Below are 53,201 nucleotides of genomic sequence, written 5' to 3'. Positions count from 1 at the left end.
GCGTGGAAAGTGCTAAGTATTGTTGTTGTCCTCCGGGCCTCAGAAGGGAATATTTTATACAAGTGAATCTCGAGTGCTGTGTTAGTGATGAATTATGAAACACGGCGTTTCTCTCCTGCGTGCGTTCTCTCTCCGCTCCCCGTGGTGGCTGATTCTCTTGCAGGCTGGTAGGAACAGTCTAAGTCACAACATGGGCTTTTATAATGGGGTAGGGGTGGTTTGAAACTTTTTAATGTACAGCCGGGAGGCACAACATCTGCCTTTTGTACTTTAACAGGGCAGCATCTTTTCTCTGAGGAGCTCAATGCGTTTCACAAACTCTAAATCATGGAATCCTAGAGCTGGAAGAGACCTCAGGAGGTCATCAAGTCCAGCCCCCAGCCCAAGGCAGGACCAATCCCAACTAAATCAACCCAGCCAGGGCTTTGTCAAGCCGACACTTAAACACCTCTAGGGATGGAGATTCCACCCCCTCCCTAGGGAACTTATTCCAGTGCTTCACCACCCTCCTAGGGAAATAATTTTTCCTAATATCCAACCTAGACCTTCCCCGCTGCAGCTTGAGATCATTGCTCCTTGTTCTGCCATCCGTCACTACTGAAAACGGCCTCTCTCTATCCTCTTTGGAACCTCCCTTCAGGAAGTTGAAGGCTGCTATCAAATCCCCCCTCACTCTTCTCTTCTGTAGACTAAACAACCCCAAATCCCTCAGGGTACGTCTACGCTTGCTCCCTAGTCCGTGCTAGGTCCTTACCTGGCCCCACTGTATTGATCCTCACAGCACCGGAGTGACGCATGGCAGTGCTGTTCTCCCCGTTGTTCAGATGGGAAGACCGAGGCACAGAGAGACTTGCCAAAAGTGGCTGTAGCAGGGAAAGGAACTGCACCCACGCCTCCCTAGTCCAAGCCCTAACCATACCTTCCTACAGCTTCTTCAGGAGCAATAGACACAGGCTCTGGCAGTGTAGACAGGGGAGCAAACCTGTGATTTTACAGTTCTGCCATTAGACTTGTTTGCTGTGACAGGTAACTGGGAGAGCAGCGGGTCCCTGGGGCCACCAGGCCCATATAAGAGCTTTAAAGGCCAAAGTTAACAGCTAGTATTGACGAGGATACCAGGGCCAGCTGGGAGTCTACACTTGGGAATCCGTGGGGAGACCTCACGTGAGGAACTAAGGCACAGGCAGGCAGGTGGCCTCTCTAATATGCCCTCAAGACCCTCTCTCCAACCTGCCTGCACCAGTCTTGTCCTGGGCCGGCTGAGCTTCTGCTAATGCCTTGTTGAAAGGGGAGTAAATGGCCGTGAGTATCAGATCACTGACAAACGGTCAGCCTACGGGACGAGCAACGAGCCCCTGGCAGCTCAGGAGGACAAGCTGAGCCCAGCAGAACAGGGGCTGCTGCCCCTCCAGTAAGTTTCAAGTCCTCGCTGTGGTGAACCGATGGACAAAGCTCCCAGATCCTCAGCACCGCCTTTGGGGTACATGGCAGACAGCGAAAAGGCAATCACATTAAGGGGCTGTCATCCCTAAAGAATCCTAAAAGCCAGTCACAGGTTGTCTTAGCTAGGCCAGGGGCCAATGCTAGACAGATTAGAGAAAGGTGGTAGAAATACCATCAACTGTCCCTCACCAACAGCTGCGGGACACCTCAAAGCATTTTGCAAAGTAAGCCCAAAAAGAATGAGGCGTTGAGGCAGAGTGGCTGGTTCTTGTGGTCATCTTAATTGAATCCAAACAAATCCCAGGACTCAACATCATGTGGCAGTGAGTTCCACAAGTGAATTGTGGCACATACATTAAAAAAAACCTAGCCAACACAGCAGTATTGTTACACAGGAAGATGTGGTGACATAAGGGCCTGGTAACAGGCTCTGGTATCTGTTATCATGGGGGAGGGGATACATTCCATGATCTTTCTCTCTGCTTCACACAGAGCTGTGTGCCTTGATCATACTACATAATAGTGACCAAAATGTATTATCTAATGGCTGTTTGGTGGGATTGTGTAAAAGGAGTCAGCAGCTGCCATTTAGGTCCTAGGGAGTGACGCGCATGAGTGGCCTTCCTTCGTTTCAGTGGGCCACATGATTGAGATTGTCATAACCAAGACGGTTTCCTAATATAGGGGAGTTTTTCTAACTGTTCTTGCGTACCTAGAATTTATGGGCCATGCCAATTAAACCTTAGCCGTGCTTTGAGTGGATGCAGAGGGAGCACCCAATTCTCACAGTGTTGTGTGCGATCAGCACACTCCTCACGTGCTTTTTCTTTATGAGCGTGTCATGTTAGTAATACTGGTAGGAAAAAATATATGCGGACAGAAACCAGCGGAATCTAGTAACCTTGCATGGGGCAATGGTAAACAAAATGTCTTGCAGACCGCACACAGAACCCCAATAGGCTGCAGGCAGCCCGCAGGTTGCCCACCACTGTCCTAGCAGCTCTAGTGTCCGTATTCCACAGCCAGCTGAGTTTGTGGAATTCCTGTGGATGGAGGGGTCAGTGGCATGAATCCCCTGCTGAGGATCCATGGGCTATGCAGACTGGACTCCCTTCAAGGCAGAAAGGAGCTGCATGGGTCCTGGGGAGATCAGCTGTGCTGAAACTCTTCAGAGTCTCTCAGATGACTGAACTGTCAGGCCAGTACCTTTTCCCCGCACAGCTATCTCACTTAAAACACTGCAGGGCAACAAGAAACTGAGCAGCACTAAGGGCGGAACGAGAGACAGGCTGGTATTAGGAGACCCTCAAGACAACGGTTACAATTCTGCCAGCTCCGGTGCCAAGGGGCATCATTCTAAGGGAACAGCACATGTGTCAGCAATACAAATGGCATTCCCTCTACAAAGCAGACAAACTCCACCCCCTGCCCTCCCATCTCATGGGAACCCCATGGCCCACCCTATGACCCTGGGGCTCCAGCCCCTGCCTATCAACACCCCATAGGGAAATCTTATCCTGTCTTTCCCACTGCGATACATGGGCTGTGTCTACACTGGCACCCTTTTCCGTAAAAGGGATGCTAATGAGACACTTCGGAATTGCAAATTCCGCAGGGGATTTAAATATCCCCCGCGGCATTTGCATGAACATGGCTGCCGCTTTTTTCCGGCTGGGGTTTTCCTACTTGAAAGTAGGAATAAGGGATCTTCCGGAAAAGGGCTTATTTTCCGCAAGATCCCATCTAGACTGGCGCTTTTCTCCGGCAAAACCCTGAGCCGGAAAAAAGCGGCAGCCATGTTCATGCAAATGCCGCGGGGGATATTTAAATCCCCCATGGAATTTGCAATTCCGAAGTGTCTCATTAGCATCCCTTTTACGGAAAAGGGTGCCAGTGTAGACACAGCCATGGTGTATGAGAACTGGCTTGTAAATATGAATATGCATCACTCGAAGATGCTTTAGACAGAATACCTCATGTAACCTATCAATGTTAATGTTGCAATCTGCTGAATGTGTGTGTCCTATTTTTGTGCATGTATCGTGAAGTTAGAAATATGAAGTGTGAATCTCTTTATATTTCTAAATGTGTTAATGAAGGCTATTACTTGGTGCCCAGGAAACTTCATGACTCCACGATCAAATCAATGACCCATGAATAGTTGTTTGTCGGATAAGCCCAAAGCACGGTTGGCCCTAGCAAGTCATGTGACCATGCCACCTGCTACTGGAATCCATTTTGAACCAGCTATTTTTCCATGGGGAAGGGAGAAGCAAAACAAAGGATTCCCACTCTGGGAGAAAATCTATTTAAGCAATGGGAAGCCTTCAACCTTTTGTCTTCATCTGGCTTTACTGCCTGGCCCACCTAAGAGGATACAAAAGAACTTTGAAGAAGCAGTAGACCCAAGTCAGAGTAAAAATCAACTATGATTTGAAGTTTTTACCTGACATAAAAGCAGCTATTTAGGGTAAGAATTTGCAAGTTAACAAGTTTCTTAGTGGATTAGAACTAGCTAAGCGTTTCCTGTTCATTTTAATTTGGTAACTTGCTTTGATCTGTTTTCACTTGCAAACACTAAATCCTATTTTTTATACTTAATAAAATCCTTTGTTTAATAACAAGCCCAGTGTTAATAATTGTTACCTGGGGGGAGCAACCACGGTGCATATCTCTTTCATAGAAAAAGGAGGACAGACCGTATGAACTTCCCCTGAGCAAAACTTTTACACAAGATGGATTTATTTGGGGATTTGGTCCCTTTTAGGGTACCTGGGTACACAGCCCTTATAGCTGAACCCTCTTGGAGCTGAACTGGTTCAGCGTCAGTGCTGCTCTGCAGGAGGGCAGTAGCCCCAAGTCTGTGCCTTGGTTGCGTGAGACCAGAGGATCTGGCCCAGTAGGACAGGGTGGTGGAGCATTCCAGAGAGTAGGAAGGCAGGTGTCAATGGCATGATCAGAACACCAGGGGGACAACCCTGGGGGTCTACTGTGATTTCATTTCATCACACCCATCTCCCAGAGAACCCCATTTTCCATCTTTGCCCCTAAGCACTCTGGAGAACCCCACTCACCCCTTGGGGAAATTCCTCCTCCACTCCCTACCCCATGGGGGAAACCCAGCACCCTCTGACTTATTCAGAGCCCAGCCCTTCCCCCCACATACAACCCCTTGTGGGAGGGCCACACAGACCCTGCCCCTGGGGAACCCCATGGAGCACCGCCCCTCCCCCACTCAATCAATGGTAATCCCCCCACCAGCCAATGGGGTGCCACCCATGAAGCACAGCCCTTCCCCCACCCAACCAATGGTAACCGCCCTTCCCCCCACCAGCCAATGGGGTGCCCTCCATGGAACACCGCCCCTCCCCCACCCAACCAATGGTAACCCCCCTTTCCCCCACCAGCCAATGGGGTGCCCTCCATGGAACACCGCCCCTCCCCCACCCAACCAATGGTAACCCCCCTTCCCCCCCACCAGCCAATGGGGTGCCTTCCATGGAACACCGCCCCTCCCCCAGCCAATGGGGTCCCCCCCACCGGAGCCAGCCCCTCCCCACAGGCTTTCCTGTAGGAAGGTCCCAGCTCAGCTCCCCCACTGGCCAGTGGTCCAGGGCTCCCCGCGAGATTTAGAGTTCCTCCGCCCCCCCCACTCCCAGAGTTCTCGCGAGATCAGCCTCGGGGAGGGGCGGGGCCACGGCTAGGCCTCGCCTTCTCCTGGCCTTGGACTCAGCCCCTCCCTCCCGAGCCCGTGACGTCATCGGCAGGGGCCTCGGCGGGCGCGTCCCTCGCGTAGGGTCTTAGGCCCGGCCCGCAGCGCGCGCACCCGGCTCGGCCCCTTGACCCCGCCCCCTCCGGCCCCACAAGGCCTTGCGGCCTCGCGCCTGCCCCCCCCCCCCCTCCCAGGGCCTCACTTCCTGCGGGGGGGGGGGGCTTTGGACTCTTCCCCACCATATCCCCCCCCTTGTACCCGGGGCGGGGTCTCTCCCTGCCCCCCTCGCGTTTGTGTCACAGGCAGGCCCCAGCCAGGGGCAGAGTTAAGGGTATTTAGGAGCTTTCACCATGGGTGTCACCCCCCCTCGCCCCCCCCCGTGTCCAAACTTAAGGGAAACCCACCCCAGCCAGGGGCAGAGTTAAGGGTATTTAGGAGCTTTCACCATGGGTGTCAACCCCCCCTCCCCCCCCCCGTGTCCAAACTTAAGGGAAACCCACCCCAGTCAGGAGCAGGGCTTAAATATCAGGAGGTTGCAGTCCTAATGAATGCTGAGATATTTTGATTTGCCTGCTGGCCGTGGGGCCTTTCGGTCATGTAGTCAAGGGTTTTTTTTTGGGGGGGGGGATTGGTAAAAAAAAACACCTAAATAAAAGCCGAGATTCTCATTTGACCCCTGGATCTCAGGCTCCAAGAAAAGCATGAAATATGGTGAGACAAGACATGATAAAATTGCAAGCGGTTTCAATTCTTCTGTGTTCAGGGGCGTAGCAGGTGAGTGCCTAGTCTCCTGACTAAGTTAGAACAGCCTTAGGACTGCTCTACTTCCTATAGTCCCTGCTGGGACCACAGGAGCCACAACCCGGATTTTCCAGACACTGAGGGTTGGGAGCACAGTTGGTGGGAAGTCCTTGTGGCAGCTCTGCACTGGCTTGTGAGGTCCTCTGAGTTGGGCATGTTCATTTTTCTCCTCGTGTTCTGTGAGCCCTGGTGTGCAAATTTGACATTTGGTGCATTCACCCAGTGCTTTTGCTAATTGTACAGGTGCTGTTCAGCAGACCTTTGGAAAACTTGCTCCTGAGGTGCTGAGAACCTACCAAGCACAGATCCCTTTCAGTGTCCATTGGGAGCTAAATTCACGCAATGCCTCACAGGATTAAGCATGATGCTGTAAAGCCATCTAGAAGACATTGCCCTTCTAGAAATCTCTGTAATTGGCTGATTCCACAGGCTGCTCTTGTGAAATCCATCCAGGTTACCCAATCTAGTCTCTTTTTCTTTCTGCAGTGGTGATGGGAGTGGAGGGATGAGAGGATTTAATTAGGTTTTGTAAAGTGCTCTGGGACCCTCCTAAGGAAGATGCTTCTTGTAAAGTGCTAAGTATTGTTTTTGTCAGCCCAGCCTCAGAAGGGAATATTTCATAAAAGTGAATCTTGATCACTATATGTTGGTGATAAATTATAAAACACTGCCTTTCTCTACTGCATGCATTTTCTCTCTCTCTCCACAGCAGGCTGATTCTGTTGCATGCTGGTAGGAACGGCCTATTTCTCAACACATGCCCTTATGAGAAGAAAAAAAAGCATTTTTTGTCTTTGCCAGAATGATGCACAGTAACAGCTCTTTGTACTTCAGTGCTGTAGTATCTTTAATCTGAGAAACTCAAAGCATCTTACAAACAGTAATGAATTAAGCTCCCTATGGAGAATTTTCATCCCCTTGAAAAACAGGAAATTGTAGCATTACCTGAAAAAGTAATGTGAAGTGTCTAATATTTGGGAGCCTGTGCACCAGGGCCTGACTTTCCATTGCTTTGCACCTTATGTGATTGTGCACAGCTGTGCAAAGTGCCTGCAGAAAGCCACCTAATCTGAGAAGGGTTTTACATCTATCTTGCAGTGGTGTAAGTCGGGGTAGGGAACCTTTTTTTGGTCAGGGGCCACTGACCCACAGAAAACTCAATCGGGGGCCACACAAAAGGCAACCCACCCCTCACTGCTCACCTGCTCTCAAGGTGGGAAGCAAATAAATAAATAAATCACGTACTCACACTTAACTTGGCATGCGCTGTGCTCCCGTCCCGCAGTGGGGCATTGAAACTCAGGGCTTCCAGCCTGCAGTGTAGAGACTAGCCAAGGGCCAGATTAAATTAAACCGGGACCAAATTCAGCTCACAGGCTGTCGGTTCCGTGCTCCTGGTATAAATGACCATGCAAGGTGGGGATCTGGCCCAGTGTGGTCCCTTGGCCCCCGTTGTTGCAGGATTTGAGCCCCTCAAATGCTAATAGATAGGGATGTAAGTGACTAATCGACTAGTCGGCTATCCGATAAGCAAAAGCTTATTGGATAGTCGACACGCTAGTCTATCAGTCGCTTCTCCACTATCAGAAAAAGGCAGTTGGTTCCCCCCAGCTCCAGCCCCATGGGAAAGGGCAGAGGCGCAGCGGTGCTGTTTCACCTTTGAAACGTACAAGAGTGCCTGCTGGGGCTCTTGTGCATTTCAAAGGCGGAACTCCGTGTGGCACTTCCACCTTTGAAATGTAGCAACAGCCAGGTGGGCTCTTGCTACATTTTCAAAGTGGAAGCGCCCTCATCAACTAATCAAATAGTCAATGGAAATTCTATCGACTAGTCGATTAGTTGATTAATCTAATTTTAACATCCCTACTAATGGATTCATCCCCAAGATGGTGATGCAGAGAAGCAGGGTTATTCTTTCCCTTTGGACAGATGGGTAAGCGAGGTCCGGTGGGATTAGGGCCCTGGGAACACTGAAGCTTGTGCATATCTTTACCCTGGGTGTAGGAACAGGTGGGGAGTGAGCCAGGATGTGGGAAGGCCAGAGGGAAGGAACGTCATGCCCATTGTGTTATGCCTTGCAGCCAAAAGCCACACCCTCTGAGGCAAAGAGGAAGCCAGGGCAGCTGTCCTGCACCTTCTGTAGCTTTGTACATGGTCTCCAAAGGTAGCCTATGCAGTGGTCCACTCTGATGAGGCCTGGATCCAAAGGAAACTCACCAACGCTGGATGCCACCCTGGATTCTAGATTTCGGAATCCCGAGGGAAGCCCTCACCAAACCAGCAGGTGGGGCAGATTACAACCAGAAACCTTGCACTCAGGGGTGGATGAGAGTGCTGTGGGGCCCAGGGCAGCGCCGCGGGGCCCCGGACAGCAAAATTTCGCGGGGCCCCCCCTTTGACACAGCGCATGCGCCGTGGTGCCAAGGCGCATGCGCAGGGCCTTGGGAAGTGCAGGGCCCGGGGCAGCCGCCCCACTCGCCCTGCCCTATATCCACCGCTGCTTGCACTGCACTTATGATCCTTCCCTCATCCCGCCAGCACCACCTGTGTCCTGTCCATGTTGAGCTTTTGCTGCTGCCTTGTTGAAGGGCGACTAAATGAGGCCGGAACTCCCTGAAACGACAAACTACCAACCCGCAGGAATTACAGTGAGTGCCTTGGGAGGGTGAATGGAGCGCACTGCTCACAGCAAAGCAGGGGCCGGTGCCACATCAGTGAGTATTGATTCCTCTCTGCTTTCTGCCAACCATGTGAGAAATATGGGCTCCGGTCAGGCTGGATGTACTGTAATGATCTGATTTACCAAGCTCCCATGGCCTTTCTCTGAGGGTCTCAGGGCTTAGGCGATTAAAGAGCAATCCCAATGATAAGTGAGCCTCATTAAACCAGCTTCAGATGCAGACGCGCATATGGAATTGTCACTGTGGCCTAGCTCCAGCTGCGTCTATGCTGTAGGGGTTACTGCGTTTGTGTCACGTGCAGGAAGTTCTGGGTTCAAATCCCAGTGAATCTAGTTCAGTCCTATTAGACAGTGTGGTCTAGAGGGTAGGGCAGGGGTGGAGAACCTAGGGCCCAGGGATGAGGTGTGGCCCTGGCTTGCCTGAATCTGGGTCCTGAGGCTCAGGGCTCTCTCCCCAGCATGGGGGAGTCCATGATGGTGCTCCAGCTCTGCTGCCATCCCCCGGGGGGCTGAAGCACACAAAATCCACTAGATTGAGTCCCCTGGTATATGAGGAGAATGTGGGGAGGGGAATGTGGGGAGTGCCTTCTCAGTCGGGGCTGCCTCGGTGAGGGTGGGTTGGTTGGTTTGCTTCGCATTTGTGTTCAGCCCCCGACTGATTTTAATGTGAGTCAACGGCCCCCGGCCCAAAAAAGGTTCCTCACCCCTGGGGTAGGGTATGTGACTGACAGAGCTAGGTTCTGTTCCTGGTCTTGTGACTTTAGCTGAGTCACATTTCTGCTGTTAGCTGCCTACTGAGAAGGGACAGCCTAGGGCAGTGGTTCTCAAAGTGTGGTCCGTGGATCCCTCGTGGTCCTGTGGGCTTGGAGCTCACTTGCCTGCACTGTCTTTCCAGCCCCCTCCCCTCCCTGCCTCCCACCAGGTTGGAGTGCCAGCTCTGACTTCCCAGGGATAAGCCTTCCAGGCTGGATCTGGCTCGCGGGGGCAAGAAGCAGTGCCACACACTGACAGTCTCCCACCAACTGGGGGAATGGCAGTGCAGGAAACCACTCACCTGGAGACTCTCCCTGATGCTCCCATTGGCCAAAATCATGGCCAATGGGAGCAGTGGGAGGCGGGGAGCTAGGTAAGCATCCTCCTTCCCTGTCATGCTCATACTCCGCACCCCCAGCCCGCTCCAGCACCCTCCCTCCTGCCAATACCTGATCACCTTATCTCCTGGCCAGACCCCACACCCTCATCCTCTCCTGCAACCATTTTGTCATCTTGGCTGGTGGTCTGCGGAAAGGTCTGCATTGAGTGGGTTGGGTCGCAGGCCTAAACCTTTGAGAACCCCTGCTCTCGTGGTTAGGGTGCAAGCATGGACTTTGAGAGTCCCTACTCTGCCTTCCAGTATGACCTTGGAAAGTCACTTAGCCACCCTCGGGCTCAGTTTCCCATCTGTACAGTGAAGGTAATAGCAATGCCCTGCCACCAAGGGGCAACTGGGTGGTTATGTATTAGACTGAGCAGTGCTCAGATGCCTGGCATTGGGGGCCATACAGCTCCCATAGCTAGATACTGGGGGGGGGGGAGAGGTTGTGCACCTTCATCGGGAGCATCTGGCTCAAAGTGGGGCATGGGTCTGATCCAATGTGGCAATTCTCAGCCCTGGTCCATTTTAATAAATATTAAGATTTTAAATGAATCATTTTAAATGAGCACGGTGCCACCCCCAGGTCACTGTAAGTAGTGCAGCTCAGATGCTTTTGGGTTTCATTAGTGGCAGGGGTGGACAGTAATTTTTTAGGGGTAGACGCGCCAAAACTTGGTAAATGGTCGAGGGCCGCACTCTTCCATGATGTTAATGGAGGGGGGGTGGAGTCTGCGATGGAGGTTGGGTGCAGAAGGGAGCCTGGGGTAGAGGATTGGGTGCAGGAGGAAGTGTGGGGTCTGGGAGGGAGTTTGAGTGAAGTAGGGGGTTGGCGACCTGTGGTGGGTGCAGGGATTTCGGTTGCGACCTTCAGCAGGGGGTTGGAGTGCAGAGTCTGAGAAGGGATAAAGTCTGACGGGATGGGGATGCAGAAGGTTTGGGTTATTTGGGGAAGGGGAGCAGGTGGAGGGGCAGGGGATTGGGGGAAGGAGGAATTGGGGTGCCAAAGACAGACTCTGGCCAGGAAGTGCTTATCTAGGTGGCTCCTAGCCAGCAGGTACTTCAGGCAGCTCCCTGCCTTCCATGTCCCCACACGCTGCTCAGAGCATCCGTCTACAGGGGCCATGTGCTTCTCTGAGGGTACTTCACACCCTGCCTGCACCATGAACATAGCCCAGGCAGCTCCTGTTGGCCGGTTTTCAGCCAATGGGAGTTGCGAGATTGTGCTGTGGGCAGGGGCAGCATGCAAAGCCTCCTTCTCCCAACCTCCTCCCAGGCTCAGAGCTCTGAGCTGTATGCAGGGGCAGGGAAGCCATGGAGCCTGCTCAAGGCTCCCGCTGTGCTGAGGGCCGTATTTTGCTTGCCCCACCTTAGGGACTGGTCCTGCAGCACGCTGATGTCTGCAGCCATCTGATTCAAGGCTAGCCCTTAGTACCACACAGGATGGTTCAGCAGTGGCTGAAGTCAGTGGACGGGATACAGCTGGAATCCTCATCCCTGTACTCAGATAACAGAGAAGAGGTTCATCCTCATGCTTCAGGGCAGGAAGCAGTCTCCCCTGGAGGGATCAGGAAGGAACAACTGCTCGGTAGGCAGCATTGTACAAGTGCCCAGGTGCATTCTGGGTGGAATTTCCCCCCAGGCACAGGGCCAGCACAAGAAATGGGACTTCACTGGTGTATGCACCTTTGTGGTGGTTGGTGACTTTTGCCCCGTGAGCAACGTTTGGCTTTTGGCGGCATCATTCAAGACTGCAGGCAGGGCTCCAGACTCCCGTTGGTGCTGCGGTTGCCTGAGCTCGAGTGGTAAATCTTTGCAAAGCGACTCACTTTCTGTCACTAGCAGGTGACAAACGGCCCTGGCCTGTCACTTCGATACATTTCTGTGATGAAGGAAGCCAGACTGCTTGGTACGGACCAGACAGCGTGTTTCCTGGGGACACACTTCCCTCTGGTGGATGACAATAACGATGCAGTTTCTTTGAGGCTCACTCGGTCCTGTTAATAGTCAGGTATCCAGGTGGAGTCACAGAGCAGCGTTGGGAAATCGGGAAAATACTTTTTAGTTTTCAGGCTTTTACACAAACCGGCCAACAGGAGCTGCCTGGGCTATGTTCGCGGTGCAGGCAGGGTGTGAAGTACCCTCAGAGAAGCACATGGCCCCTGTAGACGGATGCTCTGAGCAGCATGCGGGAGCATGGAAGGCAGGGAGCTGCTTGCAGTACCTGCTGGCTAGGAGCCACCTAGATAAGCACTTCCTGGCCAGAGTCTGCCTCTGGCACCCCAACCCCTCCTTCCCCCAATCCCCTGCCCCTCCACCTGCTCCCCTTTGTTGATTGATAACAATGTAATGAGCTGACTTGAATGTGGGGCAGAAATGTCTTCCCAGGGAATACATGCTGGCTGCTAAGGTCTGTTTAACCTCCCCCAGAGAGGCAGATTGCCCGGGGCTGTAGGTTTCACTGCAAAAGGAAGTTGCTGGGCTTCCCCTGCAGGTCTGGGTGGAGGACTCAGGTCCCAATCTTGCAATTCCATAAGGCAGGGCTTTGCTTCTCTGCCCTGGGCTCTCACAAATCGAACACCCACTCAGTGGACCCCTGCAGTCTGCCCCGGGACACGTGCCTTGCGAGCTCTGAGACAGCTGCTACCGAGTTGCTCCGGTTTGTTTTCTTACCGGCTCCACGGCCACAGAGCCTCACGGCTCCCCTAGGCTGCGGTTCACGGTTTGCAGCCAAAGGGAGTGATTCCGTTATTCCTGAAAATAATCGACGTCGCGGCACTGTGCAAGAGGGTTTTTCTTGCGGAAGAAGGAGCAGTGTAGACAGCTCCTTCTGGCGCAAGAGCCTCCTCTGCAAAATGGTGGCTCATTAGGTATGCAAATGAGGCTTGGCAGTATTCCACGCTTAGCCTCATTTGCATATTTCTTGTGCAAGAAGTTGCGAGTGTAGACATAGCCCAGGAGTCCTTCATTATATAGCCCCCAGCTGGGCCCTCATTAGCCAGACCTGCCTCCACTGGGGCTTTACTCTCAGCCCTTGCTCAGGGCTGAGGTTTGCCCTTAAAGGGCCAGTGTAGGGCAGGTGCCCTCTCACACCCATGTTATGCAAAAGGCCAGATTAAATGATCTAATGAGCTGTCTGGCCATCACATCCGTTAATCTACGGTGGATGTGTACTGGCTCCATGTTCTTTAATACGTTTTCTTACCATTAGGGATGTTAGTGAATAGACATTGAAACAATTAGCCAATAAGCTTAGACTTATCCGTTAATCTACATGCAACAGTCCTCCCTCTGCTGCCTCTGTATCAGAAGCAGCAAGGTGGGGGGGAGTGGGAACTGGTGCCTGTGGGGAGCTGGCTTTTAAGCCGTCTCTCTGGGTGTGCTGATTCTGTGCAGATGCCTGCCCCACCCCCCCAATTGCTGCCTCTCACAGAAGCAGCAAGGGGTGGGGAGCTGGCTTAAAAGCTGGCTCCTCATGAGCACAGGCTCTGTGCAGCCATCTGTCTCCTCCCACGTTGCTGCCTCTGTAGCAGAGGCAGCAGCGTTGGAGGGGTGCGTGACAGAGGAGGCTGCCACAAAGCAGCCTCTGTCTGTGGTGGACCCAGGCTCACTGCGGACAGAGGTTGCTCCGTGGGATGCCGGATCAACCTCTGTCCATGGGAGTTCAGGTCCCCCACGGACAGGGGCTGCTGCTGTCCCACGTTGCTGCCTCTGTATCAGAGCCAGCAGTATGGCATGACAGGGGGCTCCCTGGGAGTGGGGTTGGGAGCTGGGAGCGCACTGGCTGTTGGCCCTGCCCCCCGGGGATTATTTTAGTAACCATGTAATCGTTAAAAATGGTTGAGGTTACAGAATTACTAAACAAAACACAAACTCTAGCAGCTCAAGGGCTGCTCAGATACCACTTAGTTCCTTCCTTAGTCATTTTCCCCACTGAGCAAGTGAAGAAGCCTCCAAAACCTCCTGTTCCCCCATCACATTTCTCATTGTTCTGCTGCTCTCGAGGCTGCCGGGGGCTCTAGGCATGGGCTGTCCTGCTGTGGGCTTGGCCTGCTCACCCTCTTCTCTTTGCTTCTCTCGTCCATAGGTGAGCGTGAGCAAGCGGTGAGCGAGCCAGTTATGTCTTCACAGGGAGTCGGGGGTGCAGAGGGGAAGGAACCCTGGATCCAACACACCAGAGAGAAGTTGCAAAGGACGAGCGGGTATGTGGCTGATATTGGAACCCTGCCATTAATAATGGATTCATTTTAACATGGGCCAAGAGTTTATCCCACGAGGGTTCAAAGGGGCCATTGGAGTTCCTTGGACAAGGATGGTGCCCCTGGGATTAGTTGCATTCTCCTGTGACTACTCAGGGCAGGTCTATACTTACCCAGAGATTGATCTCCTGGGATTTGATTTAGCAGGTCTAGTAAGGACCCACTAAATCGACTGCTGATGGTGCGCCCCTTGACCCACTTTCTCCGCCGGGTTGTAAGGAGTGAGGGAAGTCAATGGGAGAGTTTCTCCAGTCGTCCTCCCACAATGGGGATGCAGCAGAAATTCGACTTAAGGTACGTTGAAGCTATTCGTAGCTCCATTCTCGTAGCTGGAGTTGCGTATCTTAGGTCAACTTTCTCCAGTAGTGTAGACCTGGGCTCAGTGATGTGATGGGTGTCCTTGTAGTGATAGGTCTCAGAGGGGTCGCCGTATTAGTCTGTACCTGCAAAAACAAGGGGGAGTCCTGTGGCACCTTAAAGACTAACAGATTTATTAGGGCACACCAGGGATGAGGAACCTTTTTTGGATCAGGGGCCACTGACCCACAGAAAGATGAGTTGGGGTCTGCGCACAAGTGAGAAGCTAAGCAAAAAAAAAAAAAGTCCTCACTAAGGCTACATCTAGACTACATGGCTCCGTCGATGGAGCCATGTAAAATAGTTTATTCGGCATAGTCAAAGAAGCGGGGATTTAAATAATCCCCGCATCATTAAAATAAAAATGGCTGCCGCGCTGTTCCGAATCAGCTGATCGTTGGCACAGCGCGGTGGCCATTTTTATTTTAATGAAGTGGGGATTATTTAAATCCCCACTTCTTTGACTATGCCGAATAAACTATTTTACATGGCTTCATCAACGGAGCCATGTAGTCTAGACGTAGCCTAACTGACGTGGCCCCTGACTGAGAAGGTGAAAGACATTCTCCACGTTCCCCTCTCACACCAGAGCCTTGGGGTGCCCAGGCTACTAGCTTTTCCCTTGAGGCTCGGGGCTCTCCCCAGCATAAAGGAGCACCATTGCGGGTTCCCCTAATGTGGGGGGGGGTGGAGCCCTGAGCCCCAGGGACTAGATCCAGGCAAGCTGGGGGTCACATCTGGGCCCCAGGCCTTAGATTCCCCACCACTGGGGTAAAATCCACTTCAACAGATGAATTGGAGCGGAATGTACAGAGGTATGGGTAGATTTATAAGGACAACAAAAGAAAGAGGGTACATGTATAAATAAGGCTGAATAAGTACCCCTTTTTGTTGTCTATATATGTTGTACTTGATTAGCCTTATTTATACAAATACCCTCTTTCTTTTGTTGTCCTTATATATCTGCCCAGGGCTATGTAAACTCCGCTCCAATTCATCTGATAAAGTGGGTTTTATGTACAAAAGCTTATGCCCTAATAAATCTGCTAGTCCCTCTAGACTAACAGCCGTTTTTCCGAAAAAACTTCACTTACGTCCACACTGCTAGTGCGTTCTTTCGAAAGAAAATTGAAACCTGACATTGGTAAATCACATTCTGTGAGGAAGAATGCCTTTTCCAAAAGAACTCTTTCGGAAAAAGGTGGGTGTGGCCGCAGAAGAAGGAGTTTTTTCAAAAGAAGAGTCCTCCAGGAAAAAGCACAGCTGCCCTGGTGGCCACTCCATCCATGGTAATCACAGTTTACATGTGAGAGAGTGTTGAATGAGTGTGGATGCTCTCTTTCGAAGAAGCAGATCACTTTTTTCATGTGCTTTTGAAATGTGAAGATTTTTTGGAAGAACTCATCTTGGTTTTGCAGTTATAAGATTCAGCCAGTAGGTGTCTCTGTGTGCCATGTAAAATTCCAGCTGGGCACTGATAATGGAGAGAGAAAGCTGGGATTGAAAAAACTCAGCAGTGAGACAGCTCCAACTGGCCTCCCAAAAACCAAGGCATCCAGAAATCAGTGGCCACCATTGGAAACATGGTTGTCAAGTTTTGGGAAGCTGGAGGCATAGCAGGGCTGATGTTTGCAGCAAGAAGGGGGTGTTGATTGTCTTGGCATCCATCACACACAAAGGAGGAAGCCCACAGGAGAGAGGTTCGACCCAATATAGTGTATCACTGGGAGGCACCCAGATGCCACAAGAGATGGACGCAGGAGAAGAATGGGTATAGAATTGAACACCACTGGTTAATTACTTCCTGGGTTTGAGCCGATGGCTCCATAGAGTCACATGGTTGTGTATTTAACTCATGACAAAGGCATATTATTGGACTTGATCCTCTTTGTGTGCAAATCAGTGGTGTCTCATTTATGTCAATAGAGCAGTGTTGATCTACATCACTTGAGGTTCTAATCCCCAGAGCTTTGGATAGGTGATTTTTTTTGGCAATCATTTATTTGATTTCAAATAAATATCTGTATCTCCAGGCATGTTTTAGACCAATTCTCATGTAGCACATAGAATCATAGAACACTAGAACTGGAAGGGATGTTGACAGGTTATCAAGTCCAGTCCCCTGCATTCACAGCAGGACCCAGCACCATCTAGACCATCCCTGATAGACGTCTGTCTATCCTGATCTTCAATATCTCCACTGATGGAGGTTCCATAGCCTCCCTAGACAATTTATTCTAGTGCTTAACCACCCTGACAGGTAGGAAGATTTTCCTAATGTCCAACCTAAACCTTCCTTGCTGCAATTTAAGCCCATTGCTTCTTGTCCTATCCTCAGAGATTAAGGAGAATAATTTTTCTTCTTCTTCCTTGTAACACTCTTTTGGATACTTGAAAACCGCTATCATGTCCCCTCTTGGCTTCTCTTTTTCAAAGTAAATAAACCCAGCTCTTTCAGTTTTCCCTCATAGGTCATGTTCTTTAATCATTTATGTTGCTCTTTTCTGGATTTTTCCAGTTTCTCCACATCTTTCCTGAAATGTGGTGCCCAGAACTGGACACACTATTCCAACTGAGGCCTAATCAGCACAGACTACATCGGAAGAATGACTTCTCGTGTCTTGCTTTCAACATTCCTGTTAATGCCTCCCAGTATCATGTTTGCTTTTTTTGCAACAGTGTCACACTGTTGACTCTCATTTACCTTGTGGTCCACTATTAGCCCTAGATCCCTTTCAGCAGTGCTCCTTCCTAGACAGTCGCTTCCTATTCTGTATGTGTGAAACTGATTGGTCCTTCCTCAGTGGAATACTTTGTATTTGTCCTTCTTGAATTTCATCCTATTTGCCACAGACCATTTCTCCTGTTTGTCCAAATTATTTTGAATTATGACCCTACACTCCAAAGCACTTGCAACCCCTCCCAGCTTGGTATTGCCTGCAAACTTAATAAGTGTCCTCTCTATGCCAATATCTAAATTGTTGATCTAAATTGAAGATATTGAACAAGAACCAGTCCCAAAACTGATCCCTGCAGAACCCCACTTTTTATGCCCTTTCAGCATGAAGGTGAACCATTGATAACTACTCTCTGGGAACAGTTGTCCAGCCAGTTATGCACCCACCTTATAGTAGCCCCATCTAGAGTGTATTTCCCTAGTTTATTGATAAAAAGGTCACATGAGACCATATCAAATGCTTGATTAAAGTCCAGGTATATATCCCTGCTCTGCTAAACAAAGGATAGGATTATAGCTTTGTATTTTTATTGCTACTCTGGCTTCGCTTTCTTCTAAGTCCAGAATATCACAGACCTGCCTCAGATATGTATTTCCCTCACTCACTCTCCTTCCCCCAGTCACAGAAGTGGCTCTTGGTCCCTGTGGCTTAGAGGTGATTGTTGTTGCTGTGTTACTGGCACTCCAGATTGCTGTGATTGTCTGACGACACCTTGGAAACAAAGCCGCAGAACAGCTGCACTGCTGGAGCTCTTAAAGTCAGAGCAAAACCACACTGCAGATGTCGAAGGAGATGTGGTTTGTATCCTATCCTTTAAATCAGCTTCCATACCTAATGACTGGAAGATAGCTCATGTGACACCAATATTTAAAAAGGGCTCTGGAGGTGATCCTGGCAATTACAGACCAGTAAGTCTAATGTCAATACCGGGCAAATTAGTTGAAACTATAGTGAAGAATAAAATTGTCAGATACATGGATGAATATAATTTGTTGGGGGAAAGTCAACATGGTTTCAGTAAAGGGAAATCATGCCTTACTAATCTGCTAGAGTTTTTTGAGGGGGTCAACAAACATGTGAACAAGGGGGATCCAGTGGATATAGTATACTTGGATTTCCTGAAAGCCTTTGACAAGGTCCCTCACCAAAGGCTCTTAAGTAAAATAAGTTGTCATGGGATAAGAGGGAAAGTCTTTTTGTGGATTGATGACTGGTTAAAAGACAGGAAACAAAGGGTAGGAATAAATGGTCAGTTTTCTGAGTGGAGAGAGGTAAGTAGTGGAGTCCCACAAGGATCTTTCCTGGGACCCATCCTATTCAAATTATTTATAAATGATCTAGAGAAAGTGGTAACAGTGAGATGGCTAACTTTGCAGATGATACCAAACTGCTCAAGTTAGTTAAGACCAAAGCAGACTGTGAAGAACTTAAAAAAGATCTCACCAAACTAAGTGATTGGGCATCAAAATTGCAAATGAATTTTAATGTTGATAAATGGAAAGTAATGCACATTGGAAAAAATAATCCCAACTATAAAATACAGTAAGATGGGGACTAATTTAGCTACAACTACTCAAAAGAAAGATCTTGGAGTCATTGTGGATAGTTTTCTGAAAACATCCACTCAGTGTGCAGGGGTAGTCAAAAAAGAAAATAGAATGTTAGGAGTCATTAAAAAAGGGATGGAGAATAAGACAGAGAATGTCTTATTAACTCTATATAAAACCATAGTATGCCCACATCTTGAATACTGCATACAGACGTGGTCGCCTCATCTCCAAAAATATATATTGGCATTGGAAAAGGTTCAGAAAAGGACAACAAAAATGATAAGGGGTTGGGAACGGGTCCCATATGAAGAGAGATTAAAAAGACTTGGACTTTTCAGCTTAGAAAAGAGGAGACTAAGGGGGGATATGATAGAGGTCTATAAAATCATGACAGATATGGAGAGAGTGAATAAGGAAAAGTTATTTACTTATTCCCACACTAAAAGCACTAGGGATCACCAAATGAAATTAATAGACAGCAGGTTTAAAACAAACAAAGGGAATCTTTTCTTCGCTCAGTGCACAGTCAACCTGTGGAACTCCTTGCCAGAGGATGTTGTGAAGACTAGAACTTTAACAGGGTTCAAAAAAGAGCTAGTTAGATGAATGGAGGTTATGTCCATCGATGGCTATTAGCTAGGATGAGTAGGAATGGTGTCCCTAATCTCTGTTTCTCTGGAGGTGGGTGACAGGGGAGGGATCACGTAAGGATTACCTTTTGTGATCCCTCCCTCTGGGGAATCCCCTCTCCTGGACTCTGATCCCTACACTGTGTCTCTAATGTCTGCATGGTGACTCTTCACCCTAACCTCTGCGCAGTACCAGTGAGGGGAAGTCTGAGTGCCGTGGAGATCCCCCGGCTATGGTGCCCTGGGATAGGACACAGTTTGCCTGGTCTAGAGGGCCAGCCACAGTGGAAGGAAGCAAAGCTGGACAAAGGGTTATTGATAAGTTAGGTGGTGTCTCTTGATGGGTAGAGACAGGCCACTGTGTATCCAGTTCCCTCCCTAGCTGGGTCTCCAGCTTAACCCCAGACAACTTCAGGATTCATTCTCTTCTTGTCTTCCCATGGTTGTATTGGGGTCTCTATGCTCTGTTGCAGGGATGGGTAAAATACGGCCTGTGGGTCCAATCTGTTTGGCCAAACATATGGATCTTGCCCACTGTGACCTCTCCAGGCTACTGAACTCCTGTGGCCCAGCAGGGTGTGCAAGCAGGTTGCCTCCTGCCTTCCATGTTCCCACATGCCGCTCAGAGTGGCCAGCTGCCGGGGCAAGCTTGTCTTTTCGTGCATACCCTTTGGCAGTTCTCCATATGCTGCTCGCGCCTCCAGCATCAGCCTTATAGCTCCCATTGGGTAGAAACCCACCAATAGGAGCTGCAGGGGTGGTGCTTGCAGATGTAGGCAAGGCACAGCTGTAACCAGACTTCCTCCCAGATTCTGCACCCCAACCTGCTTCCCAGAAGAACACCCTCCTGCACCCAATCCCCCTCCCCGACCTTGCACCCCCATTCATCTCTACCTCAGGGTAGAACCCCCTCCTGTACCCAACCCCCTTCCCAGTTCCGGCATCCCCTTCACTTCTGCCCCAGGACATAACCTCGTCCTGCACCCCAAACCCCTCCCAGACCTTGTACCCCCCCTTCAACTCTGCCCCTAGGTAGAATCCCCCCCTGTACCCAACCCCCTTCTCCCAGACCCTGCACCCTCCTTCACCTCTGGCCCGGTCACAACCTACTCCTGCACCCAAACCACCTCTCAGAGTTTGCACCACTCTTCATCCCTGCCCCTGGGTAGAACCCCCTCCTGCACCCAAACCCTCTCCCAGATCCTGAACCCTATCCTGCATCCCAGTCCCCTGCCTGGAGCTTCCTCCTGTACCCAAACTCTGTCCCAGATCCTGCACCCCCACAATTACTGTAGTACAAAAGTGCAGCCCGTGACCGTTTACCAAATTCTTGGGGTGGCCCCCCTGTGAAAATATTTGCCCACCCTTGCTCTATTGGTTAGAGAGGGGGGATGGAAGCCAGACCTCCTGGGTTCCATTCATAGCTCTGGCCCTGGCTAGCAGTGTGACGTAAAGCAAGTCAGGTCCGTACACGCAGAAGGGCGATGTTTCCTTTCCCTCCAGGCTTATGTGAAGGTTGTTAATTAACAACCATCAAGAGCTTTGAAGTCCTCTGCTGGATGCAAATGATCATTCTTTCAGCCCCTACCGTAGCCGAATGCATCACAAGGATGCTTGCGGCTGCCTCTGTACTTACTTGCTTCTGAGTCATGTGCTTCAGCATGAGAGCTTCAGAAGAACGCGGCAAATGGTTTGTGAAACTCACAAGCCCACAAAGCTCAAACACAAAGTCCATGTCTTGGCTCTTCTGCCGCCTTGGGGGGGTATCAAGGCCGTTCCCCACTGGCACTCCAAGTGCAGGAGGTGGGGCCCACAAGAGACCTTAAATACCTTGCCTCTATAGCAGTGGTCACCAACCAATCAATCGGGATCTACCGGTAGATCTTGGAGCCTCTCTCAGGTGATCCTGACTGGTTTGTCCAGGAAGCTCTCAAGCGCTGGCACTTCAGTTGCCCTCCACCCACTGCCATGCTGCACCTGCCCTCTACTTTGGAGCTGCCCCCCGGGAGACTCCTGCTGGCTGTGCAGGGTGTGGGAGGCAGAAGGGGATGGGGTTAATATCAGGGTTTCTCTCCTCCTCCCACTTCTGTACCCTGTCTCCACACAGAGAGAAGGAAATGGAGGGAGCCTGGCAATGCAAATCTCTCTCACACTCACACACTGTGTGTGTCTGTCATTCTCCCAAACACACGCTGTCCTTCCCTCCGTCTCCCGACCCAACACGTACATGGGGGGTGGTTGTTACTTTTGTTACTGCTGGCAGACCGGGTTAGTTTTGGTTTGTGACTGGTCTGTGCATTTCATCCTTTTCATTTCTCTTGCACTTACATTTAATTCTTTGGGGAGTGAGTTCTAAACTGCCCAACCTGTCGCAGCTGGAGTCATTATTCCCATGGTAATTGTTTCTCCTGGATTTGGCTGGCACATCCCTACAGCCCCTGATGAAAGGCAAAGCAGAGGATCTCCACATGCCGTCCTTGCCTGCAGACACCACTCCTGCAGCTCCCATTGATCAGTAATGGAAAACCGTGGCCACTAGAAGCCGCACAAGGGTATCTGGGTTTCGTGGTAGATCTTATGTTGCACTTAAATTGAAAAAGTGATTTTGTGGTTAAAAAGGTTGGAGACCCCTGCTCTATAGGTTTCTGCTTAAAAAACTCTCCAAGGTTACAGATTCCCTGGCTTTGGGAGATAGGCTGCCACCATCTAAAAAACCCTCCTCCTTAGACCTAGGAAGGAGCACTTGAACTTCCAGAGGGGTACCCCAAGCTCTTTTACCACAGAGAGCTTGAAGAAAAAAGAGAAAACAAACTGCAGTCTCTGATAGGTGACTTCTCAGACTTTGGCAATCACACACAGCCCTCCTGTGACCTTCCAGGACACAAGAATCAAATCATTGCCTTAACAAAGGTGATTTTATTAATAAAACCAAAGAAGATATACTGGAGAAAGCAGACTTGGTTGCTAGGTGTTACAGAGCGACTGAGAAAAGAACAGATTAAAACACAGAGGAAAGAAGGTATCTCTGGTGCATCTCAGATACAGCGAAGGGGGAGGAGGAAAGCTGCCTTAGCACAGAGAAGTTTAACCAAACAGCAAAACAAAGTAAATAACCTGATCGCGACAAAATAGACATTTTTCCTGTCTACTCACGATCGGTACTTCAAGGTCCAGTCCATTTCCATGCCCGGTATTCCTTGTAGGCATGGTAGTTCTGCCTGGTTTGATATATCTTGTTTCCCCCAGCACCTCGCTTTAAAAACTCACCCAAAGAAAACAGTAGCCAGGTCTATCTTCCCATTGAAATTTCAACATCTTTTTCCAGGGGGTCTGCTGGCTTTCTGCCAGCACCCCTAACTACCTGAGTTTAACCCATTAGTCACCGAATACAAGCCCTCACTCCTCCAATCCATCACAGGGCGTGATGACATCATAAAGCCGTGAGTAATAAAGATAGTTAATATCAAAGCTCAGTGGTTGAAACGTCCCAGCTGGTTCCTCATCGACCTATCCCTTAGTGAGGGTGCTGGCGGACGGGAGGTTGGAAAAGATGCTTCTAAAATTGAAGGGCTATTTTTTTATTGTTGATAATCATTTGTTTATAAAGGTACTTTAATGTAAGTGTGTTTTAGAATATAGTAATGCAATGGTTAGCTGGACTGTATTGGTAAAAACAACGGGTAGTCCTGCGCCACCTTGGAGACTAACAAAAATATATGGAGTATCATGAGCTTTTGTGGGCAAAACCCACTTCTTCAGATGAGCTGGAGTGGGAAAAAACAGATGGGACACTTCCAGTCCACTCATTGACACTCGCACTATAATTGATAGGAACTTTTTTTTCTCTCCCCCACATTTTTTTTCTGTCATTAATTCTGGATTCCCTTATTTCCCCCTCTCCAGCTCATCTGAAGAGGTGCGTTTTGCCCACGAAAGCTCATGATACTCCATATATTTGTGTTACTCTCCAAGGTCCCACAGGACTACTTGTTTTTAAAGTTACAGACTTGAAGACTAAAGTTACAGGTTGAAATCTACTTGAGGCTGGTAAAGATCCGGTTTTTGGGTGGCTCAGTGACAGATCTCGGCTAGTAAGAGTTGTGGAAGAGATGGCCAAAGGTTGCTGCATAAGCGAGACGGGATGTTACATCTTTAATCTTGACTGTGTCCTGCAGAAACTTCTCCTGACCAAAACATCCCACCACAGTGCCGCTAGGTGGCAGAGTTAACTCTCGGATGATGGAGGACTCAGGCCCAGAAGGTTTGCGTCTCTCAGCGCCCGCCCGTCTGAGTCATGGCACCAAATAGTGGAAGAAGTTCGAATGGCGTGAGCCCAGCGAGGCAGACGACCCTACAGGCAGTCCCCCTCCACACCCCAGTAGAGATTTCAAAAGGTCTTGACCCTCTCGTTTGGCGCCCTGGGAGTGAAGGGGGACGGCCTGTAGCCGCTGTCGCTGTCTTCAGTCGGGCATTGCCATCCGAGTCACAGCACCAGATTATGGAAGAAAATATTGTCCTCACTCTGCATTTGTAAGCAACAAGTAGCCAGAGGCAGTTTTATTACGAGCTGCAGCAAGAGAAAAACTGGTTTGGACGGGAGGGGGAAGCCCCCCCCCCCCCCCGAGGCAGATCTTCGAATACAAGCAATTATGAAGCAGTTTATATACGGTCTATTAAATATAATAACAATAACAATTAGTCTCCTTCCCATTACAAACACCAATGGCTAACAGTTATTTTAGTTCCACCCAGATGCTCCTTATCTCAAGGTCCCTGCCAGAGTCAGCATTCTATCCTTATCTCCGCAAGGTGGCGAGAGGCAAAGGCAACGTCTAATTACAGATCTCGCGTTGTCAGGCCACAGACTTAGCCTGACTCTTGCTCTCTTGTTAAGACCAAGATGGCTGCACACAAATTCCCTTATTCCCTTTTCCTGCCTCCACAGTGGTTATGCCGGTGCTAATGAGTTCCCATACTTAGCTTTGGATGTCAGTTGGATGTTAAATGTAAAGAAAGCTGCTTTTATAATGGCCCATCCAGCTCAGGTCTTTGTTCAAGCCTGGAGAGACAGTGTCAGATTTGCAAATGAACCTCAATTCCTCTCTCTTTCTCTCTAGTTGGCTGTCGTGTGTGTGTGTGTGTGTGTGTGTGTGTGTGAGAGTGAGAGAGAGAGAGAGAGAGAGAGAGAGAGAGAGAGAGATGTATATATCTATCTCCAGAAGCCTGGCACACAGGGGACCATATAGGGCCTTGCCTCATTAGGCTTCTGAGTGACGCAGGGATTCTGGGCTCGAGCCCCGTGGATGCTGTGTCCCCTTGAAATTGTCACGTCACAGAAACTGACGCTCTCGTCAAGGCCCTGTCTTGCTGCCAGAGGGCTGTGAAGGAGCCTTGGCGACCGTCTCTGGGAATCGGGCTGATGGGGCCCTGCAGGCCAGTCACTGCGTGTCTGAGCAACGCCCCGGCTCGCGGCGACGAGAGGCGCTGCTGTTGTCAGGGGGATGCGGTTGTGACCTTGGCCTGGGCCGGCCTGTTTGCTCACCAAGTGCCCAGAGCTGTCACACGAGCATGATTGCAATGTACCGCTAAATGGGAGCAGGGGCTGGCTTGGCTAACAAAGAATTGCTGCCTGCCTGGGGACCTGCACCTGTCCGTCCCCATGCACAGCAAGCTGTCATCCCAGGCCTAAAGCACTCATCACTGAAGCACTGCATTTTCAAGCCCTCAACTCCATTCCTTGCCTCCAGGTCGCTCTTAATGGAGCCACTGATGTCACAAAACTAGGTGCCGGGGCAACAAAATGGCAAATACATTTTAATATTGATAAGTGCAAAGTAATGCACATTGGAAAAATAATCCCAGCTACACATAATAAATGACGAGGACTAAAATAGCTGTTAACCCCTCCAGAGAGATCTTGGAGTCACTGTGGAGAGTTCCCTGAAAACATCCACTCAATGTGCCGCAGCAGTCAAAAAAGCAAACCGAATGTTAGTAACCGTTAAAAAAGGGATAGAGAATAAGGCGGGGAGTATCTCATTGCCTCTGTATAAATCCATGGTATGCCCACATCTAGAATACTGCGTGCAGATGTGGTCATCTCATGTTAAAAAGGATACCTTAGCATTGGAAAAGGTTCAGAAAAGGTCCACAAAAGTATTAGGGGTATGGAAAAAGTGCCATATGAAGAGAGATTTTAAAAATTGGGACTTTTCATCTTAGAAAAGAGAATACTAAGGGGGGATATGATAGAGATCTATAAAATCATGCCTGGTGTGGAGAAAGTGAATAAGGAAAAGTTATTTACTTGTTCCCATAACAGAAGAATTAGAAGTCTTCAATTAAATTAATAAGTAGCACATTTAAAACAAACAAAGGTAGTTTTTCTTCACGCAGAGCACAGTCAACCTGTGGAACTCCTTGCCAGAGGATGTGGTGAAGACCAGGACTTTAACAGGGTTCAAAAAAGAGCTAGATAAATTCATGGAGGTTATGTCCATCAATGACTGTTAGTCAAGATGGGTAGGAATGGTGTCCCTAGCCTCTGTTTGTCAGAGGCTGGGCGTGGGTGACAGGATAGATCACCTGATGGTTCCCTGTTCACTCCCTCTGGGGCATGTGGCATTGGCCACTGTCGGCAGACAGGACATTGGACTAGATGGACCTTTGGTCTGACCCGGTATGGCTACTTGGATGTTCCCCTAGGACTCGGGAGACAAGTGTCTCCGCGTGAGACACTTGGTTTTCTCTCTGACCGTCCTCCTTCTGACATTTTTGCCAGTCTGTGCTGTAACCTTGTCAGCTCCCTCACACCACACCACACCACCCCAGGGCTGGCAGGGAGACTATGGCAGCCTGAGTTCCACAGTCCCGAGGAGTATCCTGGAAAAACTGCTTCCCCCCTTGTCTTAGGCTGCCCCATGGCTGGGGAAACGACTTCCCTATGGCAGGCATGCTGTCCGGGAGATGATACAGGCAAAGACACTGCGAGGTCCTGCTGACTCATGGATTTCTGAGCCGGGACCTTGTTCCTTGTCCCTGCCGGTAGGTGCCTATCTGGTTGTGTGATTAAGGCACGTGCTGGGAAACCAAGAAGTGGGGGGCAGTTTTGTGCTGGGCTCTGCCAGGCGCCAGTCAGGGCTGTACGGGGTTAGATCTGAGGCCAGGAGTGACCCAAGGCTGAGCTGCAGCGTAGCACAGGCCACAGAATTCCACCCCGTCACCCTACATGGAGTCCAGGGCTTGTGTCTGGGTAACGTGTCACTTCCAGAAAGTAGCTCTCCAGTCTGGCCCATGTGAGCCAGTGGGAATTCTGGAGAGGGCTCTGAATTCTGGGGATTCCCCAGAGTAGAGAGTGAGAACGACAACACGGCTAACCCCCCTTGGAGTCTGGAGCATAGGGCAGGGAGCTCCCACCTATCCCTCCCTTCCCCCACCTCTGGCAGCTGTCCTTGGTCTCAGGCCAGGGGCGGGGCATCGCCAGAGGCCAGAATGAGTGATGGAAGGGATGGGAGACTCCTCACACTCCCCTTTCCACTACTGTGCCTGGTCAGGAGCCAGAATCAGCCAGGCTCAACGTGCCTCAGTTTTCCCCCTCTGCAAAATGGCCCCTCTGTTCTCAGGCAGCCATTGGGCTCCCGTTGCTGCTGCTTGTAAAGTGCTTCAGCAGGAGGGAGGAGAGATGGCCTGTGGCAGAGAGCGAGGAAGGAAGCCCTGTAGCTCGTGGTCAGAAGTGGCTGCTGCGTGGATGTGATTGGCGTCTCCAGCAACAGGAACAGGAAGCAAAGCTCCGAGGAAGTGAATCTCCCCCGTTGCGAGGGCATGGGCCACTCTCAGCTCCCTCTGCTCGCCCTCCTGGCCCTGGCTTTCCGATCCCCAGGTAAGTGATGGGGCCGTTACGGCTGTGAGACGTGGCAGCCTCGTGCCATAGGGAACCTTGGAAACCACAGACTGACATTGGTGCAAATGCAGGATTGCTCTGCTGAGCTCAGTGAAGTGACTCTGGATTTACAGCAGCGTAACCACAAGCAGCGCCTGGCCAATGCGTGTTGGGCTCCCTCCTTACTCTGAGAGCTGGTTCCCTTCCACATTCGACTGCTAGGCCGAGTCCCCCACTTGGCACTGGGTTGCAGGAGGGTGAGATGTTTCTGTTCCCTGAGATGGGTGGGAGAGTGATCTGGAGGCTGTTTTGTCCCCAGAACTGGGAGGAACAGAAATGGAGATGTCGGGCTTTGTGTTCCCGAGGGGAGGTGGAAAAAGCAGCAGAGAGGGAGGGTTTCCTAGTGGTTACAGCACTAGCTTAGGACTTGGGAATCCAGGGTGCAATTCCCGGCTCTGCCACACGCTCCCTGTGTGACTGTGGGTGAGGCACTCAGTTGCTCTGTGCCCCGGTTTCCCCACCTGCACAGTGGACACAACAGCCCTGCCTCACATGAATGATTGTGAGGTACCCGCCAAGATGCCCCGTTGATAGCTGTGCTAGAAGCACCAAGGGTCAAAGTCCCTCGTGTCAGCTCCGAGGCCAAAACTAGACCCTGCAGCTGGGGATCGGGCTGAGCACCCATTGGTTTGTTCTCTTGGCTTGTGCTGCAGCGAGTGAGGAAGTCAGTGCCAAATCCTGCCCCCCACAACTTCGGTCCCTTGGGCTCTGTTTCTCAGATCCTGGATTAGCCCAAGCACCGACTCCCCGCCGCCACGTGAATGGGATTCTAGGTGGATCAGTCTTGCTGTCTGTGGTTCCATTCCCTGGGAGAAAGGTAAGGACAGTCGAATGGAGCTTTGGTGCTGGGACGGGTGATACGATTCAGCTGGCTGAGTTCACCAGTGCGGGATTTGAGCGGCCCAATCCCAAAGATCAGTTTCAGCAGCGGCTAGAAATGCACAACGCGACCTCGCTGAGGATCAAGGCTCTGCAGCTAGACGACAGCGGCGTTTATGAGGCTCGGATTAAGACAACAGTCTCCATTGTGGAGGATCAGGCCTTTCTCCTGACGGTCTATGGTAAGTGCCTGTTAAAAATCATATTTAACTTAAGTTTTAAGTGAAATCGTCTTCCCGGGCTGTTAATGTGTTTCCCTACAGCCCAGTGTCCAGGGCACAGGGCCCTGTGGGTAAGAGCTTGTGTCTCACACACTAAAGTGTCATATGGAGGAATCAGGTCCTTTGGGTTTCAGACGGCCCCGCCTGCACAAGGCAGAGGGGGAGGCGGTGCAGGAGGAAAGTTGTAACCCAGCCCTCAGATCTGCATAACTGCCGCCCTTCGGAGTTCCTGCAGGAAATCTAGCCTGCATGGTGTGGTGCCAGGGCCAGGCTGGGGCTGTGGGCGCTAATTTCCTGTGACCCCCTTTTCCTGTGCACAGGGCCTGCTAGATCCAGAGCTAGAGTCAGAGCTCTGTAGGGTGATGGCCCTGGTCTCTGCATAGCTGGTGCCTAGCTCTGCTGTGCATAGCCCCCCTCTGTTGCAGACACTGGGTTAGGCCAGTGAGGTTAGCAGTAATCATTGCTTGGGAAGCAGCTGCAGCAAAACGCCTCCGGGCAGCTGTCTCACAAACTCCCTGCTGTGTTTGCTGGAGGATGGAGCTCACCAGGGGATTTGGATCCAGTTCCCGTGAGGTGTCCTGGGGAGACCAATACGGCAGTACACAGGCAATCCAGGAAGTTTTTGGAGAATGTTGGGGATAACTTCTTGGTACAAGTGCTAGAGGATCCGACCAGGGGCCATGCGCAGCTTGACCTTCTGCTCACAAACAGGGAGGAACTAATAGGGGAAGTAGAGGTGTGTGACAACTTCGGAAGCAGTGATCATGAGATGGTAGATTTCGGGATCCTGACCAAAGGAAGAAAAGAGAGTAGTAAAATACACTCCCTGGAGTTCAGAAGGGCAGATTTTGACTCCCTCAGAGACCTGATGGGTAGAATCCCTGGGATGCTAACATGAAGGGGAAAGGAGTCCAGGAGAGCTGGCAGTATTTTAAAGAAACCTTATTGAAGGCACAGAAAGAAACCATCCTGATTCGTAGCAAGAGAGGCAAACATGGTAGGAGACCGGATTGGCTTACAGGGGAAATCCTTGGTGAATATAAGAACAAAAAGGGAGCTTACAAAAAGTGGAAACTTGGACAAATGACCATGGAGAGCTATAAATGTATAGCTCGAGAATGCCGGGGAGTTATCAGGAAGGCTAAAGTGCAATTGGAATTGCGACTAGCAAAGGATGTGAAGGATAACAAGAAAGGTTTCTACAGGCATGTTAGCAAGAAGAAGGTGATCAGAGAGGGTGTGGGGCCCCTACTGGATGAAGGAGGTAACCTGGTGACAGATGATGTGGGGAAAGCTGAAGTACTCAATGCTTTCTTTGCCTCTGTATTCACGGACAAGGTCAGCTCCCAGACTAATGTGCTAAGTGATGCAAGATGGGATGAAGATGGATAGGCCTCGGTGGGTAAAGAACAGGTTAGGAACTATTTAGAAAAGCTAAACGTACACAAACCCATGGGTCTGGACTTAATGCATCCGAGGGTACTGAGGGAGTTGGCAAATGTCATTGAGGAGCCTTTGGCCATTAGTTTTGAAAAGCCGTGGAGATTGGGAGCGATCCCAAATGATTGGAAAAAGGCAAATGTAGTGCCCATCTTCCAAAAAGGGAAGAAGGATGATCCAGGGAACTACAGGCCAGTCAGTCTTACCTCGGTCCCTGGAAAAATCATGGAAGGGCTCCTTAAGGAATCCATTTTGAGGCACTTGGAAGAGGGGAAAGTGATCAAGAATAGTCAGCATGGATTCACAAAGGGCAAGTCGTGCCTGACCAATCTGATTAGCTTCTATGATGAGGTAACTGGCTCTGTAGACATGGGGAAGTCAGTGGATGTGATATACCTTGATTTGGTCTCCCACAATATTCTTGCCAGCAAGTTAAGGGAATGTGGATTGGATAAATGGATGGTAAGGTGGATAGAAAACTGGCTAGAATGTCGGGCCTAGCGGGTTGTGATCAACGGCTCGATGTCAGGATGGCGGTCGATTTCTGGCGGAGTGCCCCAAGGTTCGGTTCTAGGACCAGTTTTGTGCAATATCTTTATTAATGACCTGGATGAGGATTGCACCCTCATCAGGTTTGCAGATGACACTAAACTAGGGGGAGAGGTAGATACACTCGAGAGTAGAGATAGGGTCCAGAGTGACTTAGACAAATTGGAGGATTGGGCCCCAAGAAATCAGATGAGGTTCAACAAGGACAAGTGCACAGTCCTGCACTTGGGACGGAAGAATCCCAGGCATTGTTAAAGGCTGGGGACCAACCAGCTAAGCAGTAGTTCTGCAGAAAAGGACCTCGGGGTTACAGTGGATCAGAAGCTGGATATGAGTCATCAGTGTGCCCTTGTAGCCAAGAAGGCTAATGGCATATTAGGGTGCATTAGGAGGGGCGTTGCCAGCAGATCCAGAGACGTGATTACTCCCCTTTATTCAGCTCTTGTGAGGCCACATCTGGAGTATTGTGTCCAGTTCTGGGCCCCCCACTACAAAAAGGATGTGGACACATTGGAGAGGGTCCAGCGGAGGACAACAAAAATGATTAGGGGTCTGGAGCATGTGACCCACGAGGAGAGGCTGAGGAAGGATGGGTCTGTTTAGTATGCAGAAGCGAAGAGTGAGGGGGGATTTGAGAGCAGCCTTCAACTTCCTGAAGGGAGGCTCCAAAGAGGCTGGAGAAAGGCCATTCTCAGTAGCGGCGGATGGCAGAACAAGGAGCCATGGTCTCAAGTTGTGGTGGGAGAAGGCCAGGTTGGATATTAGGAAAAACTATTTCACTAGGAGGGTGATGAAGCACTGGAACGGGTTCCCTAGGGAGGTGGTGGAATCTCCATCCCTAGAGGTGTTTAAGTCTCAGCTTGACAAAGCCCTGGCTGGGTTGATTTAGTTGGAATTGGTCCTGCCTAGGGCAGGGGGCTGGACTTGATGACCTTCTGAGGTCTCTTCCAGCTCTATGGTTCTATGATTCTATCATCTCAGTCATTTCCAGGAATAGCTTCCAATGTTCCCTCAATTTTTTCCCCCCCATTCACATGTAGAATAAATTTTGTTATGTGCACCAAAGCCTATGCAGATGTGCACCAACCATAGACATACAAACTAAGTTGTGGAGGTTGCTAATCAGGTGGGCAGCATTGGAATCCCTTCTGAGTGGCTGCACAAGCACCCAGCTTACAGGCAACCCTGGTCACATCTCCCATTCACCCAGCCCTGCCCAGCCCTCTGCAAACCATTCATAGCTTCAGCCTGTCTTGCACTGGCCCATCGCTTGCAGCAGTCCTCTGGGGCGACACTCATTTATATCATTGACCCTTCAGCCCATTCTGGCCGTGAAAAGGGGCCTTCAAGAGGTGTAAAGTGGGCCCACTGCCAGGCAGCATCTAGACTTGGAGCCTGGTCACTTAGCTCAAAATAGCAGCGTGGATGTTCCTACTGGGGCTGGAGCCCAGACGGTGTCGTCCGGCCGCAGGAGCAGGTCTTGGGGCCGGAACTTGAGCCCACACAGGAACATCTCCACTGCTCCTTTGAGCACCATAGCTGGGCCCATTTGGCTGAGCCGGGCTCTGAGACTCCCCGCCAGGTGGTTGGTTTCCCCCCGGCGCAGACGTCCCCTGTGCCAATCGGAATCCACCCCCCAGAGTCTTTCATTCTCATTTGTTTCTTTGCATTGCAGAGCCTGTGCCGGAGCCGGAGATAAGGAGCCACTCGCTCTCCAGCACGGCAGCCAAGTGCAACGTCACCCTGGAGTGCCAGGTGCCGGGCAGGGTAGGGGTTAACATCTCCTGGAGGAGAGGGAGCCCAATGCGAGACCTGGGCGATCAGGAGCGGTACCAGCTCAGCCCTGATGGCAGGAGCCTCCAGCTGTCCCTGCCGCTCAACCCCCTGGCCTCTAACTTCACCTGCACGGCCAGCAACCCTGCAGACCAGAAGAGCATCTCTCCCGACCTGCAGAGCATCTGCCAAAGCTCAAGTGAGTATCAGTCGGGCGTGACTGGTCACTGACCGGCTTTATACTAGCTCTACTGGCATCAGCGTGTCTGCCCCCGACTTACTGCTGCGTAACTGACAGGAGAACCAGGTCTCTGGGCAGAATGATAAACACAGTGGCCGCAGGCCTGCTTTTCATTCCTGTGCACTGCTCTGGTAGGCAGCAATGCGGGAATTCAGAGCGTGAGCATGGATTCCAGCTGGCAAGTCCCATCCCCCTGACCCTCTGTTCTTTCTCCCTTGCAGGAGCAGCTCCCAGGCCTCGCTGCTGGAAAGCCATTTTTGTGGGGGTGTTCTTGGGACTCCAGATCTTGTGAATCTGCTGCACAGAAAAATGCCCTAACGCCGGAGGCTGGGCTAGAATCTTGTATCGCAGATGCCTCACAAAAAAGGGGAAGGGACTGATGGGGAGGCAGGGGAGTGGGATATGGACCGGGATGTTAAAATGCGTTTAATTGTGTAAATGTGTATCTGCTGAAATTGCCAGTGGATACATGTTTACAGCAGGGGCGGAGGGGAGGGAGAGAAGGAAGGCAAGCACCAGCTCCCGTTTTCACCCCCTCCCCCCCGATGCCACTGTATCAAAGGCAGGGAGGAGGCAGTTGGCTGAGCAGGAACCTGCGCCGTTTTCCCCTTGCTGCTGCCTCTGATTCAGGTGTTCACAGGTAGCCAGCTTGGAAGCCAGCTCCCCCCCACTTCACTGCCTCTGTGGCGGGCAGCAGGGGGGATCAGATGGCTCTGTGGGAGCCATTTTAAAAGCCAGTTCCCTCACATACCGGCTTCTGCCTCCTAAATAGAGAGACAGTGGGGGGAGGGAGGGACTGCGAGTAACCAAGAGGGTTATCCTAGGAGCCCAGGCTCATCGGTTAATTTTGTCTTGACTCCACACTAGGGATAGAACAGTGAAGTCGATTAACTGATTAACCAATAAGCAAAAGCGTGTAGGTTAATGCTCTAGACAACAGGCATTTCCCTCCCCTCCCCCTTTTGCCAGTCAATTTTTTAGCAGGCTGGCCAACAAGTCAGCTCAGTCCTGGCTCATCCTGGATTCAGAACCTACCCCCACTGCTGTTTTGCATTTAAAGTGTAGTAGGAGCTGGGTGGGCAGGCAGGCAACCTGGCTCAGTTCTGGCTCGTGCCAGGTCCAGGAGTTCAGACATCCCCCCTCCCCCCAGACGGACTGCTGCCACCCCGCGCTGCTGAAGCACAGGGCAACCGGCAGCTGGTTCACTAGGGGAGTTAGTTTTTAAAGTGGCTCCTCTCACAGGCCAGCTCCTACCTGGCTTCCCCTGCTGCTGCTTCTGATACAGAGGCAGCAAGTGTGGAGTGGCACGGGCTACTTGGCAGTGAGGCTGGAACCCTCTGGCTGCCGGCCCCGCCCACAGGAACTATAGAATAGTCAAGTAACCAGTAAGAATTTGTGAGTTTACTTGACTATTCAGTTAACTGATATTTAACATGCCTACTACACACTCACGTTCCTCATACAGGGGACACCCTGATCGCAGTGAAATCAGTGGGGGTTTTGGCAATGACTTCTGTGGGGTCTAGATTTCACCCCCAAGTGTAGCTTGCTCCCCCAAGTCTCCAGTGAAATGCAAAACCACACTGCAGATGTCGAAGGAGATGTGGTTTGTATCCTATTGTTTAAATCAGCTTCCATACCTAATGACTGGTAGATAGCTAACATGACTCCAATATTTTAAAAGGGCTCTGGAGGTGATCCTGGCAATTACAGACCAGTAAGTCTAACATCAGTACTGGGCAAATTAGTTGAAACTATAGTGAAGAATAAAATCGTCAGACACATGGACAAATATAATTTGTTGGAGGAAAGTCAACAGGGTTTCAGTAAAGGGAAATCATGCCTTCCTAATCTGCTAGAGTTTTTTGAGGGGGTTAACAAACATGTGGACAAGGGGGATCCAGTGGATATAGTATACTTGGATTTCCTAAAAGTCTTTGACAAGGTCCCTCACCAAAGGCTCTTAAGTAAAATAAGTTGTCATGGGATAAAAGGGAAAGTCCTTTTGTGGATTGATGACTGGTTAAAAGACAGGAAACAAAGGGTAGGAATAGTTTGCTGAGTGGAGAGAGGTAAGTAGTGGGGTCTCCCAAGGATCTTTCCTGGGATCCATCCTATTCAACTTATTTATAAATGATCTAGAGAAAGGGGTAAACAATGAGATGGCAAAATTTGCAGATGATACCAAACTGCTCAAGTTAGTTAAGACCAAAGCAGACTGTGAAGAATTTTAAAAAGATCTCACCAAACTAAGTGATTGGGCATCAAAATTGCAAATGAATTGTAATGTTGATAAATGTAAAGTAATGCACATTGCAAAAAATAATCCCAACTTATAAATACAATATGATGGGGACTAATTTAGCTACAGCTACTCAAGAAAAAGATCTTAGCGTCATTGTGGAGAGTTTTCTTCAAACATCCACTCAGTGTGCAGGGGTAGTCAAAAAAGCAAATAGAATGTTAGGAGTCATTAAAAAAGGGATGGAGAATAAGACAGAGAATGTCTTATTGACTCTGTATAAGACCATAGTACGCCCACATCTGGAATACTGCATACAGACATGGTCGCCTCATCTCCAAAAATATATATTGGCATTGGAAAAGGTTCAGAAAAGGGAAACAAAAATGAGGGGTTTGGAATGGGTCCCACATGAAGAGAGATTAAAAAGACTTGGACTTTGCATCTTAGAAAAGAGGAGATTAAGGGGGGATATAAGAGAGGTCTATAAAATCATGACAGCTATGGAGAAAGTGAATAAGGAAAAGTTATTTACTTATTCCCACAATAAAAGCACTAGTGGTCACCAAAAGAAATTAATAGACAGCAGGTTTAAAACAAACAAAAGGAAGCTTTTCTTCGCTCAGTGCGCAGTCAACCTGTGGAACTCCTTGCCAGAGGATGTTGTGAAGACTAGAACTTTAACAGGGTTCAAAAGAGCTAGTTAGATGAATGGAGGTTATGTCCATCAATGGCTATTAGCTAGGATGGGTAGGAATGGTGTCCATAGTCTCTGTTTCTCTGGAGGTGGGTGACAGGGGAGGGATCACGTGAGGATTACCTGTTGTGATCCCTCCCTCTGGGGCATCCCCTCTCCTGGATTCTAATCCCTGCATTATCTCTCTAATCTCTGAATGGGGACCTTTCACCCTGACCTCTGCGCAGTACCAGCGATGGAAAGTCTGAGCGCCCTGGAGATCCCCCCAGCTATGGTGCCCTGGGTGAGGACACAGTTTGCCTGGTCTAGAGGGCCAGCCATGGTGGAAGGAACCAAAGCTGGACAAAGGGTTATTGTTAGGTTAGGTGGTGACTCTTGATGGGTAGAGACAGGCCACTGTGTATCCAGTTCCCTCCCTAGCTGGGTCTCCAGCTTAACCCCAGAAGACTTCAGGATTCATTCTCTTCTTGTCTTCCCATGGTTGTATTGGGTCTCTATGCTCTGTTGCAGGGGTGGGCAAAATACGGCCTGTGGGTCCAATCTGTCTGGCCAAACATTTGGATCTGGCCTGCTGGGACCCTTCAGGCTACTAATGTCCTGTGGCCAGCAGGGTGTGCAAGCACGTTGCCTCCTGCCTGCTGTGTTCCCACCAATGGGAGCTGCAGGGATGGTGCTTGCAGATGTGGGCAGGGTCCAGTTGTAACCAAACTTCCTCCCAGAGCCTGCTCCCGAACCCGCTGCCCCAGGTTAGAACCCCCTTCTGTACCCAACCCCCTTTCCAGACCCTGCTCCCCCTCCACTCCTGCCAAAGGGATACAACCTCCTCCTGCACCCAAACCCCCTTCCAGACCTTGTATCCCCCTTCACTTCTGCTCCTGGGTAGAACCCCCTCCTGCATCCAAACTCTCTCCCAGACCCCACACTCCATCCTGCATCCCGGTCCCCTGCCTGGATCTCCCTCCTGTACCCAAACTCTGTCCTAGATCCTGCACCCCCACCATTACTGTAGTACAAAAACACTGCCCGTGACCATTTACCAAACTCTAGGGGTGGCCCCCCTGTGAAAATTCTTGCCCACTCTTGCTCTGTTGGTTAGAGAGGGGGGATGGAAGCCAGACCTCCTGGGTTCCATTCATAGCTCTGGCCCTGGCTTCTAGTGTGATGTAAACAAGTCAGATCCGTACACGCGGAAGGGCGATGTTTCCTTTCCCTCCAGGCTCATGTGAAGGTTGTTAATTAATATCCATAAAGAGCTTTGAAGTCCTCTGCTGGATGCAAATGATCATTCTTTCAGCCCGTACCGTAGCCGAATGCATCACAAGGATGCTCGCGGGTAGCTCTGTACTTACTTGCTTCTGAGTCATGTGCTTCAGCATGAGAGCTTCACAAGAGCCACCGCAAATGGTTTGTGAAACTCACAAGCCCGCAAAGCTCAAACACAAAGTCCATGTCGATTACACTAAGATGTCTTGGCTCTTCTGCAGTATTGGGGGTGTCAAGGCCGTTCCCCACTGGCACTCCAAGTGCAGGAGGTGGGGCCCACAAGAGACCTTAAATACCTTGCCTCTATAGCAGTGGTCACCAACCAGTCGATCGGGATCTACCGGTAGATCTTGGAGCCTCTCACAGGTGAGAGCAATCTTGGAGCCTCTCTCAAACACTGGCACTTCAGTTGCCCTCCACTCACTGCCATGCTGCACCTGCCCTCTGCTTTGGAGCTGCCCTCCGGGAGACTCCTGCTGCCTGTGCAGAGTGTGGGAGGCAGAAGGGGAGGGGTGCTGCAGTCTCTGATAGGTGAGTTCTCAGCCTTAGACAGTCACACACAACCCTCCTGTAACCTTCCAGGACACAAGAAGCAAATCATCGCCTTAACAAAGGTGATTTTATTAACAAAACCAAAGAAGATATACTGGAGAAAGCAGACTTGGTTGCTAGGTGTTACAGAGCGACTGAGAAAAGAACAGATTAAAACACAGAGGAAAGAAGGAATCTCTGGGGGCACCTTAGATACAGTGAAGGGGAAAGGGGCGTATGGTCTTAGCACAGAGACGCTTAACCAAACAACAAAACAAAGTAAATAACCTGATCGCGACTAAACAGATGCTTTTCCTGTCTACTCACGATCGGTGCTTCAAGGTCCAGTCCATTTCCATGCCCAGTATTCCTTGTAGGCATGGCAGTTCTGCCAGGTTCTATTTATCTTGTTTCCCCCAGCTCCTCGCTTTAAAAACTCACCCAAAGAAAACAACAGCCAGGTCTATCTTCCCATTGAAATTTCAACATCTTTTTCCAGGGGGTCTCCTGGCTTTCTGCCAGCACCCCTAACTACCTGAGTTTAACCCATTAGTCACCGAATACAAGCCCTCACTCCTCCAATCCATCACAGGGCGTGATGACATCATAAAGCCTTGAGTAATAAAGATAGTTAATATCAAAGCTCAGTGGTTGAAACGTCCCAGCCGGTTCCTCATCGACCTATCCCTTAGTGAGGGTGCTGGCGGACGGGAGGTTGGAAAAGATGCTTCTAAAATTGAAGGGCTATTTTTTTATTGTCGATAATCGTTTGTTTAAAATATAAAGGTACTTTAATGTAAGTGTGTTTTAGAATATAGTAATGCATGGGTTAGCTGGACCATATTGGTAAAAACAACGGGTAGTCCTGCGCCACGTTGGAGACTAACAAAAATATATGGAGTATCATGAGCTTTTGTGGGCAAAACCCACTTCTTCAGATTAGCTGGAGTGGGAAAAAACAGATGGGACACTTCCAGTCCACTCATTGACACTGACACTATAATTGACAGGAACTTTTTTTTCTCTCCCTCACATTTTTTTTCTGTCATAAATTCTGGGTTCCCTTATTTCCCCCTCTCCAGCTCATCTGAAGAGGTGCGTTTTGCCCACGAAAGCTCATGATACTCCATATATTTGTGTTACTCTCCAAGGTCCCACAGGACTACTTGTTTTTAAAGTTACAGACTTGAAGACTAAAGTTACAGGTTGAAATCTACTTGAGGCCGGTAAAGATCCGGTTTTTGGGTGGCTCAGTGACAGATCTCGGCTAGTAAGAGTTGTGGAAGAGATGGCCAAAGGTTGCTGCGTAAGCAAGATGGGATGTTATATCTTTAATCTTGACTGTGTCCTGCGGAAACTTCTCCTTACCAAAAGATACCACCACAGTGCCGCTAGGTGGCAGAGTTAACTCTCGGATAATGGAGGACTCAGGCCCAGAAGGCTTGCGTCTCTCAGCGCCCGCCAGGTGTCATGATGAGGGCTTTAAAAGGCGAGAGGAGACTACAAAATAGCAGAGTTTAAGCAGCAGCATAGGCGTCCAGTAGCCTGGTCGGGGAAAGGCTTTTCCTTCCCAACCCCCCTAGCGTGGCCCTAGCCACACTCTGCCTCTGCTGGGCTTTGGAGAGATGTTTTTCAGTCTGCAGCGGGGCCCAAAGATCTGGGTTGGATGCAGGGATGCACGGAGCTCAGTCCGTGGGGGGGTGTGAAGCAGCCTCATGCCACTGTGTAGTCAGCCCAGGCCGTGTGTGTGTGACAGTCTCAGGGGGGCCGCCGTGTCCGTCTGTAACTTTAAAAGCAACATCATGAGCTTTCGTGGGCAAAACCCACTTCCCAGATGAGCAGCGTGGACAGAAAAGGGGGGACCCTTGCAATTTATAACAGAAAAAGAAGGGGGGGAAGCACCTGAGAGTGATGATGCCGGTGCTAATGAGTTCCCATACTTAGCTTTGGATGTCAGTTGGATGTTGAATGTAAGGAAAGGTGCTTTTATAATGGCCCATCCAGCTCAGGTCTTTGTTCAAGCCTGGAGAGACAGTGTCAAATTTGCAAATGAACCTCAATTCCTCTCTCTCCTCTCTCTCTCTGTAGCTGGCTTGTGAAATTCCTTTGTAGAAGAATGTCTACTCTGTGCGTGTGAGAGACAGACAGACAGACAGACAGACGTATATATCTAGCTTTCTCCAGAAGCCTGTCCCACGGGGGACCAAATAGACACTTTCTCCGTTAGGTTTCTGAATGACGCAGGGATTCTGGGCTCGAGCCCAGTGGATGCCGTGTCCCCTTGAAATGGTCACGTGACGGAAACTGATGCTCTCGTCGAGGGCTCCAAAGGAGCCTTGGCGACCGTCTCTGGGAATCGGGCTGATGGGGCCCTGCAGGCCAGTCACTGCGTGTCTGAGCAAGGCCCCGGCTCGCGGCGACAAGAGGCGCTGCTGCTGTCAGGGAGATGCGGTTGTGACCTTGGCCTGGGCTGGCCTGTTTGCTCACCAAGTGCCCAGAGCTGTCACACGAGCATGATTGCAATGTACCGCTAAATGGGAGCAGGGGCTGGCTTGGCTAGCAAAGAATTGCTGCCTGCCTGGGGACCTGCACCTGTCCGTCCCCATGCACAGCAAGCTGTCATCCCAGGCCTAAAGCACTCATCACTGAAGCACTGCATTTTCAAGCCCTCAACTCCATTCCTTGCCTCCAGGTCGCTCTTAATGGAGCCACTGATGTCACAAAACTAGGTGCCGGGGCAACAAAATGGCAAATACATTTTAATATTGATAAGTGCAAAGTAATGCACATTGGAAAAATAATCCGAGCTACATATAATAAATGACGAGGACTGAAATAGCTGTTAACCCCTCCAGAGAGATCTTGGAGTCACTGTGGAGAGTTCCCTGAAAACATCCACTCAATGTGCAGGAGCAGTCAAAAAAACAAACAATGTTAGTAACCATTAAAAAAGGGATAGAGAATAAGGCGGAGAATATCTCATTGCCTCTGTATGAATCCATGGTACGCCCACATCTTGAATACTCCGTGCAGATGTGGTCACCTCAACTCACAAAATGGTACCTTGGCATTGGAAAAGGTTCAGAAAAGGGCAACTAAAGTGTTAGGGGGTTGGAACAGGTTCCATATGAAGAGAGATTTAAAAAACGGGGACTGTTCAGCTTAGAAAAGAGGAGACTAAGGGGGATTTCCGGAGAGGGCTCTGAATTCTGGGGGTTCCCCAGAGCAGGGGGAACGAATGACAACACGGCTAGCCCCCATTGGAATCGGCAGCATCGGGAAGGACCCCCCCTCATCCACCCAGGGTAGCTGTCCTTGGCCAAGGGAAAAGCATCGCCTGAGACCACAATGAGTGGCTGAAGGGATGGGAGACTCCTTATACTCCCCAGAGTAGGGAGAGAGAATGACAACATGGCTAGCCCCAATTGAAGTCTGGAGCTTAGGGCAGGGAGCCCCCACCTTTCCCCTCCCTCCCCGCCTATGGCAGCTGTCCTTGGTCTTAGGCCAGGGTAGGGGCATCGCCTGAGATCAGAGTGGCAGATGAGATGGTCTCATCCTTTCCACTACTATGCCTGGTCAGGAGCCAGGCTCACCGTGCCTCAGTTTCCACCCTCTGCAAAATGGCCCCTCTGTTCTCAGGCAGCCATGGGGCTCCTGTTGCTGCTGCTTGTAAAGTGCTTCAGCAGGAGGGAGGAGAGATGGCCCGTGGCAGAGAGCGAGGAAGTGACCCCAGTAACTTGTGGTCAGAAGTGGCTGCTGCGTGGATGTGATTGGCGTCTCAGCACCTTCCTCACCAGCAACAGGAAGCAAAGCTCCGAGGAAGTGAATCTCCCCCGTTGCGAGGGCATGGGCCACACTCGGCTCCCTTTGCTCGCCCTCCTGGCCCTGGCTTTCCGATCCCCAGGTAAGTGATGGGGCCGTTACGGCTGTGACATGCGGCAGCTTCGTGCCGTGGGGAACCTTGGAAACCACAGACTGACACTGGTGCAAATCCAGGATTGCTCTGCTGAGCTCAGTGAAGTGACTCTGGATTTACAGCAGCGTAACCACAAGCAGCGCCTGGCCAATGCGTGTTGGGCTCCCTCCTTACTCTGAGAGCTGGTTCCCTTCTACATTCGACTGCTAGGCCGACTCCCCCACTTGGCACTGGATGCCAGGGGGGGTGAGATGTTTCTGTCCCTGAGAGGCGTGGGGGAGGGATCTGGAGGCTGTTTTGTCCCCAGAACTGGGAGGAACAGAAATGGAGATGTCGGGCTTTGTGTTCCCAAGGGGAGGGGGAAAAAGCAGCAGAGAGGGAGGGTTTCCTAGTGGTTACAGCACTAGCCTAGGACTTGGGAATCCAGGGTGCAATTCCCGGCTCTGCCACATGCTCCCTGTGTGACTTTGGGTCAGGCACTTAGTTGCTCTGTGCCCCGGTTTCCCCAGCTGCACAATGGACACAACAGCCCTGCCTCACATGAATGATTGTGAGGTACCCGCCAAGATGCCCCGTTGATGGCTGTGCTAGAAGCACCAAGGGTAAAAGTCTCTAATGTCAGCTCCGAGGCCAAAACCAGACCCAGCAGCTGGGGATCGGGCTGAGCTCCCATTGGTTTGTTCTCTTGGCTTGTGCTGCAGCGAGTGAGGAAGTCAGTGCCAAATCCTGCCCCCCACAACTTCGGTCCCTTGGGTTCTGTTTCTCAGATCCCGGATTAGCCCAAGCACCGACTCCCCACCACCAAGTGAATGGGATTCTGGGGGGATCAGTCTTGCTGTCTGTGGTTCCATCCCCTGGGAGAAAGGTGAGGACAGTCGAATGGAGCTTTGGTGCTGGGACAGGTGATACGAATCAGGTGGCTGAGTTCACCAGTGCGGGATTCGAGCGGCCCAATCCCAAAGATCGATTTCAGCAGCGGCTAGAAATGTACAACGTGACCTCGCTGAGGATCAAGGCTCTGCAGCTAGACGACAGCGGCGTTTATGAGGCCCGGATTAAGACAACACTCGCCACTGTGGAGGATCAGGCCTTTCTCCTGACGGTCTATGGTAAGTGCCTGGTAGAAATCATATTTAACTCAAGTTTTAACAAGTGAAATTGTCTTGCTGGGCTGTTAATGTGTTTCCCTACAGCCCAGTGGCCAGGGCACAGGGCCCTGTGGGTAAGAGCCTCTCTCTGATGCACTGAAGTGTCATATGGAGGAATCAGGTCCTTTGGGTTTGAGACGGCCCCACCTGCACACGGCAGTGGAGGAGGCGGTGCAGGGGGGAGGCTGTAACCCAGCCCTCAGATTTGCATAACTGCCACCCTTCCTCCAGGAAATCTAGCCTGCATCGTGTGGCACTATAGCCAGAACGGTGTTGGGGGTGCTAATTTCCCATTCATGTGCACAATACATTTTGTTGTCTGCAGCACCCATAGACACACAAACCGAGCTATGGGGGTTGCTAATCAGCTGGGCCACATTGGAATCCCTTCTGAGTGGCTGCACAAGCACCCAGCTTACAGACAGCCCTGGTCACATCTCCCATTCACCCAGCCCTCTGCAAACCATTCATAGCTTCAGCCTGTCTTGCACTGGCCCATCGCTTGCAGCAGCCTGCTGGGGCGACACTCATTTATATCATTGACCCTTCAGCCCATTCTGGCCGTGAAAAGGGGCCTTCAAGAGGTGTAAAGTGGGCCCACTGCCAGGCAGCATCTAGACTTGGAGCCTGGTCACTTAGCTCAAAATAGCAGCGTGGATGTTCCTGCTGGGGCTGGAGCCCAGACGGTGTCGTCCGGCCGCAGGAGCGGGTCTTGGGGCCAGAACTTCAGCCCACACAGGAACATCTCCACTGCTCCTTTGAGCACCATAGCTGGGCCCATTTGGCTGAGCCGAGCTCTGAGACTCCCCGCCAGGTGGTTGGTTTCCCCCCGGCGCAGACGTCCCCTGTGCCAATCAGAATCCACCTCCCAGAGTCTTTCATTCTCATTTGTTTCTTTGCATTGCAGAGCCTGTGCCGGAGCCGGAGATAAGGAGCCCCTCGCTCTCCAGCACGGCAGCCAAGTGCAACATCACCCTGCAGTGCCTGGTGCCTGGCGGGGAAAGGGTTAACATCTCCTGGAGGAGAGGGAGCCCAATGCGAGACCTGGGCGATCAGGACCGGTACCAGCTCAGCCCTGATGGCAGGAGCCTCCAGCTGTCCCTGCCGCCCAACCCCCTGGCCTCTAACTTCACCTGCACGGCCAGCAACCCTGCAGACCAGAAGAGCATCTCTCCCGACCTGCAGAGCATCTGCCAAAGCTCAAGTGAGTATCACCCGGGTGTGAGTGGTCACTGACCGGCTTCATACTAGCTCTGCTGGCATCAGCGTGTCTGCCCCCGACTTACTGCTGCGTAACTGACAGGAGAACCAGGTCTCTGGGCAGAATGATAAACGCAGTGGCCGCAGGCCTGCTTTTCATTCCTGTGCACTGCTCTGGTAGGCAGCAATGCGGGAATTCAGAGCGTGAGCATGGATTCCAGATGGCAAGTCCCATCCCCCTGACCCTCTGTTCTTTCTCCCTCGCAGGAACAGCTCCCAGGCCTTGCCACTGGAAAGCCATTTTTGTGGGGGTGTTCTTGGGACTCCAGATTTGCGCTATTGTCCTTGTGAACCTGCTGCACAGAAAAATGCCCTAACGCCGGAGGTTGGGCTAGAATCTCGTATCCCAGACACCTCACGAGAAGGGTGGGGCTGATGGGGAAGCAGGGGAGTGGGATATGGACCGGGATGTTAAAACGTATTTAATTGTGTAAATGTGTATCCGCTGAAATTGCCAGTGGATACATGTTTACAGCGGGGGGAGGGGGGGGAGAGGGAGAGAAGGAAGGCAAGCACCAGCTCCCGTTTTTGCCCCCCCCCCCCGCCACAGTATCAAAGGCAGGGAGGAGGCAGTTGGCTGAGCAGGAACCTGCGCCCTTTTCCCCTTGCTGCTGCCTCTGATTCAGAGGCACCAGCACAGGGGAGGGCAGGGACCCGGTGCTTGTGGGTAGCCAGCATGGAAGCCACCTCCCCCCACTGCTCTGCCTCTGTGGCAGGCAGCAGGGGGGACCAGATGGCTCTGTGGGAGCCATTTTCAAAGCCAGTTCCCCCACATACCGGCTTCCGCCTCCTCAGTACAGAGACAGTGGGGGGAGGGAGGAGCTGCGTGTAACCAAGAGGGTTATCCTAGGAGCCCAGGCTCATCGGTTAACTTTGTACTTGACTCCACACTAGGGATGGAACAGTGAAGTCGATGAACTGATTAACCAGTAAGCAAAAGCGTGTAGGTTAATGCTCTAGACGACAGGTATTTCCCTCCCCTCCCCCCTTTGCCAGTCAAGTTTTTAGCAGGCTGGCCAGTAACTCAGCTCAGGCCTGGCTCACCCCGGGTCCAGGACCTACCCTCCACTGTGGCTCTGCAGTTAAAGTGTATTAGGAGCCAGGTGGGCTGGCAACCCAGCTCAGTTCCATCTTGTGCTGGGGCTGGGAGCTCAGACACCCCCTACCCCCACAGACAGGGGCTGCTGCCACCCCACACCGCTGCCTCTTGATCAGAGGCAGCAGCACAAGGCAACAGGCAGCCGGTCCACGAGGGGAGCTAGTTTTTAAACTGGCTTCCCTTGCAGACCAGCTCCCGCCTGGCGTCCCCTGTTGCTGCTTCTCATACAGAGGCAGCAAGTGTGGAGGAGCAGGGAGCTCCTTGGGAGTCAGGCTGGCGCTCCCTGCTGCTGCTTGTCATACAGAGGCAGCAAGTGTGGAGTGAGAGGGGGCTCCTCGGGAGTGAGGCTGGAGCACACTGGCTGCTGGCTCCGCCCCCAGGGGCTATAGAATAGTTAAGTAACCAATAAGAATCAATGAGTTTACCGACTATTCAGTTAACCGATATTTAACTTGCCTACTTCACACTAACACTCCTCATATCGGAGACACCCTGGCCCCGGTGAAGTCAGTGGGGGTTTTGGCAATGACTTCTGTGGGGTCTAGATTTCACCCCCAGCTGTAGCTTGCTGCCCCGAATCTCAAGCGAAATGCTCCTGGTCGTCGGAGAATGGCCGCACAGGCTTTGTCTAACGGAGATATTTCTCCGTTGTAAAGAGAAATAAAAGCGCTGGAATATGCGAGAGTGCTTTAACACTGGAGTACTCTGCTCAGCTGGGATTAGCCGTGCCGTTCCTGTCCCACACATCTAGTGATGCATATTCAAAGCCCCGCTCTCTGATTGGGTGAAGCACTCTGATTTGCATAATGACGCCTGGGTCTCTCTAAGGCAGAGGGTTTCAGCCTGTGGTCTTGGCAAACCTGGAGAACAGCCGGTACCATGTTCAGCGTTACAGCGCTGCAGGGGCGTGGCTGCGCCGCTCTAGTGTAGACGTACCCCAAGAGCCCGTCGTACCATGCGGGCCTCACCAAGGGGCCTAAAAAAGGGGTAGACGTTAGTTACATTCACTTTAAGGCCACTCTAGGTTTCCCCAGCCATGTAAGCGGGTTGCTTGTGTGTATAAACTGCAGGAGGTGTTTAAACCAGATTCAAGTCACTTCTGTTCCGGCATAGTGTGTTCACATCGGGTGTTACGCTAGCCCAGTCACTTCCCCGTGTAGACAAACCCTTAGAACATGGCCGATAGTTCAACACCAAGGTGGCCGACCTGCGGCTCTTGAGCCGCATGTGGCTCTTTGCTCAAAGAAATGCGGCTCTTGCTAGTTGTGAGCCATGTGCCTGGACTGCTCCCGGCTGGCCACTCTGTGCACACGCCCCAGTGCCTGGAGGGAGAAGCGTATAGCGGCAGCTCCGGTGAGACCCAGTGTCACGTTACTGGATCTTGAGGGGAGCAGCCAGATCACTGATGCACCCATAGGTGGGGGTGTTGGCCCCAAGAATGGTATAGAAGGGGGCCATGTGAGGTGCTGAATAGAAGCTTATTATCTGATAATCCTATGTGTGTGGTTGTATAATGTCTGTGTGTGTAGTTAGGAATCTGTAGTCTGTGTGGATACTGAATATTTCTCTGCATGTGGTTGAGAAGTGGGCAGAGCCCGGGCCTATGGACATGCTAATTAGCGAGGCCCTGTGGGACAATGGCACTCAATGGGCCAAGGACACACCTAAAGCATGAGGGCGGACACCTAAGAGCGGCCAGCAGAGAGAGGCTGAGGACCAGGTGATCTCCTGCAGCCAAGAAGAGGCCAGGAAGGAGGTATAAAGAGGCCATATGGTCGACGCCATCTTGGTTCTCAGCTCAGCACTTCATCCCAGAGGCAGCATTGCAGGGATCGAAGAGCCCGGAAGACCTGTGAACCCATCCTGATGCTAGGATGTGCAACAAGAACTTTTAAACCAGCCGCTGTAACATCTCTGCTAGAGCCTGCATCGAGGACTGGGGGATTCGGTGCATGTAACGTACTATTCTTTAACAACCTTACTCGCATGCTTTTCTTTCTTGTGATAATAAACCTTTAGATATAGATTCTAAAGGATTGGCCCAGCATGATTTGTGGGTAAGATCCAGAGGGTAAATTGACCAGGGATCCAAAAGCAAACAATTCCGCTGTGTAGGAAAGATAGAAAATATGGCAAAAGACCAGCTTGGCTTAACAAGGAGATCTTGCACGATCTCAAAATAAAAAAGGAGTCATATAAAAAATGGAAACTAGGACAACTAACAAAGGATGAATATAGGCAAGCAACACGGGAATGCAGGGGCAAGATTAGAAAGGCAAAGGCACAAAATGAGATCAAACTAGCTACAGGCATAAAGGGAAACAAGAAGACTTTTTATAAATACATTAAAAGCAAGAGGAAGACCAAGGACAGGGTAGGCCCACTGCTTAGTGAGGAGGGAGAAGCAGTAACAGGAAACTTGGAAATGGCGGAGATGCTCAATGACTTCTTTGTTTCGGTCTTCACCGAGAAGTCTGGAGGTGTGCCTAACGTAGTGAATACAAGCAGAGAGAGGGTAGGTTTAGAAGATAGGATTCACAAAGAACAAGTTAAAAGTCACTTAGGAAAGTTAGATGTCAGCAAGTCACCAGGTCCTGATGAAATGCATCCCAGGATACTCAAGGAGCTGATAGAGGAGGTATCTGAGCCTTTAGCTATGATCTTTGAAAAATCATGGCAGACAGGGGAGATTCCAGAAGACTGGAAAAGGGCAAATATTGTGCCCATCTATAAAAAGGGGAATAAGAACAACCCAGGAAACTATAGACCGGTCAGTTTAACGTCTGTCCCAGGGAAGATAATGGAGCAGGTAATTAAGGAAATCCTATGCAAACACTTGGAAGGTAATAAAGTGATAGGGAATAGCCAGCATGGGTTTGTGAAGAACAAGTCATGCCAAACTAATCTGATAGCTTTCTTTGATAAGATAACGAGCCTTGTGGATAAGGGAGAAGCGGTGGATGTCATATACCTAGACTTTAGTAAGGCATTTGATACGGTCTCGCATGATATTCTTATTGATAAACTAGGCAAATATAACTTAGATAGGGCCACGATAAGGTGGGTGCATAATTGGCTGGATAACCGTAGTCAGAGAGTTGTTGTTAACGGTTCTAAATCCTGCTGGAAAGGGATAACAAGTGGAGTTCCTCAAGGGTCTGTTTTGGGACCCGTACTGTTCAATATCTTCATCAATGATGTAGATATTGGGATAGAGAGTACGCTTATTAAGTTTGCGGATGATACCAAACTGGGTGGGGTTGCGACTTCTTTGGAGGATAGGGACATAATTCAAAATGACCTTAGCAAGTTAGAGAAATGGTCAGAGGTAAACAGGATGAGGTTTAATAAAGAGAAATGCAAAGTGCTCCACTTAGGAAGGAACAATCAGTTCCATACATACAAGATGGGAAGCGACTGTCTAGGAAGGAGCATGGCAGAAAGGGATCTAGGGGTCATAGTGGACCACAAGTTGAATATGAGTCAACAGTGTGATGCTGTTGCCAAAAAAGCAAATATGATACGAGGTTGTATCAACAGGTGTGTTGTAAGCAAAACTCGTGAAGTCATTCTGCCGCTCTACTCTGCACTAGTTAGGCCTCAGCTGGAGTACTGTGTCCAGTTCTGGGCGCCACATTTCAAGAAAGATGTGGAGAAATTGGAAAGGGTACAGAGAAGAGCGACAAGAATGATTAAAGGTCTAGAGAACATGACCTATGAAGCCAGGCTTCATGAACTGGGCTTGTTTAGTTTGGAAAAAAGAAGATTAAGGGGGGACATGATAGCGGTTTTCAAATATCTAAAAGGGTGTCACAAGGAGGAAGGAGAAAATTTGTTCCTCTTGGTTTCTGAGGACAGGACAAGGAGTAATGGGCTTAAAGTGCAGCAGGGGAGGTTTAGATTGGACATTAGGAAAAAATTCCTAACTGTCAGGGTGGTCAAATATTGGAATAAATTGCCAAGGGAGGTGGTGGAATCTCCCTCTCTGGAGATATTTAAGAACAGGTTAGATAGACATCTGTCAGGGATGGTGTAGGTGGAGCTTGGTCCTGCCTTGAGGGCGGGGGGCTGGACTCGATGACCTCTTGAGGTCCCTTACAGTCCTATTATTCTATGATTCTATGATCTGATGGCTGGTTTCTTAGAACCGGACAGAACTTGTTCGGGGTAGGTGGGATTGGGTGCTAGGACCCCCTCCACACCTGTGTATGAGGCCCGGGGCCAGCAGGGGCACGGATATTGCTGGGGTGTCTGAGGGGTTTTGCTCGGGAGGCTTCAGGCAGGTTGCTGAAGTGCTCTGTGGGACTGGTTTGTGGCCTGTTTGGAGAGGTGACGAGTCTGGGGGCTGTAAGGAGCCCCAGATTTGAGCACTTCGCCCTGAGCGGACGCCCTCAGCTGTGCCCAGACACGGCCCGGTCCATCAGTCAGGCATTAGGTTAGAGTGGAAGGGGATTGGGGGGGAGGGAGATTGGTTTACAACGGGGGGAGGGGGCTAGGAGTGCCTGACTCTGGGGGAGGGGAGGTGCATTGGGTTAGAGTAAGGAGCTGGGGGTGCCTGGCTCTGGGGGAGAGGAGAGGGATCGGGTTAGAACGGGGGGTTGAGGGTGCCTGGATCTGGGGGAAGGATGAGGCATTGGGTTAGAGCGGGGGTGGGAGGGTTAAGCACCTTAAACTCAAAGTCTTTGTGGATGCAGAATAAGGCAGCCAACACAGATGTCATATTTAAATTCCAGGGCAAAAAAAAAAAAAAAAAAAAAAAATCCGCATGTACCTGGTTTTCACTGTTTCTTTAAAGAAAATTCAAAGGCTACTATTTACCAGGCTGAAGCAATTATTCTGAGATATGAGTCTCTCCCTTATTGTTTTTGAACATCACATATTTGCAGCCTGGGACAGACCTGAATTTTTAGAACTATAAAAATGTCACAATCTTCATAATTAAAAAAAAATGAGGAAATCATACCAGAGATCAACAAACAGGCACTTCAAATTGTGCTAATTTACTTCTCAGTTCAGTTTAATTTAAAAAACCAGGACATAATAGGGCAGTAGTGTTAAACTTAAATGACATGGTTGGGATGCTTTTTTTAGTGTGAGACTATTACTGTATTTTTAAAGGGTTTTTTTAAATTTCATGTTTGTTCCTTGTCAAGTTCTCTGAAGATCTATAGACTGTCCGTGAATGTTTTAAGTGACTAGAGGCTTTTTTATTGGTTTTTGTCTGAAATGTCCTGTAATGTTATTTTCATCACTACATTTTGTGTGCTGTATCTATCTACATATAGATATACAGACAGTCCCCGGGTTACGTACAAGATAGGGACTGTAGGTTTGTTCTTAAGTTGAATTTGTATGTAAGTCAGAACTGGCGTCCAGATTCAGCCGCTGTTGAAATTGACCAGCGATTGACTACAGAAAGCCCGACGCAGAGCTGCTCTGCCCCTAGCTTCCTGGAATCAGCCGCTAATGAGTTTCAATAGCCGCTGAATCTGGACACCTGGGGCAGAGCAGCTGGGGCACTGCCGGGTTGGTCCCGCAGCGCCACTCCTCAGGGCTACTGGACCAACCCAGCAGCACCCCAGCTGCTCTGCCCCAGGTGTCCCCAAGTCACTCGGATACTTCACTCCAGCTTACCTCACCTTACGGCCACACACAGACGTACTCTCCCCCTCCCAAGACGTCCCCCAGCGAGGGGGAATAGAAATTTTCTAAGTCCCGCCCGCTCGCCGCCCTCTCCTCGCTCAGGGCGACCGCAGCGAGACTGACCGACTCACCCACCCCGCGCGCCTCCTCCGGCCTCCCCTCCCTCGCCCCAGGGAGGCCCAGGTGGACGCTGTCTTGTGCAAAAGCGCATCTCTTTTGCCATGTACTTTGAGGTGTGGACGTGCTCTTGCACAAGAAGTTTTTGCTCAAAAACGCTTGCGCAATAGGCTTCTTGCACAAGAAGCTTGCAGTGTAGACGTAGCCAGACAGGCATAAGAATCCTGTGCAAAACAGGAGTTTTGTGCAAAAAGCCCCCATCCACACAGCTTCTTTTTGCGCAAAAACAGCTTGAATACATTATGCAAATGAAGCACAGCGATATGCTAATCTGTGCTTCATTGGCATAGGCTCTTGTGGCAAAAGCTGCAGGGCAGACGAAGCCCCACTGGGGGAAAGTCGATGGCTTTGCGGGGCCAGCAGACAGACGGGGTGGCCCCAATAGGCCCTTTTGGCTGACCTGTCTCGGGTTCCAACGAGCAAGGCGTTAGACTGCTCGGCTAACGAGCGAGGCGATAACGGACGCCAGGGTTCTCTGTCATTTTTTCCACTTCTGAGTGGAATTATTTGTCTTATGTGCACCCACGCAGGGGTGAGGGGCGGCACATCACCTTCGAATTGGTGCCCAGAGCAAAATCCATGGGGGTCCTGAGTGGGGGCGGGGGCACAGACCAGAGGCTTGGGTGTGGGGGCTTAGCTGGGGGCTCTAGGCTGGGGTTGAGGGGTTCAGGGCTGGAACAGAGGGTTGGGGTGCAAGGGCTCTGGCTGGGGGTGTGGGCTTTGGGTGCAGGGCTGGGGCGGGGGCTGGGGTTTACCGGGGCAGCTCCATGCTGTGGCCAGCAGGGCGGGGCACCTCCTTGCCATTCCCAGCAACGTCAGGGCTTGGGGAGGGCAACTCCGAGCCCAGAGCCCCTGTGGCGGGCTCAGTGGGAAGCCACACGGCTGTCCCCCTTAGGGCAGGGGTCTCCAACCTTTTTAAGCACGAGAGCACTTTTTGAATGTAAGTGCAATGCAAGATCCACCTCATATATAAATACCCTGGCCCCTTCTCCAAGGCCCCACCCCTGCTATCGCCAAGCTCCCTCTCTTGCCCATCCTCACTCACTTTCACCAGGCTGGGGCAGCGGGTCGGGGTGCAGGCTCTGGTCTTGAATTAAGGGATCTGGAGTGTGACAGGAGCTCTGAGCTGAGCTTAGGGCAGGCAGTTGGGATGGTGGAGGGGGGGTCTAGGGTCCGGCTCTGGGAGGGTGTTTGGATGCAGGGTGCTCAGGACTAGGGCAAGGGCTTGGGGTGCAGGAGGGGGTTCACGACTGGGGCAGGGTTTCAGGCTGTAGGCTCTGACCAGGCACTGCTCACCTCTGGTGGCTCCTGGGGGGTGGTGCAGTGGGGCTGAGGCAGGCTCATCCCTGACCTGGCCGTATACCACTCCCCAAAGCAGCCCGCAAACTCCCTCCATCCCAAGTCCTGTTGTGCTCCCCCTCTGCTCTGTGGAGAAAGGATACAGAATGGGAGGGGCACCTCCCTCCTTGCCCTACCCAGAAAGCAGGAGGCTCCCAGGAGGGCAGGAGATGCGCAGCAGTGGGGGGAAGGGCAGCTGAAGTGCCGGCACTTGACAGCCTCTTGGCCAAACCAGTCAGGATCCCCTGTCGGAGGCACCAAGATCTACCCGTAGATCCCGACCTACTGCTTAGTGACCTCTGGCTTAGGGTTAAGGGTTCTGGAGTGTGAGAGGGGCTCTTGACACTCTCCCATTGGCTGCCCTCCTCCCGCGTCCGGCTCCCTTCTTGCAGGCATCCCTGCGGGTGTCGGGGAGCGACTGGCCTGATGTGAGACTAGAAGCCGCTCGGGAGGGGCGGTGTGGTCCAAATGTGCACAGGCAGCGATCTAAGGCACCCAAACAGACCTGCTGCCCTTGGCTGGCTGGTTTCATTTCCCTCTCGAAGGAGGCATTGTCTTTCCAAAAGCCTTGGGAGTGGGGAGTTTACACTGTGCTGCCCGTCCTCCTTACAAACTGATTCCCCCACAAGTTTTGAAGAGGGTGGTTTCCATCTGCTGCCTCCTCCCTTCACATCTGCAGCTTTCAGTTCCCCCGACTCACGAGGGAATAAGGGAAATTAAGCACAATTGAGTCAACTGCTCCGTCCAGGAACCCGCCGGAAGAGTTTCTGTGAATTCGCTTGAAGTTCACAGTGATACACGCCAGTGGCCTGCTGCGGAGGCATTGGGTGGGCCTGGATGCTTTGCTGTGAATATTGGTGCAGTCATAAGTGCTTGTAAAGTAATGCACATCGGGAAAAATAACCCCAACTATACGTACAGTATGATGGGGGCTAATTTGGCTACGACAAATCAGGAAAGAGATCTTGGAGTTATCGTGGACAGTTCTCTGAAAACTTCCACACAGTGTGCAGCGGCGGTCAAAAAGGCAAATAGGATGCTAGGAATTATTAGGAAAGGGATAAAAAATAAGACCCAGAATATCTTACTGCCCCTGTATAAAACTATGGTACGCCCACATCTTGAATACTGTGTACAGATGTGGTCTCCTCACCTCAAAAAAGATATTTTGGCCTTGGAAAGGGTTCAGAAAAGGGCAACTAAAATGATTAGGGGTTTGGAATGGGTCCCATATGAGGAGAGGTTAAAGCGACTGGGACTTTTCAGTTTAGAAAAGAGGAGACTGAGGGGGGATATGATAGAGGTCTATAAAATCATGAGTGGTGTGGAGAGGGCCGATGAAGAAAAGTTATGTATTAGTTCTGTAAGTAGAAGAACTAGAGGACACCAAATGAAATTAATGGGTAGCAGGTTTAAAACTAATAAAAGAAAGTTCTTCACACAGCGTGTAGTCAACCTGTGGAACTCCTTGCCAGAGGGGGCTGTGAAGGCTAGGACTATAATAGAGTTTAAAGAGAAGCTAGATAATTTCATGGAGGTTAGGT

At 50.8% G+C, this 53,201-nt stretch overlaps 2 protein-coding genes across 2 annotated transcripts; both read left to right on the top strand.

Moving 5' to 3' along the window:
* Positions 1 to 5,257: 5,257 nt before the first annotated feature.
* Positions 5,258 to 32,704, top strand: LOC102463800 (SLAM family member 6-like). The gene is made up of 9 exons (XM_075907057.1): positions 5,258 to 5,929; positions 8,038 to 8,240; positions 8,495 to 8,604; positions 13,856 to 13,970; positions 26,214 to 26,345; positions 26,924 to 27,180; positions 27,960 to 28,301; positions 32,005 to 32,301; positions 32,565 to 32,704. Exons 6-9 carry the CDS (start codon positions 27,123 to 27,125, stop codon positions 32,633 to 32,635), a joined length of 768 nt encoding a protein of 255 aa, XP_075763172.1. The 5' UTR covers positions 5,258 to 5,929; positions 8,038 to 8,240; positions 8,495 to 8,604; positions 13,856 to 13,970; positions 26,214 to 26,345; positions 26,924 to 27,122; the 3' UTR covers positions 32,636 to 32,704.
* An 8,017-nt stretch (positions 32,705 to 40,721) lies between these two features.
* On the top strand, positions 40,722 to 43,724 carry LOC142818195 (SLAM family member 8-like). Its single transcript, XM_075907056.1, has 4 exons — positions 40,722 to 40,980; positions 41,760 to 42,101; positions 43,048 to 43,344; positions 43,608 to 43,724. Exons 1-4 carry the CDS (start codon positions 40,722 to 40,724, stop codon positions 43,715 to 43,717), a joined length of 1,008 nt encoding a protein of 335 aa, XP_075763171.1. The 3' UTR covers positions 43,718 to 43,724.
* Positions 43,725 to 53,201: the final 9,477 nt, after the last annotated feature.

Source organism: Pelodiscus sinensis, chromosome 24, assembly GCF_049634645.1.
Source record: "Pelodiscus sinensis isolate JC-2024 chromosome 24, ASM4963464v1, whole genome shotgun sequence".
In the NCBI taxonomy this organism is placed as follows: Eukaryota; Metazoa; Chordata; order Testudines; family Trionychidae; genus Pelodiscus; species Pelodiscus sinensis.
The sequence above is the reverse complement of the archived record's forward strand: the minus strand, read 5'-3'. Positions and strand labels throughout refer to the sequence as shown.

Bases quoted from the DNA above. Each gene is read 5' to 3' on its own strand.
- LOC102463800 (XM_075907057.1), top strand. From the start codon at position 27,123: ATGGGCCACTCTCAGCTCCCTCTGCTCGCCCTCCTGGCCCTGGCTTTC. The intron at 28,302-32,004 runs GTAAGTGCCTGT...TTTGCATTGCAG, and splicing joins CTTTCTCCTGACGGTCTATG to AGCCTGTGCCGGAGCCGGAG. The intron at 32,302-32,564 runs GTGAGTATCAGT...TCTCCCTTGCAG, and splicing joins GAGCATCTGCCAAAGCTCAA to GAGCAGCTCCCAGGCCTCGC.
- LOC142818195 (XM_075907056.1), top strand. From the start codon at position 40,722: ATGGGGCTCCTGTTGCTGCTGCTTGTAAAGTGCTTCAGCAGGAGGGAG. The intron at 40,981-41,759 runs GTAAGTGATGGG...TCTGTTTCTCAG, and splicing joins CCTGGCTTTCCGATCCCCAG to ATCCCGGATTAGCCCAAGCA. The intron at 43,345-43,607 runs GTGAGTATCACC...TCTCCCTCGCAG, and splicing joins GAGCATCTGCCAAAGCTCAA to GAACAGCTCCCAGGCCTTGC.